A 72,089-nucleotide genomic window follows, 5' to 3' on the forward strand; every position below is an offset into this window, starting at 1 on the left:
GCCGGCCTGCGTGGTTCCTAACCATCACGGCAATTAGTGTTCAATCGTCGTACCGATGAAGACTAATGTGGATGGCACCTTGCCCAATTTCTAGCTGAGAGTTTTAGAGCATCTTGGCTCAGGAGAACTCAGTAGTGAAACATGAAACAAACTTTGTAGAAAATTTTCATTTTGTTCGTTTAGAGAAAGAGATGAAGAACGAACAGAAGAGCATGTTGGGCTGAGGAACTTTCCTTAAATTTCTAGTGTGTGTGAGCCCATATGTGTGCTCTTAGACATCTTATGCCTGACTGACAGCTTATCCTATAAGCATGCAACCATCTGACTGTATGATGCTCGCAGCGCGAGAGGGAACACAAGTCACATCTTGACCGTCTACCGTGTATGGGTTGTGAATCCAGTAGAAGTTTTAGGTTCTTTTTAGTGGTGTGTGCCTTGATAGCAACCGAAAATTATGGGAAACGATGCATAATTAATATTGTCCTTGACAGAGTGATTGTGTGAGAGCATACTTTATAGCATCTGGATAGCATGCCTTGCATACAAAACGGAAGCCTGTGGCTACCGTGACAAAAAGTCAACACCCTAAGTGCCTTGCACCGATTAGACTGGTAGGGATTCGATGAGATGATATCCTGAATAATGTAGGTGCCCCAAACTTGGTTGCCAACTGCTCTTGTCGCCGAGCTAATCGGGGTACGAATTAGAAGCCTTATGTCATGTGAAATGGGCCAAACATTTGGCTTTTCATAATACTGTCCAAAGTAAATGCAAAACGTAAAGTTGTAGGACACGTGTATCATATACACCCTAATTCAGTGATCTTGCATGCATCTCAGAATGTTTTCGGCATATCGTATAAGCCGAGATGATGTGACTGGTCGTACCAAAAATGACTATGGCAGAAAAACATTTGGGGCGTAACAGTACCCAATTCAAAAAAATGTACAATACGCTGAAAATCCATATTGAAGTATGAGAAAATGGCTAAGCATAACATGTTCAAAAGCCATATAACTACTGTGTCGTGCACCAAAACTGGAGTTTATGTTAAATCACGAACTCATGCATCATGCTTAAGTTGTCCGACATGTGGGCACTGCTTTTTTTTATGTGTTCCTAAGCAAATAAAGCATAATTTTTGACTTTTTGCACGTTGAAATTCGGATGGTAATAGGCGCTTCTTGACCACATTGGTCGTGCCCCGATTTGTTCCAACAACCGAATTATTGTGGACATGTTGGACCTCTTTGGTCATAATGGGTAAATTGGCAACCCCTTGGGTTGCTGGCAAGTGGAGAGCTGATTCTGGTAGCATTCTGTAAATTAGCTGTGTAAGATTACTTGTGTAACCAAGATTTGAACCCTAACAGCGAGCTTGCGAAAACGGGCGTCAAAAGTTTTCCAATCCTGTCGAGTGACAAACTCCCTGGCATATGGCAATTGACTGTCATCCTCTAAAATATCCAACACGCTCTGAGGAGGAGGGGTTGATAAATAAGGAGAGAGAGATTGATCACTTGGGTTTGCACCATCCATCCCTGTTGCCACGAAGGTACTCTCCATGAGAGTATCCGGCCCCATGACATCCACATGTGGAGCCAATTCGAGGTATTCAAAGTCAAACATGTGTTGATCATCAATTTCCGCACTCATGGCGAATCTGTGTTGTGCGAAAAAAAGAGAAAACAATACCTTGGAGTGCAACAAAAACTCATAACCGTATCGAACACAGAGGTAGTTAGCCGTGCTAACCTCGCCGGCGGTCGTAAAGAAGGTGAATTTCCAGTCCCGGTAGAATTGGCGAAGAGGTAAAATCACCGAGGAACTTCGGCACTAGCTCATAGAAGGTTGCGATAATTAACTGGGTAATTATGTTTTCAATTGAACTGAACGCCGAATTCAAAGTCGGATTGTAAATCCCAAGCCACCGCGAAATCAACAATTGGCTTACAGTCGAGGATGCACTCGAAAACACCGATCAATTCGTAGTGGCGGATAATTGGATTTGCATCCTATGCAAACGACAAATCGGTTGGAATTTGCCTAGGGTTTTTTTTTGTGGTGTGCAAAACTGCCAAATTTGGTTTGCAGCCGGTTCGAAATGATGAGGTATGCCTGCTCCACAAAGAGGTGCGGATTTTTTGCCTTCCACCGGACCACCCGAACTCAGGGGAGGATTTTCAACACACGAGGGGCTGCCTTGCCTGTGGGAAGGGCCACTACTAGTGGCCAAGTTGAAGGGCCATGGCCAATAGGCCTCACAATGGGAAACATGCGTTTTTTTTTGGGCAAAAAAACGCCAACAACGTGCTATGCATAGCGCGAGCCGTTGAGGATGAAAGAGAAGCGAGCCGATGCCGGGGTTTGCCGAGAGATGCTGGCGCCCTGCTCTATTGCTCCATGGCGCTCCCTCCAAGCCCAGAACCTCTCCGGCTCATGCACCACACACCTCGTTCCCAAACAGGAAAGGCGTCCCGTTTTGGGGAAAAAAAGTCTAATTTTGGAAAAGCCCCCCAAAAGCCACGGTTCTCACCAAAATAACTTGCTTTTAGGGATCTAAGGAGACCACGCCTAGAGAGAGATTGTAAGAGACACCTAAGCTCTGATACCAGTGTAAGAACCAGGGAACTAGGCTCTCAGATCCTCCTCCCAACCTCCCTTTATATAGGCGGGCTCCTAGCCTCTTGCCCTAGACGGATCCTCTGTCCACACTGCTTAGCCCGGCCCTTGGCCGTAGTCCGTGACTAACCTAGTTCTTAGGGTACAAGACCATTGTCCTAACAAACTACCCACTGTAGACGCATATGGAATCTTATCCATTTCAGCCTTTTCTTCCTCAGACACAGGACAATCTTGTTTGCTAAGTTTCACATATGGTGGTAATGGAACACTCAATGCCTTTCCCTTCTCCATATTGAAACGTTGCAAAACCTTGTCAATATACTCTGTTTGAGATAACCAAATCAACTTCTTTGATCTGTCTCTCTCAATGCGCATACCAAGTATATGACTTGCCTCACCCATGTCTTTCATGTCAAACGATTTTGCCATCTTTGACTTCAAAGCTGAAATTTCTTCCAAGTGTTTGTCAGCAATCAACATGTCATCCACATACAAAATAAGGATCAGCCAACTACCATCCTTAGCCTTCTTTGTATATAGACAGTGATCGAACTCACTACGTTTGTAGCCTTGAGAAAGCATAAACTTGTGGAACTTATGGTACCATGCCCGCGGTGATTGTTTTAAGCCATAAAGACTTTTTAACAACTGGCATACCAAATCTTCCTTGCCTTTCTCAACAAACCCCTCTGGCTGCTTCATGTAAATTTCCACATCTAAATCACCATGCAAGAACGTTGTCCTGACATCCATTTGGTGCAACACCAAATCTAATATAGCAACCAATGCAAGAAAGCATCTCAATGTAGTCATCTTTACCACTGGAGAGAAGACTTCATCAAAGTCAATGCCTTGTTCTTGCTTAAAGCCCTTGGCAACAAGCCTTGCTTTGTACTTTGGCTGACTATCATGAGCGGTGATCTTATACCTGTAAACCCACTTACAAGGTAGAGCCTTTTTGCCCTGTGGTAATTTAACTAGCTTCCATGTCTGGTTTTTATGCAGAGCTGTCATCTCTGACTGCATGGCCGACTGCCATTTTTTCGAGTCAACCACTTGTAATGCTTCCTTGTAATAAGTTGGTTCTCCGCAATCTGTGAGCATGACATAATTTAGAGATGGCACATAACGATCAGGTGGTTTGGAGACGCGCTCAGAACGTCTCACCACAACTGATTTTGTCTCTCTAACCACTATAGGCTGTTCCTGAGCCTAACCATGCTGTCTTGATGTGCTAGCACTAGGTCCATCACTCTTATGATCTCCTTGGTCTTCTCTAGCTTAGCGTGAAACTTGGCTTCATTGAAATGCACATCATTGCTACGAATAAGTTTTCTGGACTCAGGATCCCAAAGCCGCTCCCGATTCTCCGTAGACAATAAATATACACTTCTTGCTCTTTGGTTCTAACTTATTCCTGAACTCCTTAGGAATATGGCTATAAGCTTCACAACCAAAGACTCTGAGATGCTTATACAAAGGTGCCTTGCCTGTCCATAGCATCTCGGCCACTGCACTCTTATCCAGAATCCTACTAGGAGACCTGTTGACCAAATGGACTGCTATAGCCACTGCTTCCGCCCAAAATCCATCAGGCAATTCAGCATTTGACAACATGCTTCTGACCTTCTCTTGTATGGTCCTATTCATACGTTCTGCAACTCCATTCTGTGAAGGATTATATGGTGCAGTAAGTTCCCGCTTAATCCCTTTTGCTTCACAAAAATCTTGGAAAGCCTTGGAAACGTACTCTCCACCATTGTCTGTCCTTAAGCACTTCAGCTTCTGACCACTCTGATTCTCCACAAGCTGCAAGAATGTCTTAAAGACCTTGAGCATCTCATCCTTGTGCTTCAAGAAGTAAACCCATACTTTGCGAGAATAGTCATCTATGAATGTACAAAAGTACGCTGCTCCCCCTAGTGACAAACTAGGCATTGGTCCGCATAGATCACTGTGCACAAGAGCTAACCGTTCGTCCCTACGATTCCTCTTTGATCTGTGTGGTTCCTGTGTTTGCTTACCATAAACACAATGCTCACAAAACTCAAAATCTTGAAATGAAAAGCCAGGCAAATAACCATAATGAGAAAGTATTTCCATTCCTCTTTTTGACATATGTCCCAGCTTACGATGCCACGATGACCCACTTGGCTGCTCAATCACATTAATTACATGGTTTTTAACCTCTGAAACATGTAAAGTGTACAGAGTTCCTGACTTGCTGCCATGTGCTACAGTCATCGAACCTTTGGAGATCTTCCAAGCGCTGTTCCCAAAAACTTTCACATAACCCGCATCATCCAACTTCCCTGTACTGATCAAGCTCTTTCGGATTGCTGAAACATGTCTGACATTCTTGAGCCATAAAGAAGAGCCATTCTGAAACTTCAACTGCACATCTCCCACTCCAAGTATGTCACAAACCTGCTCATTGCCAAGTCTAACATAATCTTTAGTAGTCACATATGATGTAAACCACTCTTTGTGCGGAGAAACATGTAAAGATGCCCCTGAGTCGATAATCCAATCACTCATAGCATGTCCATGCTCTGCAGTCAAGAAAACAGAATCAAGATTGCTTGTGAGGAAGATGTCACCAGCTGCTATACCAGAATCATTGTCTGAACCAGATCTTGTGACATTCACCTCTTCAATCTTCACTGAACTCTTCTTTTCATCTTGCTCAGAACTCTTTGTTTTGCCTTTTTCTTGTTTCCACTTTGTACAGTCTCTCTTCATGTGACCCTTCTTGCCACAATGGTAGCACTCTATGTCATTCTTTGACTTCGAGTCACGAGACTTACTTCGGTTTTGTGCCTTCTTACCCTTCTTCTCTTTAGACTGTTGTCTCCCTCGAACGATTAAAGCACTATTGCCTTTGCCTTTGTCAATGTTCTTCCTGTTCACTTCCTCTGTGTGAGCAAGCTGCCTTCCACATTGGCACTTGTAAGACCTTCTGGCACGACAAAATTACTTAACGCTGTACAAAAAGTATCCCAATTGTCTGGCAAAGTGATCAAGAGAAACATAGCCTTCACTGAATCTGGAAAGACTATCTCCTGTGTTGTTAACTGACTGAAAATTGTGTGAAATTCATTGAGATGATTTGACATGGCTGTCCCTTCCTTCATCTTCAAGTCCACCAATTTCTTGAGCCAGTAAATCTGAGAAGCAACACTTTGTTTCTCGTACATACCACATAGCTTTTGCCATACACCATACACTGTAGTCTCTTCTGCTACGTTGAAAGTAAACATTTTCTGCCAGTGTCAGCATGATTGTGGAACAAGCTAACTCATCAAGCTCTTCCCACTCATCTTCAGCCATACCTTCTGGTCTCTCCCCTTTGAGCTTCAGTGGCTTCACTTGTTTTTTCTGCACCAAAACCTGCCAAATCTGCTTCTTCCAGAATGGAAAGTTTGTGCCATCCAGCTTCTTTATGTTGTAAAGAGTCTCACTCTGAGAAGATGCCATATCTAACAAATTGTTTACTTCTGGGAAAAATCCGGCAGAGTTTCCCCTATAAACTGGCCTCTGTACACAGTAAACAAGCTATAAACAACAAGCTGAACACCTTTTCTTAGGAACTCTCAGTATTTTGAAAATTTTTGACTGAGTCTCCCCTGTAAACTGAGCTCTGGGAACCAAGAGATAGCTTAAAAAACAATCATAAATAGCTGACCAGTGACAAATCTGAAAATCTCTGTAATATGCTATCCTGTAAGCATGCACTGTCTCCTGCCTGGGCGATGACAGAACCTGTATCTGTCTCAAGACTAAACCCTGAACAATGCCTCAACGGCTTGACGCATAAGATGCAATCCAGTGTCTACACAAAGTCATACATCCTATGGGATAAAAGTCGCCGAAGAGGATGCGTGTAGAGGGGAACTCCAGCAACCTAATCCACCTCACACTGGGTAACCCAGCCCCCAGTGCTTGGCTTCAAAAACCCTCACACACGACCCTCACAAATGGCTCAGCAAACTGCCCAGAACTAGCATACATCCTACAATAGACCAATCACTGTCCTATGACTACTGCGGCGGTCTGCCTGCTAGCGTAACTCACAACTAGCAGACCCACAATCATAGTACATCAACATGCCAGTGGTGTCAAGCCGTCGTATGGCCACACCTCCCCTGGAACCTGGCAAGCACAAGAATTAGCAATGCCGACTGCAATATATATATCTGATGATATATATGTGTACCTGGTCTATAGATGATGCTTTGAAGACGAATGAGTGATGTATGTCGATGCCGATATTGATGCCGACCACCTCCTACTTGCCAATCTACACAAGACGGGTTTCTTTGCGGCTGAAACCTATCTTCTAATATAGTGCTCAGAATGAAATTATGAGGGCATAAACGGCTTCGAAAGGGGGGTAAAACCGCATCTCACCTGCGATCACCTGATGGAAATGCGAGTGTGAATTTCTAAGCTTCGGATCCAGAATCTGCCTGAAAAGTGCGCGCGCGCGATTACGCAAATACGCACTAAACTTGGCTGTGATACCAATTGAAGTCGCGGAGTAGAGCGTGGATCGACTCACACACACACACACACACACACACACACACACACACACACACAGGATACACAGAGATCTTACATAGTACGCAGAGAAGTCGTTTTGAAGGGTTATCTCCCAAAACCTTATTATCCACAAAAGTATAAGTGAGTATATACAAAGACTTAGTGATAAGTGAGTTAGGCGACCGGCCGGCCATATCCGTATAAGAAGCCACTTGGGCTTTAATCCCAACATCCTCATCTATTGCATCTGACCCCCCCCACGACATTGCCAGAAGTACACACTGATGAAGCTCTGGAGCGACCGTTGCAATACTTTTCTCAGAAGACGCCCAATGCACACCATCCTCAGGCATTGACACCGATGCTGATGACGAATTTTTTTCAATCTTTTGTTGTACTTCATTTTATTTTGTACCTAGACATTGTATTGGATCCATATGGGTTGTCTCAATTTGGTCGTATAGCTTTTTGCAGACGGTTAATACATTAAGGAAGTCATGGTGTCCTTTGTAAGCATATGTGCTTGTATCTTTGATCGTCAACTCCAGTGTTCTGTTGTTACATATTCTAGATGTGGTAGCATAAACAAATTTAAAATAATACTAATCATAATAATAAAAATCATCACCTTACGTAGATTCCATGACTATCATTGGCCAATTCAAAAATTGACGACCACATTAAAATTAGAAACGATAATCACGATCCCAGACCTTGGTTGATGAAGTTGGATACTCCTCGGCTGCGAGGTATTTACGGGGCTGCGCAATCTGGGACAATTAAGCTCATCGACACAACACGATATTGAATTGTATCAAATCATTATTATAATTTTGGCTAGGCAGTGATAATTTTCTCATTACTGATTTTTGCATAATGTATTTTTTACTCATTTCTCTGCTTGCCGCCTGTAGTAAGAATAAAATAAAAAGTGGATACAATTAAATTTTTACACGCCTTGGGTCGCATTAAGGCAAAGAATCCTTCCACATTACTGATAAGTCCTTTCCTTTTATCTCGTACAAATAGTCAGAATTTTCTACCTATGTACATTTCGTTAACCTTAAAGCAAGGACAACCCTAACCAATACCTCATGCTAATTGCCCAACCCCCCCCCCCCCTTCCCCCTTTTTAATATTGTTTGATTTTGACCAATACAGGTAGCAAATTGCAATTTTGTGTGCTTATTTTCTAGAACTCTCACACTCTCACCTAGCCCATGAACTGAGTATTCTAACAAGATAAATTGAACCGTTTGCTTTCTGATTTCAAGTATGTATTGAGACACAAATGATGGGATAGCAAATGGTGTTTACAAGAACAGAATTTCAAGTAGTACGAGAGTTACATTGCTCAACACATGAGTTAAAATACTACAAGAACCTCACGCTTGCCACACACAGAGATATACGTACACATTTGGATGCAAAATATCCTTCAGGTATGTACATCACATACATCATTCCTCTTTTCATATTTCATTTCTCTCCATTGTGTTCTACGCTGAATACTCAAACAACATTGCTAAGGACATGGCTTCTCATTGTATTGGAAAGAATTTTTATTGAGATGATTTGTCAATAAGCTATGCAGCTACTCATGTGAGCTAAGATGCTCTGGGATAGTAAACAACAGTTTGTCAGTACCCTCCTACTCCAAAATGCTCCAAATTGGTCTTACACCTGTGAAAATTGTTATATTTTTATGTCTAGCCTAGTCCATTGGTCACAAACACACAGATTCGCCGATTTAGGTAGTGTGTAAATACTCATCTTGGTGCAGATCCGTTGATTTAGGCAGCACATGGATACATTGAAAATTCCTAATTTTAAAACAATATCAAATGCAAATTCGCCGATTTAGGCAGCACGCCTTATTGGTGTAGACTCGCCGGTTGAAGCAACATCGATCACAAAATCATGCTGCAGTGGCTGGTCACCACTGTAACTAGTATGATTTTGTTACCCAGGTACATAATGAAAGTGATTTGGATTTGGACTTATGTTGTGGAATTGGAATTGGATTGGGATTTGGTATTTAATGATTTTATCACGGCAGTGTTCATGTGATGAGACTTGACAATATAAGATTGATGATGAGTGTGACCAATGATATCCTGATTCATCAGGGTATGGCATATACCGCTTATTCTAGTGGTATGGGACACTAGAATAGATAGTATGTGGATGACGGGAGGCATAAGCAATGTTGTTTAGTTTCATTGTCTTTTCTATATGTTAGTTTTTTTGACATAGATTTCTAATCCTTGTTTTTGACAAGTATTGTTTGCACATTTTTTTATCTTTGCAACTGAGGACAGTTGCTTTCCAACGGAGAGGTATGTTGTGGAATTGATAATTTACTATTTTTGCAAGTGATAGGTGGAAAAGGCTTGACCGAGCTAGGCCTATGTGAACAGATATACATTTAATGTATAATTTATTATTCAAGTGCTCTTTATGAGCTTTGGCTATTTATGACCGGCCGGCCAGTTTGTACTCATTTTTGGGCATTCAAGAAATCTACAAATAAATATGTGCAAGAGGGAAATGCTCACTTTTGCACGGGGGGAGATTGCACCTAGTGTCTGCGTTATTCTTCTCCTCTCCTCTCTTCTCTCTCTCGCCGTGCCGACGTAGCACTCCGCTCTAGGAGGTGCGTCTGCATGTGCGCTGTCTCGCTCTTGCTCTCTCTCTCTCTCTCTCTCTCTCTCTCTCTCTCTCTCTCTCTCTCTCTGCTTATGGCTTCGATTCTATGCTACAAGACTCGTGAGGTATGCGGATTTGTCGGTTTTATGGTTGCAACATGTTTTTTGCTATTTTGCAAGGAACTCCACGCCTCCGACTATAGCAAACCCGGCCCCAACACTCGGCGTCAGAAAACCTCACGCAATGACCCTCACAAAAAAGGCTATGTATATTCGACTAGCCATAGTCTCAGAAAGGGCTCTTCAAGATTGAGTCTCAGAAACAGTCTAGACTACCAAAACAAACCAAAATTGAATCCACAATCAGGTACAATGGCAATATCTGCAACACAACGTACATCCAAAATGTGAAATTATCACTGCAAAATCGTAGGACATGTGCTAAAACAAGCACCAACGAGATGCAAGCAACACCAATAGCAAAGTGAGCTTCTTGAGGGGAGTAAAAATCACTCTCAATAGAGCTCAAGAAAACACAAGGTGCTAATCATGCATATCCATACACATAAAGCTCCCAAAGAGAAGCAATCAATGGTCAGAAATCTCCTAGTGAACTTGGAATCTATCATTGACAAAACTTATCAATTGTATCCGACTAGGCTAGGCAAAATCGAACCACATATGCCATGCATACGATAACTAGCGCTTGTGATGTGTAAGAACAATAGACTTACAGTGGGAATCCCATAAAGAAAACCTATAAAGCATGTAGCTCTGTAGATGTGTGAGTCTGGAAAATTGATGAAACGAGTAACCTATGAATCATCAATGGCTAAGCATCACATAATCGAACCCTCGTAGGCATACATCAAAACATCCATGCAAAATAGAGCAGTAAGAAGCCAAGCAATAACTCAAAAACTACTCTCTCTGACGATGACATAAAAAGCAATGTATCGATATCAAGCAAGTATGGTGTCGATGTCAATGTCAAAGAAGCCGATGCCAAGAAAAATGATGGAGGTTGATGTCAATCCACCACCATACAAAGATGCCTCGCTGATGCTGAGTGTCGAGAAAGGCGATGTGCTCTCTCCGTCACTCGTTATGTCGTAGCCACTGAACTCAAACATTTGTCACCAATGTCGCAATCCTAGAGACGATGATGTCGTCAATGTGTGTGTCTCGTACTACGCGCACAATCAAGCGATCTTTTCCTTGTGTATACAAGAGAGAAGCAACAAATCTCTCTCTCTCTCTCTCTCTCTCTCTCTCTTTTGCTTGATGTTCATAGTGTTGGTTTTTCTTTAACGTTTCTACATAAGCTGAGTTAGTGCTACTAACTCAGCTACTAAGCTGAGGCCTTAGCACTACTATGTGTTGTTGCAAAAAACTCAAGTGCTGTGATTTCTAGCACTATGCCTTCAAGAAATTTCCAATGTTGCCTTTAATTTTGCTAAGCTTTGCTTACTGCCTGCATACCTGCAAACCTTTGCACATATAAGCTCACAGAAAAATTTATTGCACACCAAAGGCTTGAGCCTTAGCTTTGTCTCAAAACTTGTGCACACGCTGAGAGCAGATCAGGAAGTCGTCATAGCTCTGATACCTCTTGTCAAGTGTGCGTGCATGCTCGCATGCTATGCAAGGAAGGAGAATGCAAAGACTTTGGGTGAGCTCTTGCTGAGGATTCAAATACCTCATTACTCCTTATTATTCTATATAATCAAAAGAATGGGATAAGGTTAGTACAATCATTATGACGCGTGCTCGGTCAGTTCGTCTGAAACCTAACAAAATGATTAGATAGTCGAACTCATAGATACTCAATCTCTTCCACATGAACCAACGAAAATACTACTACGAGGAAAAAGAACTAGAAATACAATTTATAGAAAGTGTTTAGTTAAGTAGTAAGATTGTGCTAAAGATAGTTCAACAAGAGGAGAGCGAGTAAGCATTAGTTAGAAAATATTTTCCAATTTTAGATTACTCCTTCAAATGAAGTTTCCAAGGACAAAATTTCTTGTTAAGGGGGAAGGAATGTGACGTATCCTAGATTAATTGCATGTGCACTTACACTTTGAGCTAGGGGTCATGGTGAGCCACCTCTTGAAGTTTAAAACAAAGGGTAACCTTATATTAAAGGTAATGAGGCCAAATGTCAAGGGGTGAGGGAGATTGTCCATGCAAGCTGGCGGCACTCATCCGGGGCCATGAGGGGCTTGTGGCAGCAACTCATGGTGTGCATGTGTGCGTGGTGTGTGTGTGTGAGGAATAGAGGTGAAGCTTTGCTGAGGGGATCACCATATATAGTCCAACTTATCCGATAGAGTTGCTACAATGGAAGCACTATCTCAGAGAGAAGGTGGATGAACTTGTTGAAGTACCTAACCTTCTAGATAAAAGAAATAAGTCTCTTGGCACTTATAGGCAATGCTATTATAATCAAATCTTGGATATTGGTACGATCATCCACAAGGGATCAACCATGGAGAACTTATCATCCCACGTAAGTGCAAGAGAGAGGAGTTATTTAGAAAGCTGGATAAGTGTATAAGCTAGGGGTAGGGCCCCAATATATGTTGGGGAAGGTACGGGGAGGGGAAGGGATATAAGTCCCACTTGAGGGGGAGAGGGAAAGGGGAAAGACAAGTGATAGAGCTCTCTCAGAAGAAGAGTAACATATATTCTCTCTATAAAGTTTATCAATCACATATATCTCTATTGACATATATAGATAGAGAGTTCAACGAATACATTTGAAACCAACATTGCTAGCACAATATTTGTAATTACCACATGATTTCATGTAAAGACAAGACTAAGATCAATAAGGCACAACCCCTAGGTGAGGCCGATTAGGTGAGTGCAAGGGTTCCTAAAGATGGGCTAGATGGCCTATATAAGAGGATGCGATTGGGTGGAGAAGAGCATGCCTAAGTCCCTTACCCTTTCAATGGTATCAAAACAACTACAGTTCCTAGGGAGGAGGGTCATGGAGAACACTTTTTGCATGTGCATGGTTTCTCCCTCTCCCAAAGCTTTCATGTGTGGCGAGCTTGAGTGGGTTGTGAGCCGTGCGCAAAAGGGGGCTGGCATGGATAAATGAGGCATGATAAATTACCCCAAAACCTATGGGAATGGATCCAAAAAGGAGCACACAAGACCTCAAAACAATTTTCATTTTCTTGAGCGCGGCCAACAAAGCATAGTAGCTCAGCACACTAAGAGCTCCAATCTCTCTCTCTTTTGACTACCATGAGCAGTTTATGCCATAGCCAAGCTTCTTTTTACACTATTGGGCAACCCTTTGGGGTAATATAGTGGAATTTTCTGGCCATGCCCTCCAAGGGATCTAGTCCCATACATAGCAAGGTTTTGACACCCCTCAAGGCTCAAGTTTTGCATGCAAGCTCTATGCAAGTGGAGAGTTGATCTCAAACAAACAGCTTCCAAAGAGTGGTAAGCATAATTTCAAAGATTTATTTATTTTTTTAATTTTGCCAAAATTTTATAAGAGGGCTAAGCAAGGAGAGGATTAAGTTATTGGGAGGCTTTTCAAAGCTTCGGGTATGTCCAACTCAACAAAGAAAGTTCGACCGAGGGTTGCAGTCTATTGATTTCTTGGATTTCTTTGCATGCTATTCCCAAAGTTAATTGCAAAAAAAGGCCACAAGTTTGGGAAGGCACAAGAAGCAAGAACTTTGTTGAGTTCTCTCTCAAGCACATATTGATTGTCTTAGCTTCGGATACAATACTTCTTTCTCAAGCGAGGGGCTTTTTGGTGCTCGAATTAACAAAGTGTTGTTTGTTCCAACATCCTTTTACAAAGCAAGGAGCATAATTTTGTACGACCTTTCCATCATGTCATTGGAGCACGATATTCTAGATGATCACATGTTTGATTTTTGAAGACCCCTCCACAATCGAGGCGGCCAGATGTGGCCATGTAGTAGAGAACAATTTTAACAAATCGAGCACGATGTAGTCGACATGCAAGATTTCAATGCACTCTTACAAAGAACTCAACACATTGAGACGAGTGTGGCTGCCATAAATACAAAAGTAACTATGCTCACAAATATGATTAACAATTTTATGGTGCAAATGGCCAAGGATCAATTGCAGATTCCAATGGCGGTCACTCAAGGAGATGACGGGGACCACCACCCTTAGAATCTCTTCATGTGGTGTATGATAACCCAAAAACTTCATGTAGGTTCAATAATGATTGGGCACATTGTAACTTACCTCATATTGTGGAGTTAAGAACTTGTAGTGATCTCATCACATTAAGCAAAAACGATCCCAACCTTTTGTTATGTGTCGCAAGCAAGTCCAAATTCTACTCAATGACTTTACTAATTTGCATTAGTAGAAAGAATTCCATTTTTTTAATAAATTGCTTAAGAAGAGAGTACATTAAGTTTTACTCAATTGGAGCATCTCTCTCGAGATAGGATCTACTATTAGTGAGAAGAGAGAGCAATAAATTTTTCTTAGTTAGAGCATCTCAATTGAAATAGGGTCTACTATTAGTTGAGAAGAGAGAGCTCCAAAGTTTTCAATGACTTTGTCTCTATGAAACTCTGTTCAACTCCTTCTCCCTTGCATAAACTTTGAGGTACTTTGACCCATCTTGACCTTCAAATTGATCAACCTTGTTCAACCACCAATTGAAGGGCCTTTGTTTTAGATGCTTCTTATACATTTCCATCAGTGAGAATGAGAAATTACAAGAAAATATGAAGGGATAAAAAAGGTTTCTCAAGAAATACCTAAAGAAAGCAAAGAAAAGTGACCAAGAATATTCCAAAATCATTGAGCACCATCAACAAATTTTTGGTTTACCTTACTAAAGAGACTCATAATTTAGAAGGTGTAGGCAAAGAAATGGAAGACACATGGCTACAATTGGTTGTTGCAGACACAATTGATCTCTACATAACAAACTTTTGTGAAGGCATTAACATCTGACTCTCACTGGGACCTACTAGCTCAAAAATCCACACTAGATTACCGTTCAGAGAAGAACTTTTGGTTGGGGGGTAGTAGCTTTGTGAGCCAGTTTAGCTTTGGCTAATGTTCTCAAAGCAGTTATGGTGGATCCTTATGAACCATTTGTGGGGAAATTCATGTTGTTAATCAAGCCTTTGGTCCCATAATACAACCATTTTTGGTAACATATCACACTAAGAAAATTAAGTGCCAATAGGGGAATCACTAGTAATCGCAGGGCAAGGGATGGCTATGGGTCACACAAGGACCACATACCATCAAGCTAAAAGCATGAATTGAGAAACATTGCACATATCATCAAGGGATTCTCATAGGTGGGTAACCCCTTGCCCTTGAGTATAGAATGCGAGCATAAGCTACCGATTGGGCACAATTTGAAAGTGGACAGAACCTTTAAAGTTTAAGAATTTATATCGTCCGTCCGCCCAAGTTTACGTGTGGCAGGGCTACCAGGCATAATAGCATTAGGGTTTACGAAGCAGGATCTTCTTTCGCAGTTCTCGTGCAACCCCGGACTGCTAGAGCTCGCAGCGATGGTGTCTGGATCGGGTCTCTGCGCCCGCGTGGTGGTTGTAGATGCCCGCCACCACATGCTGGGTCGCCTTGCCTCCATTCTCGCTAAGGAGCTCCTCAACGGCCAGCGTGTGGTAAGCTCCGCACCCGCTCCCTCGTTGTTTGCTTTTAGTGTCTCCGGATGTCATGCCTATGGAACCAGACGCAACGGATTTAGTTTCTTCACGAGTCGTAAGCTGTAGGCTCGATGCGTTGGTTTGCCTGTAGTCCTTTGGGCCCCTGTTTTCTTCTATCGATATTCAACTGAAGCGTAAGACCAAATGCACTTTCTGTTGATGTCCGTGCGTGCTTGATGGCTAGTAGCAGGTGCTAAGATCAAGCCTTCTGCACACTGGTGGATGCCTTTACTGCTTACAGTTTTTCACAGCTTTGTTTTGAAGGACTATGGGTTTCCCCGTTCTAGGTTAATTCTTTTTGTGTGGATTTACTTCTATTTCCCATGAAGATCCTTCACATTCTTCACACCTGTTTGTGCTGTGTGATCTTCATTTCCTCTGCTTTTGAGGAATTTGATAAGCAATGCATCTCCTTTATCTGATCATCTGTAGCTTGAGGCCGGTGATATCTGCTTGTCAAAGCTTTCAGCTCGATCCTCTTCAATGGTCTTCAATCAGTTTGGTGATTCTTGCAGGTAGTGGTTAGGTGTGAGGAGATTTGCCTTTCAGGAGGACTTGTAAGGCAAAAGATGAAGTACCTTCGCTTTTTGAGGAAGCGTATGAACACCAAGCCCAGCAAGGGTCCTATCCACTTTCGTGCCCCGTCTCGAATTTTGTGGAGAACAATCAGAGGGTAAGGGTTGGCTGGTGCACTTATAAAGTGGATATTTTATGTATGAGCTCGTCTTTTCTCAGAAAGTCTTCCCATATACAGTATGATTCCTCATAAGACAAAGCGAGGAGCTGCAGCGCTTGAGCGATTGAAGGCATTTGAAGGTGTTCCAGCCCCTTATGACAAGATGAAGAGGATGGTCATTCCAGATGCCCTCAAGTAATGCTTTTTCCTTTCAAGATTATACTTTTCAGACTGCCTGATTTGTGGGAGTTGAGTGTGTTTTCAAATCGATTCCTGCTAAATTTGAGAACTTGTGGAAGGTGAGGATTCCTACTATGTTTTGCAAAATAGTTGTAAAAGGCTTTTGGGGTTCTTGTCTTGCATATTTCAAAGCTACTTTGTGTGCTGGTGTGGGGGAAGTATATCTGATGAATGAAATGAATTATGGAGCGGGTTGGGGTCCTTGAATATATCAATGAGTGGGCTATGTCTGGGCAATGCAAAATCAGAAATATCTTGCTCACTGGGTTGCCCTAGAAATTGTATTTATGTTATGATTGGAAGGCTGTGTTGGGCCCTTTACGGAATACAATTCCAGAAAGCTGTGTTAAGCCCCTTTAGGTAATTCAACTGTAGGATTTCTAGGAGACAGTAGAATGATTGAGGCCTTTTTTCGTACTCAGATTGATAATTTTGCCTGAAGTTTATGCTCATGTGTGTGTGGCTTGCTGTGTTTGGGAGCATATGCTAGTACCTAGTTCCACAGTCACTATTGGGCACTGTTATGATTAGAAGGCTGTGGTGAGCCCCTTATGGAATACAACTCTAGAAAGCTGTGTTGTGAGCTCCTCTAGGGAATACAAATCTAGGATTTGTAGGAGATAGTAGACTGATATAGGCCTTTTTTTGTACACAGATTGATAATTTCGGCTGAAGTTTATGTTGATGTATGTTCATGTGTGTGGCTTGCTGTATTTGGGAGCATATGCTAGTAGCTAGTCCTACAGCCACTATTGGGCACTGGCAACGGTAGTGTGGGGATGTGGTGGTATTTAGTCGAATAGTATGCATGATGGATGACTACCATGGGTCTATACCTTGCACATTTCTTTGAGGGTGAATTTGGGCTTATCCTGGATTCATCTGGGTAAGTTGATAAATTTGGCTTTCTGTTTCATTCACACGTTTTTTTGGCTGCCCAGCTTAGTCTTTTGCTAATGGTTATCGTTTGCCGTTTCACTACAGGGTTCTAAGGCTCCAGCCTGGGCACAAATATTGCTTGCTTGGTAGGCTTTCTTCTGAAGTTGGGTGGCACCACTATGATACAATCAAGGTGAGTGTCTGGAGTACAAGTGCTCCTTCAAGTTTCTTCTATGTTCTTTTGGAGATGTTCTCACTGAGGCGTTTTGATTGCTCTTGCAGGAGCTGGAGGAGAGAAGGAAAGCTAAGGCCAAGGTTTTCTACGAGAGAAAGAAGCAGTTGATCCAGCTTCGGCTGAAAGCAGAGAAGAGAGCGGAAGATCAGCTAGGAGAAGCGAAGGCTGTTCTAGACCCTCTTAGCTACAAGGTCTGATTGACTTTTTTATTGTACCGGGTCCTTAATCAGCAGGTGAATGTCATTGCCCATGCGGCTTTACGTGACCTTTTCTGGGCAGGGTCATTTGCCAGCATTTTTGACAGGATAGTGTTGAAACATGCTCTTTTACTACATACAGACTGTTGAAATTTGAGTTTCTGCAGTGTTTTCCCCTCTTAAGATGTGCAATTGTTATGGATATGTGTTTGTGTAAGAACTGCAATTGTTTTCTGAGATCAAGAGAATCTAGCATCTGCGAACAGCTCAATTACTGCTTCATGTGTTTACTACATTGTTCAGGGTTAAGCTTTCGAATTTTGGAATGTGAACAGAGTTATGTTCTAACACACATATGAATTAATGATAAATGCTGATCCTTCTCTCGAGGGTTATGTAAAACTTGCCGAAAATAGTTTTTGATCAATACCTCGATCGACCCACAAGTCGTTTCTGCGAGTGGTGTAACTGCTTTAATCAAACAGGTAAATCCTTGGGGTTTGATGGCGACTTTGGATGAAATTTCATTTGAACATGATGGTTGTCCTCTTACTGTTAGATCTTTACTCTAATGTGCCGTGTCACGCTTGAATCTCTTCATTATTTTGGCCACTTCTAATGAACTGTGTAGCTAAGTGGTAGATCTCATGCCTCAGGCTGGTTGAAGCTGATACTTCTGCCTTGTGCGTTTGGTTTGAGGACTGCCAGGCTCACGGAAAGCTCGCTGGGCAAGTAACGCTGCTCTGCTGGCTGACCAGGAGGTGGGGTTAACTTCTGCAGTTTTTGCTACCATGAGTGCTCTCCATCTCATCACTGCCGGTGTCACCTGTCTCAGTGTGACTGAGGGTTGATGTCATGTTGGGAAATCTGTTCCGTAACTCACTAATGCATGTGTTTTTATTTGCCATTAAGGGAATCTCTCAACCGTCTTTCCTTTTTGTTAGGAATTATGACACGTAATGTACTGCTCTTTCATGCAGTAAGTTTTAAAAGCTGATACTGAGTCCTATGCTGGAGCATGTGGAAGATAACTGTTCAAAGCGAATTTTGTAGAGGGCTTGGTATTCTCATGCCAGATTTTACATATGACAGTAATATCCATGGTGGTTAGCAGCTTGTGAGGTCCAAGTCCTTGATATTGATGCTCATGATTTGTCCTTATGGTATGAGGTGACGAACATACACAAGCAACAAAGTTGATATTGATGCCCATGGTTTGTCCTTGTGGTATGAAGTGATGAACATATACTCGCATCAAAGTCGATATTGATGCTCATGGTTTGTCCTTGTGGTATGAGGTGGTGAATATATACAAGGGACAAAGTCGATCCCTGTTTATTTTAGGTTTGAGCTTCTCTTCTAGTATACGGATTCTGGTATTGGTTCCTAATATGGCTTCTCTTTGTCAAAGTTCTTATATAAAATTCATTCAGATAGTTTAGAGTGCCCAAGGCTTGACAGTCATTTGTGAGTGAAAGCCCTAAAAGCCTATAGTTTGGATAGTGACATTCTTGACAGAGGCAGGAAATTCCTATGTTTTGGCCAGTTAAGGCAAAATTATTGGAAGCTTGCAAAGTGAAACAGGAGCATGCAGTTGGAGTAGCTGCAAAATAATGTGCATGAGACTTCAGTTAGCAATTGCCTTGCATATAATTCAATTGCCTTGTTATCAAAACATAGAAAAGTTAGGGAAAGGTGCACAAGAATGCTTTTGTATAGCTAATCAAAAGACTTTTTAAACTAATGATTGGCAGTTTTTTAGAGGGTGCAAAGACAGGTTGGGCCAATGACAATGGACATCCACCAATCAGCTAGAGGAATAAAGCGACCATGCAGGGTTTGCAATGTGATGCCTCATGCTATGAACAAGGGATATGCGATTAAGAGCACATTCATGGTTTTAACCTAGCAGGCCATGCTTGTAAAAATAGATCTTTTGAGTTTTACTAAGGTCCATTAGTTTTTGCTGTGATTTAAGCACAATCCATTAGTTTTTGCTGTGATTTAAGCTGCAAATAAGAATAAGGAAATTAGCGTTGAGGAAGAAATCTTGCACATGAAGAGAGGACAATAAGGTTGCCTAGTAAGAAACTTCAAACAGTTTACATTTCCTCTACTGCCAGATAAGCCAAAGTTCAGAGTTACTTTGGCTTATTTGGTGGCAGAGGAATTGTAAACTGTTTGAAGTTTCTTGCCAAACTCCAAGTCTGAAAACCCTATTGTCCTCTCTTCATGTGCAGGATCTGAAGATTACTAAGGAATAGGTCACATTATACAGGACTAAGGAGATACTGAAGGTTTCAAAATACTTCTACGATTGTGTGCACGCTCGGGGAGCGGGAGGAAGCGACCTCGATGACAAAGTCTATTCCAAGGATGATTGGGAAAATGAAATTGACATAGAATTAGCCTAGCTCGAGGACAGAATCAATGAAGGATACTACTATTTGGAAAGGCTTCAATCTGAGATTGATAGATGTGCTGGAATGTAAAAGGCTTATGCTTATGATTCATGATGTATGGATCTTTTTGTATCCCGGACCCCTCATGTATCCCGATCGTAATGACTATAATTTTTTGCTCTTCTAATCAAATTCACCGCGCTTATGGTTATAAAAAAAACAAAAAAAAACGATGAGATTCAAGCCGTTGTTGTCGCACGCTGTGCCAGGCGGCACTGTTGTTGGCATGTATACCAACTAAAGTGTGTAACATGTCCTAGACAAGCTCTCTTCTTGTAATATTGTCTTTGACAACTAGAAAATTAAACCGAGGATGAACATAGAAGGCAAAGCACAGAATGTGTAAACTTGTAGTTAAAAAGATTGATGGAGTAGATGACTCATTGAAGGATACAGTACCTCCCTTAGAGGCATTCATAGCGAGGAAATATGCACTACAATCTTGTAGAGAGAACCTTGTACTTGAATGTGAGGGTGGAGGGGAGTAGCAGTGAAGGATGTGATTGATCATTATATCAAGCTCATCAGTGAAAGCAAAGCAAATTCATATACCCATTGTTCCAAAGTGTGATGGTCTTCTTCAAGTGCATTGAAGCATTTACGTATTTTTACATGTTTGAGACTCCCCATGGTTTGCAAATCCAACAAAGAAATGTCTCCAATAGTGGATGAGAAGCATTTCATCGCCCTTCAACACTGGAGGAGAAAACAAGTATGCGGGAGAAGGGCGTGCTCCCTACGGTTTATAATAATTGGATGAGAGGACGGTACAACCTTCTCGCTAGATTTATGCATGGTCTTTTTTTGGAGCACAACATCCCATTCACATAATGCATTTATCATGATCTTTGACCTCTACAAATTTTGAACATTTGTTAACTCTTGTTGACTGTAGAAGAGATGGCTCACACACCAGTTGTTGGTATAGGCTAAAGATCACAATCCCAACAAACCTCCCTGTGGACTATGGACTAAACTAGTGACCCACTACAAAGAGCTCACATTGCCACAAAGGCCAAACCACAAAGGTTATGCCACGAAGGCCATACCATGAAGGTTATGGTGACTCAATGGACTATGGTGCCACGGAGGCCAAAGGCTCCTCCCCTCAAACCATGAGTCTCTTAGGATCAAGTTGTCTACACATATCGAAATGTCCTCAAAGATGACTCTAAAAAATGAAGCTAAGGTTCACCCATATTCTTGCCTACAATCTATCATTGTCACTACCAAGTCACAGGACACTTGCTTCACATTTATCTCTCCTATTGTGCTGCTCTCTGGATATTGTCGCTACTTCAACATTTGAAAGAGGGATGTCCCATGTTTCCATAGTGTGTACACGCTTTAAACCTCCAACAATCCTTTGTTATATGTACGGGCTTTCTATATCCGTAGCATTTCTTTGCACCTTTATTGGATGCAAAACTGGGTAAAAAAACTAAATACAAAGCTAGGTGATGATGATGTTTGCTCCTCTCCTTGAAGGTGGATTTCTCTTTTCACTCATGGTGCTAGATGGAGCGGTCTTACCACTCGAAGACTCTTCAAGGGCAGTGTGTCTCCTCACAATAGCACACTTTCAAATTGTCCTTGTAAATGAGAACTATTGCATACATTGCAAAAGTTAATGCCTTCGAGTGCAAAAATTTAACTTTGACTTACAAGAAATTAGAGAGAGAGAAAAAAAATCTTTAAAGCCTTTGGGTTCCTTTTAATGCTCTTTGAAGTTTGCTTTGGCTCCCCTGTGAACGCTTGAAATTGAAGAGGATGAGGAATTGCCTCAAAAATCCAAGGGCTTTTAAAGTTGAGGCATTGAGGCTTTAGAGCTTTAGTTGGCTGGAGCAATGGTCTTCCTTGAAAGCCTTTGGGTGTTAGATTCCCCTTAAAGAGCAAGTAGCCTTTAGATCTCCTGGGAATAGGGCGTTGATTGCCTTTGTTCATCACAAAAGCTAGTGAGAAGTGGGACGCATTGGTTTGTCCTTCTTATTGAGCATCATGGCACACTCAGTTGCGGGGACAAGTGCATTCATTAAGCTACTTTTGCATAGGTTTTTCTAGCATTTTCAGTTAAGAAGTCATTCTCTCTCTACCTTTCTGAGAGTGAAGAAGAAAAGGTGGGGTGGTATTCACTTGGTACAGTCAATATATATATATTTTCCAACATTTCCATGCCACATCGTAAAAAACGTGCATGACCAATATCCAAGAAATGACTTTTTGAATAAAATTTTCATTTGGACTTATTTTTAGCTTGAAATTTCTCATACAAAAGACTTTTTGAGCTCTCTCTCTCTCTCTCTCTCTCTCTCTCTCTCTCTCTCTCTGTGCGCATGTGTGCACGTGCACACATGCGCACAAAGACGTGCACTAGCCAAGAGGAGGAAGGTGGTGGTTACATTTTCCTCTTACTCAGTGAGAAGGTAAGGGGTGAAGGGAGGACCACTTTGACCTCCTTTTCCCCCTTTTTTGGTCCAGATTTAAAATACCTTAAAATTTTTAAATTTCTCGAAACATCCTTTTTGCTCTCAAAAGTGTTGCTAAAATGTAATTTTCTCTCTTTAAAAACCATTTTCCACGCCTTTTATTGCAATAGCAATCACATTCAATCTCGACTCCAAATTCTCTCTCTATTAACTTTTTCCCACCATTGTTGAGCACCAAGCAAGCTCCTCTCCCTTCTCTCCCCCTCCCACATCCCATAACCACACCAAGCTCGCTCATCCCCCTTCTCCCACCTCCAAGCATCATGCAAGCTCCTCCCCTCTCTCTCCCCATCCCACCTCCCATTCCCACACCAAGCAAGAAAGATTGTGAGTGGGTTTCGTAAGAACTCACCTAAGGTGCTTGGGTATACATCTTGGTCCCCACCATGTTTGAAATAGTGAAATTTAGGACAACCAAGGCTCTTTGGTTTCAAGAATTGCAAGGAAGGGGACCATAGCTAATGTGTAATATGTCAATGTCAAGTAGGTTGTCAGAACAACTTTCTCAAAGCCAACTTCCACCAGATTATGAGTACCCCTTCTAACAATGAGGAATTTTGTTTCATGTCACGTTGGAAGGTCTTTTCATTCTCCTAATGTGTGTTTTTTTTCTTGTGCATTTATTTTTTCATCTACATTGCTGGAGGAGTAGCCACTTCACAGTCTTTCGTGCAGATTTAAAGCACTATATGTGGATGTTGGAGCAACGGTTTTCTCCTACCTTTGTCCAATCATCTTCACACTCCTATGTTGTCCTCATTCGTTTGTGGACGGCTATGGTAGACCTCCACTCCTTGATAAAGTAATAGTTTCATTTTTCATTATTCCAATTCTTGGTGGTTCTATCCCTAGCAAAGAAAAGATCCTTATTCCAAGATGCAATAGATGTGTTTGTGTAGTTGTATCAACCTTTAGAGACCACTCCTTTCAAAAGGTTTTCCCAAGCGAAATAGCAAGTTGCTAAACTTGCTCAAGTAGGCCCTGCCAATTTTGGTTTGCTAAACTTGCTCAAGTAGGTTCAGTATTTGGTCAATTTGTTATACATGTTACAAGAAGGGTTTGGTAAGAAGCATTGTATAGCTATTATTTGAACTCGTCTATATAAGGTTAGAAAAATACACTAAATGTTGGAGTTTAACTGTTGCACTACCTTTAAAGTACACTAAAGAGAGCGATCGATGAATAAAAATTTATATTGATTTTTGAATAAAGGTTATATGCTACTCATTTTAGCCATTTAAAGAGAGTATCTATCATCTCTAGAGCCATGGGGAGTTCACTACGCATGTTGGGAGTTTAGGGCAATGCATTTCACAAAGGGGATTTTGGCACTACAATTTGGAAGGAGCTTGTAGATCTCTTATTACCTTGATTATGTAAGATCGATTTTTGCAATAGAGGAAGGGGAGGCGTGACACTTGGCATGTGTTGATTTGAGAAAAGAACTAGTAAAGCTATTTTTGTTTGGAGCGCAAAGCCCTCCTCGTACTTCTCTGTCGCCTCTGACGGTGCGATTTTCTGCAACTGCCAACAATAGACAGACACAACAAAGCGAGAACAGTCAACATGCTTTGTGAAGACAGATAGGACAAGCTTCGAGAGAGGAGCGCTGCAGCAATCGACCGCTGAGAGAGAGAGAGAGAGAGAGAGAGAGAGAGAGAGAGAGAGCTGCAGCCCCTTCCGCCATTGCCATTGGAAACGACTGTTTTCAGCAGATGCAAAGTGATGGCTTTTGTCCAGATGAGATCACCTACACGCGCATCTTGAAGGAAGGCAGGGCCAGGTAGCTCTAGACTGTTTTCAGCAAATGCAATCACCTACACGTGCAGCTTGAAGGCATCTGGCATCATGCAAGATGTTGGTATCGGCAGAAGAGTTCACGATGATATTGTTATTCACGGGCCAGGCAAAGTAAGATAGAGCCACATAAAAGAGGGCAAAACATGTAGAGAATTTATCCTTAAAAACTCTAAGATGAGGCGAAAAGCTCTTGAGGACCTTCTATCCAGAATGTCGTCTCTTGGAGTGCATTGATTGCGGGATATGCACAACAGAAGAAGGGCCAGAGAACTCCAGGCTGATTTCAGCGGCCGATGCAAAGCGAGGACTTATCTCCAAGTGCAATCATATACGCGTGCATCTTGAAGGCATGTGGCTCTATGCATGATACTGATATGGGCATAAAAATTCTTGCTCATATGGTTAGTTAGGGGCTGTTGAAAAAGGGTATCGTGCTTGACAATGCCTTGGTTGACATGTTTGCTAAATGCGGTGCTCTTAAGAGAGCACAAAAAGTGTTCGAGGAGCTTTTTGCCCGGCGTGTGGACTCTTCGAATGCACTAATTGAAGGATTTGCCACACAAGGTAGGGACAAAAAGCTCCAGTCTGTTTTTAGCAGATGCAAAGCGAGGGCCTATCTCTAGATGCAATCACCTACGTATGTATCTTGAAGCATGTGCCTCTACGCAAGATGCTGATGTGGGCACAAAAATTCACAATTGTATTGTTAGTTAAAGGCTATTGAAAAAGATGTCGTACTTTGCACTGCTTTTGGTTGATATGTATGCCAAGCACTGATTGCGGTATACGCACAACAAGAGCAGGGCCATAAAGCTCTAGGCTGTTTTCAGCGGATGCAAAGTGAGGGCCTTTGTCCAGATAAAATCACCTACGCGTGCATCTTGAAGGCATGTGGCTCTATGCAGGATGCCGATATGGACTTCAAAATTAACTCTGATATGGTTAGTCTCAAGTTGTCACAAAAAATTGTCGTGCTTCGCAAAGCCTTGCTCGATATGTAGACCAAATCTGGTGTACTTTAGGGAGCACAGAAAGTGCTTGAGGACATTTATGTCTGGAATATCGTCTTCTGGAGTGCACTGATGACGAGATATTCACAACATGAGCAGGACCAAAAATCTCTAGGCTATTTTTAGCGGATGCAAAGCAATGGCCTCTCTCCTGATGATGCACTCACATACGTGTGCATCTTGAAGGCATGTGGCTCTACATAAGATGCTGATATATGCATAAAAATTCACATTGATATTGTTAGTCAGGGAATAAGATGTCATGCTTGGGAATGCCTTGGTTTACATGTACTTTAAAAATTCGCTTCTGATATTGTTAGACCGAGGGTTGTTGCAAAAAATGTTGTGCTTGGCAATGCCTGGATTGATATGTACGCCAAATGTGGTGCACTTCCGAAAGCACAAAAAGTGCTTGAGGAGCTTCTTGTCCGAAACGGCATCTCTTGGAGTGTATCGATTATGGGATATGCACAAGAGGAGAAGGGCAGAAATCTTTAGGTTGTTTTTAGCCGATGCAAATTGAGGGCCTCTCTCCTGATGCAATCACGTACGCGTGCATTTTGAAAGCATGTGGCTCTATGCAAGATGTTGGTATGGGCTTAAAAATTCACTTTGATATTGTTAGTCAGGGGTTGTTGAAAAAGATGTCGTGCTTGGCAATGCCTTGATTGACATGTTTGCTAAATGTGGTGCAGTTTAGAGAGCACCACAACTTCTCGAGAAGCTTCCCGTCCGGAGCTAGAATGCATCGATGGCAAGATTTAGAATCTCATATAGAAATTGCATTTTATCGTGCTGCCAAGATAAGATACTAGTTAAGTTAAAAACTCACGTAGCTTCCCATAGGGGCAGTTTTTCGTAGATGCGAAACGATGGCCTCTCTCTTGATTGCAGGATTTGCTCCACAAGGGCAATGCCAGAAACCTCTAGACTGTTTTCACCAGATGTGAATTGAGGGCTTGGGGCTCTTCGAGAAAGATGTTGTACTTGGCCGTGCTTTGATCGATATGTATGCCAGATGGGGCGTCCCAAAGACTACGAGTTTGTGTATGTGTATGTGTGTGAGGTTACGGACGGACCATCCGGAAGATTCAACCTACCCTAAGACCACGGACATCAAAACTAATGTAGGTAATGGTATGCATGATAGAAAAAGTGAATGTGATAGTCGACATGTTGGCAAAAGTCGCGGAAGGGATGACGATGACACAACACATAATGGTGAGAAGGTGATGCAACAATACAAGGGAGGTCTGGCAACCAATCCATCCAACAATGAGCTTCATGCAGACGACCAATAGCAAAGGTACACTTTATATTTCGTGTTTTGGTTTCCTCTATGTGATCTTAAAAGTTCTTAGATTCCATCATGTATACAATAAAGCAATGAATTTATATTATTTTTATTGAAAAGATTTCAGATGAAGGTGACAAGGACTAGTTATGCCCAACAAAGGGACACACGGACAATACACCTTGACATGGCAACGTGGAATGATACATGTATTTATAAAACATCGGTAATGAGTTCTTTCTTGTACAATTATGATATTTTTATAATAAAAAGTCCCTCCAACACTGGAGGAGAAGCATAAGTCCCCCTTCAACACTGGAGGGGATACAAGTGGCGGGGGAAGGGCACGTTCCTTATGGTATCTTTATAAACGTGGAGAACGGTGCCGACTCCACACCATACATACGTATGGTTTTTTTTTTTTGGGCACAAGAATCTCAAATGCACATAATGCATCTTGTTTCATTTTTATTATAGTTTGAAAATGTTTGTATCCATAATCTTTTCATGCAAAATCTCATTTGTACTGCGAGGTCAAAGAGCTTTTGGCGAAAGCTTCGAGGAAAGATGTTGTTGAGTCTTCATTGGGTATTCCAAGATCATCTTAATAAGTGTGGAGAAGAGCCCATAAACTCACGGTTTCTAGGTGGTTCAATATAGAGTAGATTGGAATAAAAAATTATAGTTACTTGAAATTCTCTAAACTGTCCAAGGTCTGTTGCACTAGCATCACAGGGAGGCCCCCATTTGGTCATCTAGGCACCCCTTTTTTTGCACCATCCAAGTTCCCACTAATCTAAGAAACCAGGCTTTGAGCAACAAGGATCCCAATTGTAAGGACTCCCAAAAGTTTTCTCATATAGTCACTTGATGTGTGATCAAAGCTCATATAAGCCATCTAATCAATAACATGATATCCCCTATCAAAGCATAGCCTTTGCATTGCATTTCCTTCACCCAAAGTATGTGCCCATAGACGAAGCATGCAATGTAGCACTTTTTCATTCCCTCTGTTGCAAAATACATTAGTCACTAAAATACAATTCAAGTACAAAAGGTCATGGTACACCATGAAATTTTTTATTCCCTCTCAAATATAAATAGTGAACCAAAAACCTTATAAAATAATTTCCAAAAGTTTCACTCTAATTTTGGGGCATATTTATACAAAGATTCCATGCAAATATGCATCAAATACTTGGCTTCAAAGACTCCAAAATCTCTTCCCCCTTGCCTGACGTGACCCACCACGTTGACAAAAATCGAAGGGCTCATGTATGTTAAAAATGGGACCTTAAGATGTGGTCAACACAATTATTTCAATAACATGATGTTTAGTTTTGATGCCACAATGGCATGGTGGGAATTTCATGGAGATTTATTCCTTAAACTTCATTTGTAGATTGGACTCTACTCTATCATGTCTACTCATGTGCACTATAGCCAAAATAGAAATAATTTGCACTTCAAATGTTTACAAATTTAATTTAATTTAACAAGAAGTTCAAAATATGGTACACCTATAGTGCTCTTGCATAGTGAAAAATAATAAAGTCCAAATTGTTTCATTAACTTTAAACAAAATTCATCCATGAAGAGTTTACAAGGGGTAGTACAGTCGTAGTTTTTGCATCCATTCCATGACATGGTGTAATCATGGTGACCTATCACATAAGACTATCTCTGGTTTGGGGGGGGGGGGGGGTGTGTGTGTGTCTCCATGTTAGGAAAAGATGTCTTGCTCATGGAAAGATGTTATATTTTCCTACTAGGGCTCCCCCCATGTTAGCATGGTGGTTCTTGATGTAGTGGGAGCCACATTCCACTATACAATGGCATTGCTTGAGGAGAGTTTTGCTCCATCTTGACTTGAGCCTTTGTCATAAAGACCACTCGATCAACATCACCAGATCCCATCTCGCACCATGATCAAACAAAAACACATATGAGTTTAACATTTGCAATTTGTGCCAGAAGCAAGCTTGCTAAGTATATGTCGTAAAAAATTACAAGTATTTGCATTCAACATGGACTAAAATATGTTGAACACATTATGGTGAGATCATCCACCATTAATAACCATGGATTTGAAGCACCAACCTACAAGATATAGCAAAAAAGGCTGTCAAAGTAGTGCATAAGCTCTAATGTGACAAAAAGTAAAAGGCAAGGAGGGTAGTGTGTGTGTGTGCACGCTTGTGCGCGTGCGCTTACACGTGCGCGCACACACACACACACACACACACAGAGAGAGAGAGAGAGAGAGAGAGAGAGAGAGAGAGAGATATATTTTTTCTCATATATATGAGAAGTTTCAAGATGAAAATGTGTCCAAATGAAAATTTAATTTGGACCCATTTTCATCTTGAAACTTCTCATATATATATATATATATGACAAAAAGAATTTTTGAGCTCTCTCTCTCTCTCTCTCTCTTTGTGCGCATGTGTGCACGTATATTTATATGAGAAAAAAACTTTTTGAGTGCTCTCTCTCTCTCTCTCTCTCTCTCTCTCTCCTTGGCTTAGGAACATTGAATATTATACGTATCTAATATTAAGAATTTAGATATTAAGAAGGTTGCTTGTGTTCGTGTAATCATGATAATATAGAATAAAAATGTGTTATTTTTGCACATTATCTTAGATGTGTTTTTAGGATGCACAACATAAAGAAGGTGTTGCAAGGAGCATGGAAAACTAGATTTCACAATCCAAAATGATTGCATGGGTAACTAAAGACACATTAGAAGAAATCAAGTATTTGAACACTAGGAAACAATCATAGGAGGTGCATTGGAATAAGAACAAATACGTATTTTTTTGTTGTTATGCAATGCTTCTTTCTCAGTTAAACTTGGAGAGGACACACACTCACATAGATATGAGGTGTATGTATGCTTACAAGCACCATAGGAGGGACTAAAAATTAGAAGATTTTTTTTTTCTTAAAAATACTTCATTAGAATATTATGTGCAAGTTGGATTCTAGCCCCGTGGCTAAAGCACTGCCTATAGCTAATATGGTAGACCATCCATAGAGGTTTCTTAGACTCTCATTTGACTTAAAGTAGTGACATACCCACTAAGCACCAAATGGAGTGACCATTCAATCATCTTGTCCATCAACCTTTTATGATATTACATCTTTTGGAAAAGACGATTTTGCGTAGTTAAGATAACAAACATTAAGATTCTTTCGCAGAATGTGCATATATTCCCAAGGAACACTTCTCCGAGTTTCTTTTCTCTGCACAATGACACACCCTAAACCCGGAGATAGTAGACGACTCTATTACCAGAGAAGTAGTTTTGCAAAAAATTGACAGTGTTTTAAGGACAAGAGATTCCTATGATCTGATTGTTATATGCCTCTATGAAGATCCTTGTAAAAAATTATAGTAATTTAATATTTTTTTTTTCTTTGGATTGATGAATATTCTTCAAAATTCCAAAATTTCTTGGGGACCCACCTTCCGAAAGTATCTATACCATGTGTTTTCAAGAAATATTTATAAAATCCCTCTACGTACGCGTGCGCGTGCGCGCACACACACACACACACACACTTTTCACTATGAATAAAATGACCTCTTTTTTTTTTCATAAACGCGTAACTTGTTTTCAAATTTTTATTTTAAAACCCCTTTTGCACATGTAATTCTGTAACTCTTTGAAATATGAAAAACCCCTCTCAGTGAAGTCACTTCTACACTTACATATTTTGAGGTGGATCCCTTGGGCAGAACTTATGAATGAATTTTTGTGAGCTGTACAATGTATCTGTATTGTATTGATGTATATCCATCCAAAACCTCAAACAAGAGGATTTTCAATAAAACAACATCATGTCAATGTAAGATATTTTCTCAAGCAAGGAGTTGAATGGATTAATAGGGCTCCACATGGTGAGTTTGGACACTCATAAACGTGCCACCTTCGCAGGCGTGCTATTCCTGATCCACTTTACAAACACCTTAAACTTTTGCAAATATGCAAAAAGTTTATGAAACAGATTAGACGCGTCTGTATTCTCGTTTTCATTCTTTTTCTAGAGCATACGAATTTCAAAACTCATAATGGGAAAACACTCGTTAGAGTGAGTGGAAAGGAAGTTTCCTTTTGAGTGGGAATAGAGCTTACATTGCTAGATTTTCTCCACTACATAAGGGCTTTACATTGCTAGATTTTCTCCACTACATAAGTGTGAAAGAACCCCTTCTTTCCTCCCTTTCACTTCTTTCTTTTCCCACCATCTCTACAAACTTATTCTTTTGTAGAAAGATTTTCCAGACTCTTAACATGACACTTTGTATGTATTCAAAATTTCTCTTTTGCTTTTTACCTTTTCCCCACTGTTAAGAAGTGTACTTCATGATGACTGTTTTACTTTTAGCTAATTGATTATGCCATAGTAGTATCTTAAGCTTGGATCCCATTATTATCATTTTTGGCTAGGTTTAGGCTTTTCAATTATGATTACTGGTTAGATTATAGGGTATGCTTGGTGTAGTGCTGCCTTTTTTCAATCCTTTCTTTCAAATATTAATAAACAAAGATGCAATCTTCTTTGTAGAGTTTCCACCTCTGTTCATAAATGTCCAAAACCTAGTATAAAAATCCATGTCACTCTTTTCAAGAATACTTAAAAGCAAAATCTCATTCTTCTATTGATTGCATGCCCGAAAAACACGGAAACATGGCACAGGTCCTACTTCTACGGTTCAAAGAAATGTCACAGCCGAGACTATCGACGCCCTTGTAATTCAATATTCAACATAAGGTAAGCTTCATATATGTTAATAATTTTAAGTACGACAATTTTAATTTTGATGATGGTTGCAAAGCTATTTTTGATGGATGCTTTTTAGTTGTCAAGATAATTACAATCGTTCTTCTTCAACTATCAAGCTTTTATATATAATATAATAGTAATTACACAATAATAAAAGAATGGCTTGTGTTCTTTGATTGATGCACTAATCTTATTCTCTTCTTTTTTTGGTTTAACACATAATAAAAAGAAATGCTTTTATATATAACATTGAGATAATTCAAGGCGTGCAAATCTCGTTGATGTGTTTTTCTTATCCTATTTATTGTTTTGGCATGTATTGATTTTTTAAAATCATGAATTTACGGTGTGATTACGAAAACTCTTCAAGGTTCAATACTTTGAAATCCTAACTCTTACCATCTTTAATCTTTTGATTGCAGACTTTTGCCTCCTGACAAATTTCAACAAGTCATTGGAAAATATGCCTTTACTGGGTAATCAAGAGCATTAATCACCTTGCTAAAAAGTGAAGCCATCCTTTGGAACCACAGATAGGTGCTTAAAAGAGTGTCAATAGCAACATCTCCTTTGTGGTTACTATAAGAATTTCTACAATTCCATGGATGATATTCAAAAAATTATTGAGCTCAATCATGAAAGTACTCATCAAGTACCCTTCAGAGCTAGAAGTCTTGGCATGCTCGAAAGAACAATGGCTCCTGCTGAAGGCAATGACTACTATCAAGGCATGATCAAGGAACATCAAAAGACTATTCATGATGAAAATGGAACTAACCCTACACAATTTTGTGGTAAAGGAGAAAGCTACAATGACTATCAAGGATTATTTCCAAGAAGCATTCGGCAGTGGGGAAGTAAAGATCGACATAGCAAGGTGTTGACATCAAGGGGATTGCTAAGGGATAGGAGGGTGAGATTGTCAGTCTCTACTGCAATTAGATTCTATGATGTGCAAGACAAGCTTGGGTTCGATCAACCAAGCAAGGCTATAGAGTGGCTCTTAGATAAATCCCAATGGGCTTTTAATGGTCTCCCTTCTCAACATAATGTCTTTCAAAGCTCCAAAAGGAGAAAAAGCTTTGATGTTGAATTTTGTGAAGCTAATGAGAACTATTCGAATGAACATTGTAATTCCTCTGGAGATGATGACTCTCTTCCCTCTATTGCAAGCTCCATTACAAGCAAACAGTCAACCAAAGGTGTTACAACGAAAAAAATAAACCACATTGATGAGTGTAACAATGTGGGACAATGTAACTTTAGTAGCATAAAGCATGATACACTAAAGAGCCAAACAATTAGTGGCAGAAGCAACAACTATCTTGATATGAGTAAAGATGGTCTTATGTTTGATGTTTCATTACAAGGTGATGGTAATGTTGTACCTGAAGGTCATCACTTTGCAGGCACAAATGCTCAAGAGGGTTTGATAAAGGGAATAGACATGGAGGTGGATGAAGAAAAGAGATCAAGAGCTTGGACAGATGGACAAATTCATAGTAGTCCATCAAAAACGGCAGCAATAACATCATTAACAAATGCATGTGATTTGCAATCTCCAGTTGTAATGATCAACCAAGCTTACTTATACTGTAGCTCGCCGCCTTTTGTGCAAGCTGGCTACATTATCAACCTTGCAACGGATGTGCCTTCATCTAACCTTGAACCTGTAAGCTCTTCTTCACTATGAAAATGAGACATGTTCTTCAGGGTGACACTAACCTTTATATGCAAGAAAAAGCAAAAGGAAAAACGATGGTTGCTACTTGCTATAATGTTCCATGCATAAAAGCATTATTTTCTTCTCAAAATTGTACATCTGTTTTTAAGACTTTGAAGCATATGAAGACCATGTATCATTAATACCTTTTATCCTTGACTTATACACAATTTTGTTAGTAAATAGTTTTTTTTGCAGACTGTATATACTGTATCAATGGTCAATGTGTATATGCTTGTCCCCCCCCCCCCCCCTTTGATTATCTCTCTTTCCCTCCTCTCAATTCTTTTGAGTTGAAGACTCACCGCCTTGAGTTGAAAACTTGCTATATATATGTGTCTGTGTGTGTGTGCACGCGCTCATGCACATGGAGTGCTTTTGACTGACCAACTATCACAAGAAGTTTTGGACAAATTCTCACAATAATTCCCACATTGTGACTTACCTCAACATCATGAGCTTCTGTGAGGGAGGCACCGCATACCTAGCTAGGTACGATTGGGGGTAGGGGACCGCCGGCCCGGTGGGGGGGCCGGGGGTCCCGTGCCCCTGATCGTACCTAGCTAGGTATGCGGTGCCTCTCGAGCAGAAGCTCATGATGTTATTCATTGTATGAAAAACACTGGAAAAGACTCCGTTTTCCTACATGAGAAAATTTCTAAATCTTCTTTTGTGTATACCTTAACAAGATGTAATGCCTAGGTGGTGGTTGCTTTTCAAGCCATGTGGGGCTTGTCAATTATTGGAATCCAAGGGCTATTCCAACCGACCGACTGCTCTTTCACACGACTTCTAATACATTCTCGCTGCCCATATTTCTTGCTCCGTCAACAAATGATAATGTAATGGAATTCTATCAATTGGCAGCCATTGTGCCATGCTCTCAAAGCACCGGCTTGCCAGCAGTAGACAGGTTTCTCACGACCCTTGAGCTGGAGCATGATAGGTCTTGGCTAGTGACACACTCTCTGGTCACATTTGGAGGGCGACTAGGTTTCCGAGGAAAGTTCTCTCTCTCTCTCTCTCTCTCTCTCTCTCTCTCCTTCTTGTATGAGGTCTACCCTTTGTTTTGGCATTCCCTTTCTTCTTCTTCTTCTTGTGTGTGCGCGCGCGCACGTGCGCGCGTGTGGACTGCATGGAAATTCTATAATGCGGCATTAATTCTGTAGAAAAGCGGAATCTCAAAGCGATGCAGCGGATGATTTGACACACGAGGCAAGATTGTGAGGCCGCAACCGAGGCAGAGCTATGAGGGACACATGAACCTGCAGAGGGCGCAATCGCGGCAGAGGAGTCGAGGAGAGATGAGCTGGCTGTTGTGGGGTCATTTTGAATTTTTTTTCTATGTGTGGGTTGGCTAGGAGAGCCGCTCTATGGGTCTTCTGCAGGTCGCGCGTGTTCGAATCCTAGTATACCTTTGAGAGAGAGAGAGAGAGAGAGAGAGAGAGAGAGAGAGCGTGCTTGAGAAAGGGGGGGGGGGGGTTTTTTGGGGGGCGATTGCTTCCGCTTTTTCATTTTTTGAAAAAAATAGTAAATTTGCCCGCTTTCAAAATTGAAAGGGAATTTTGTACTCAGCATTCCGTCAGATTCTACATAATTAAAAAAAATCCATGATGTGGCTGCCCTATTTTTTGATAACGTTAGTATTATATTCGTTTCATTATGAGATTCCTCTAGATTCCATAGCTCGTAGGCTTTTCAAGCTTCAAATTCGGAACTCTCTCTCTCTCTCTCTCTCTCTCTCTCTCTCTCTCTCTCTCTCTCGACGGGCAAGGCCTCGCTCTCTCGGCGGGCAAGGCAACGGCGACTGCGTCTCAGCAGTGTGGAGGAATCTCTCTCTCTCTCTCTCTCTCTCTCTCTCTCTCTCTCTCTCTCTCTCTCTCTCTCTCTCTCTCTCTCTCGCCCCCGCACGCGTGCAATGCTCTCTCTCTCTCTCTCTCTCTCTCTCTCTCTCTCTAGCGCGTGCGCCAGCGCGACCTTGCTACTGTGTGCCGTTGCTGTGGACGCCTACGACTGCGTTGTTGTCCTCGTGACGTCGTCTGCAACTTGGAGAAAATACCACGTCAGTGGGATTTCCTCAAAGGTTGCAGCTACTAACCAATTATAACATTTGTGTGCAATAAAGTAATTAATGAATGGTGCACATCGTGTGACTAAGCCACACAAATGCCTGTATGTATGTATTAGGGTAAGTAAGACAAAATATTTGCGGCTGATTAGGAGCAAAGTAAGACTAAATATTATGAAAAAAGTTGGAGAAAAAAGTAGACTTAAAATAAGTAGGGGATACTGGTAAGACTTAAAATAAAATGTATTAGGTAGAAGATGCTGCAAAGATTCTCTTCGCTTCGTTTCGTTGCCCGCACCTTCTTCAGCCCTCCGGCCTCGTCCCCTCAGCCTTGCATCCCTGCTGCCTCTGATCCATCCCCAAAACCTCGATACATTCTGGGCCATCTTGTGCGGTTCACTTCATATGAGAGAGAGAGAGAGAGAGAGAGAGAGAGAGAGAGAGGCCCATGCAAAAGGACTGAACTCCTTCCCTGGTCTTTGCACCACCCTGAGTCTTGAGGCGGTTGCATTTGAGAAAGGCCTTCACGATCCGTCGGCATGTGGACTGCAGAGAGAGAGAGAGAGAGAGAGAGAGAGAGAGAGAGAGAGAGAGAGAGCGCATTTACGTAGATTCCATGCTTCAACGATTTTTCCAAAATTGTTGAGACATACTTGTGGTTCTTTTTAAAATAGGAAGAAGGAATTGTGTATGGTCAAAATAATATTTTCTCCACATGCTACTTTCTACACACACCCTGCTCCCTTTTGGCCTCTAGATCCTCAATTAAAATTAAAAAAACCTAGTTTTGCTGCAATTCCACCACAAATTTTAAAATGAAGGCTTGCAAAATTCAGAGATATGTTGTGGAAAAGCCTTCAAGTAAGAAACCTCCACTACATTTTAAATGAGAAATTCTTTCAATCCATTAGGGGAATTTTGAGGTCATTTTTGTGCCTTTTAGCGTGTAGAGAGAGAGTGGTCTCAACCAATGGTTGAAGAGCTTCCGTTACGGAACCTCTATTTTTGAAAACTCACAAAAAAAGCAAATAGTCTATCTTTACCGCAACTTTGAGCTGGTAAATAGCAATGTAAACAAGTAAAAGTGCAAAGGCATTTAATAGCTGTCGCTTTTAGAAAGACGTACTTCTCATATTATATTGTTTTCATTTTGCATGTTGCCATCATAAAACAACGTTTGGATTATATCTCATGATCTTTTCCAGTTTTGAACCGTTTTTTGCACATTCTGCTTATTCTTCTCTTGAACTCAGACTAGACTTCTCTGCTCATTTCTTTTTTCACCATGGAATCTTCATCACGATCAAAACGACCAAGAACTTCCATTGAAGCCATTATCACTTACAACACGACTGATCAAAATGGACAGAGTAGAATTTCTATATTCATGCCCATTGTAGTTTCTATAGACTTGTTCTCTAATGCTGAAGTCAGAAAATCTAGAACAATGTTTTCAGTGAAGACTTTAAACTCAACAAATGTACTTGAATTTGTGGATGAGGGTTGGAACACCAAAACAGTGAATGGAATCACTTGTTATGTGCAAGCTGGCTCAATTGCTTGCAAATACATGATAGGAACACAAAACTTCATTATGTCATTTTATTACTGAAGATGGCACTATGTTGGTGGTCAGCTAACTCCACTTGATCAAGACATGGAGGACTTCATTGACAGCCCAATAGAAGACATTGATATATGGGTAAACAATGAGCATCTGTCAATTGTAAAGATAAGAGGCATGTGTAGCTTACAACAATTGAGATTGGACCTACAAAATGATGAAATTGAGCTGCCCACAACATTCTGCTTTCAAGTAAATGGTAGAAAGGTAACTATTATGCCTAAAAGTCTCTTGTTCTCTTATTGGTTCTTTATTTAACTTTGACTGTTTTTGTAGGTATCAAAAAGGAATGAAAACAGGCTACAGTGCAAGGACATCTTGGATGGCATTGTACATTTGGTGCCTTAAACATCCTTCAAGGCAATTTTGTAACACATGCCCTGCGAGGATCTTATTTTGTATCACATGACCTACAAGGATCTTATTTTGTATCACATGATTTAAAAGGATCTTTATTTTGTTATTGAAATGCAACTTTTTCAAACATCCAATGATTTGATTTTGTAACAGAGTCTTAAAACAAGTATTCAATTTCAAATATTTGCACTTACATACAAGGGTCCATACAAGGGCCAATTGGTTACAAGTGGGCTATAGAATAGACAATTGGATACAATAGAGAACTGAGAAGCTTGATACAAGTGGGCTACAATAAGCTAGAATAGTTTTTTGGCAGGAGTTTTCCTGTCCCTAGGGGACTTCCTTAATGGGGTTGGTGCTTTTGTAGGAGATTTTCTTTTTGAAGTGGGCTCTTTTGTCCTGGGAGATTTTCTTTTTGAAGTGGGCTTGACTGGAGGGCTTGAAGGCTGCTTCCTCTTTCTCTTATCATCCATCTCTTCACTTGCCTTTTCCTGCTCACCACTCTCTTCTTCATCTTCCAGCTTTGCTTTCCCCTTCTCTTCAACATCATCATCTTCAAATACCTCTTGCAGTTCTCCATTTGCTTCAATCATATACTTGATAATCCTTGCTCTTGTCAACCATAGCACTCTCTGTTGATCTATACAAGGCAATAGAAAGCAAGTTTTAGGAACAATAAAAGAGAAAAAATACAGCTGGAAAATATGAAATATGCTATACTTCTATATCCTGATTGTCATTGCAGTATATGAAGTCCAAGAGGAGCTTGGCATTTGTCAATACCCTCCATCCACATGAATGGCTTTCAGGCTAGATTGGAACCTGCAATTCATTACATGTATTTTTGGGAAAAAATCTTTGAGGATAATCCATTGAAGTGAACAAAGCATAAAGAATTCCAACCTTCACCACTACAAAATGGATGTCATTCAGCATCTATAAATCTTATAGTAGCACTATCCAAAATTCTTTATAAATGAGGTTCTGCTTTACTAAAAGTATGTGCTTATGGTTTACAAAATGTGTCTGCTGCTATACTTACAATTTTGCTTGACCATGTACTCCAGCAAGAGAATTGACAAAGTAGCATTTTCTTTTCACAATATCAATTGCAATTAAACTCCAATGTGAGCTATAAAAACAAGCCTCAGTTAGCCTTCTAACATGAATTAGCAAATTCTCTTCACAAGGTGTAGGTAGAAAACTTACCTACACAGATTCACAGATTTCCAAGTCCACATGAGTCAACCACTTTGTGAGCTCTCTAATGTTTGTCTCTGTCCTGAGAAATTGGGAGATAGTAGGGTCTAAAATCTCCACCTTTCGTTGAAGGTCTGGCTCATATGAATGCATCATTAACCTGGTAAAGAGTTCTTGTTATATAAAGAGTTCTTGTTATATAAAGAGTTCTTGCTATAAACAAAAATACAGAGAAAAACAAAAACAACCTAAGGCATGTGATAAGGAGTGGAGAATTCATCTCCTTGGTCCAGTCCTTGAGAATTTCCAAGGTCTCAGAGTCAAGTGAATTGTAATCCTTCCTAGGATCCTCCCCACTGAATAGAGTGACAACAAAACCAGTAGGATTGACACTCCTCAAGAGGGGCACTAGCTGAGGTTCCAACAGGTCAAGCTCCTTTCTCTCTGCAATTCCCTTGTCTTACTTGGCTCTCTTTTTCCTTTCCTTTTCCTCTTCTTCAGTAATATCAAAAACTCCTACTTCAGGCTCCTTGGGCTTCCTCCATGGAGGAACGTTGAGAATATTGAATGCCTTTATATCATGCATAGGGACAGGCTCCAAAATTTTTGAAAACCTGTATGTCAGCCTCCTAAGAGTGATCATGTCTTTGTCCATCAGAGTAACCCTATGGGCATGAGCTGCACAAATATAGGCATCTTGGAAAATCTCAATCATAAAGTCCTCAGAAGCCTCCTGGATACATGCCAATGCAGTACTACTCCACCTCATGGAAATCTTATACTCCTCTACAACTTGTCTGCACAGTCTCTGGAAGGGCAGTTTGGGAATTGCAAGATTGATGGCCTTTATGGCCTTCCTTATCTCTCTTAGACATTTGACCCCCTGCTTGAACTTTCTCTTTGTAAGGAGAGGCTTAAGCTGCACAGGCTTGGAAGCTTTCCTCTGATGTGTATCTTTCCTTTTGCTTGTTTTAGGGTCGGGTAGAGAAGAATCCTTCCTCTGAGATTTGGTCTTCTTTGTGCCAGCAGAGGTTGGTTTGCCAGGATCTTTAGAAGTGGATGGTTGGTTTGGTAAAGTACTAGCTGAAGCTTTGCTAGGCTTAGGAATCTCTTCTTCATCTTTGGATAGAGGCTCATCAACTTTCCTTGCAGTCTTCTTGGTCCTTGCCATCTTCAAAAGGAATAGGAATGATTGTTGCACAACAAACAACAAACATTAGTAACAAACAACAAACATTTTTTTCCTATTATGACACCCCGTGCGGGATAACCATAGCATTGGAAGTTTCCACCTTCCAAGCGGCTCGCGACCGAGTGACACCTCGTAGGCGAAATAGCAAAGCGAGGAAAAAGTTCACACATACAAAGATCGCGCACGGGGTGACGGGGTGACGATTGTTCTTCTTGGTCCTTGCCATCTTCAAAAGGAATAGGAATGATTGCTGCACAACAAACAAAAAACATTAGTAACAAACAACAAACATTTTTTTCCTATTATGACACCCCGTGCGGGATAACCATAGCATTGGAAGTTTTCACCTTCCAAGCGGCTCGCGATCGAGTGACACCCCGTAGGCGAAATAGCAAAGCGAGGAAAAAGCACGGGGTGACGGGGTGACAATTGTTCCAAGTGCGGGTAAAATTGGGTTGTGAAAGCGCTGCAAGAATCGGATAATAGCGCAACAAGAATCGGGAAAAATTGGGCAAGAATGTGCTCGATTTGAGTGCTTCTCGGGCTTGTATAGGGCGCTATGCGCAACTCCCTAGGTGCACAACTCCCTAGGCGCATACTAGCCGTTGGGCACAAACTTAGAGGCGGAAACCGCTTGGCACACCCCCCGAGGCGGCATTTTTGGCCATATAAACAACCTACCCAACCCAATTTTCCGCTCATTGTCCTTCACAAGGCTAGAAATAAAGCCTCCAAGCGACACCCCGCGACACCCCGTGCACGAATTTTGAAGGTGTCGACCGCTTACCCAGTGACACGCCGTAAGCGAATTTATTGAGTGCCAACTCTCTCCTCACCCTCACAGCTCGCATAGCAAGTGACACAATTTGTTGTAATTCTTTCTTGCTTGCTTAGATTTACAACTTGCATACTTGTTTGTAAACCATTATTAGTTTTTTGCATTATTAAGGAAGGGTAGTTTATTGATATATTTTAGTCATAGAAGAAATATATTTCTTAATGTCATGTCTACTTCTTAATGTCTTGATGGACTTCTCTTTTCTCTTTCTCAGACATTTGTGGATTGTCATAATGGATACAGAGGATATGCAAGAGACCGCTGATGAGAGGCTGATGTCTTTTCTTTACAAAGTTAATGAACTTGCAAGATTTCAAAGTGTCAAAGAGATTTTTAATGATGCCTTTGAGCTTCAACTACTTGTGGATGGCTTCTCCACACAAATTAGTGAATTGATAGAGATATATACAGCATTGACCAAAGATCACAGGATTGATAATCTTGTTCATTTTCTTGATATATGCAAAGCAGGTAGCTTGGCAAGGACAGGTATTGCAAAGAAGTGTTCAAGCCTTCATCCAGACTGGAAAAAGATCATAAAGCCTTGCAAATTTCATGGTAATATGCATTGCCAGTTGGTAGAGTATGACCTTGGACTTATCATTTTCTTCAGTGTACTCCCAACACCAGAGGGCAAACAAATTCCAAAGCAGATTTCTCAGGCTGAGGAGGACCAGGAGGAAGAGGAGGAAGAGGAGAGGGAGATGGAGTTCCATGAAGAGGAAGAGAAACTACAAAGCATTGAGATGCTGGACATTGCAAAATTTAAAGCAGAAAACATCACCAAAGTGGAGAATGTTGACATTGAGGATGAAGATGTTGATCCTTTGCATTGCACAACAACATTTTCCACATACAAAGTTAACAAAAAGGAATATGTTTTGCTGAATGACATTCAGCATCTTTTTGATCTAAGGGAAGTTTTGGCTGAGTGGGGATGTAATGACATAGGATTCATTGATTACTCTTCTTGCCCATTAGCAGTCTTGGACACAGAGGCAGAAAATTTTATTGACAGCTCAAGTGTTGGAAAGCTTGTGCAGGACATTGTTCTGAGATATGAGCAACAAGGTGTACGTTTTGAAGAGGAGTTCAATGAGATCCAAAAAAGGCTTAAAATAGAGCATATGGGAGAGGAAAAGACCAAAGATTATGAAGTAAGGGCAACTAGATCCATTGATATATGGGAACCTGCCTTTTTTGAGGAGGATGAGTCTCCTAAGGTATGTTTATGACCATTTTGCTTTGTCTAATTAATGTGCCAAACAATTAACCAAGACATATTTTTGCAGATTGAAATACTGGACACAGACAAATTCCTTGGCAGGGGGAAGGGTTCCAGACCATTAAATTTAGGAAGGAACCAGAGCTTGGGACACTTTATTGGGAAGCTCAACAAAGAGATTGTCATTATATTCCATAACAAGTTTACAAGAGAACCATTGCTGCCAATGCTTGCAATAAAGCACTTGCAAAGGTTGTTGGTTCATATCAGCTTCCTCCAGGGTTAGAGAAGTTAATATTGGTGGAAAAGGAGGAAGCCATCAGAATTTTTGGATTCTTCCCTGGACTTATTGGTTCTAGAGCTGGTTATTTTGCCACAATGGCATCCTATGTGCTTGCCCACATCCTATGGGACCTCATTTCTTGATGTACCTTCAAGACCATGATCTTTGATGGCATTGTGGAGAGCTTTCCACTGGTTATACTTCACATTGGATGAACCCTTCTTGGCATTTACCTTTCCTAGTTTGCCATGAAACCCTAGGAAAGCTTTGGCCTTCACACCACCAACAAAGACCTTTCTAGGCACATTGTTTCCATTTGAAGATCTCTTCAGGTCTGTTTCAATCTTAACCTTATTGATAAAACCCTTTCAATACATTTCATTGCAGCATCTCTAGCTGCTTTTGGCTGTAACTTCCAGGCAAACCCCACATACAGATGTACAATTTTCTCCACAATTCTGCAAAGAGCATGCAGAGTGCATATGTGGACATTAGCAAGTGGAATATTTAAAACTGCTTTGAAGTTTGGATCTTGAGTATGCCTATTGGGTGCTTTGTTCCAATTTGCAGGATTACATTCTTTTGTTGATGCCATACAATACAGACAAGGGCTCTTTGCCATAGCTCCTTTGGAGACATTGTACATACATTTAAGGGTTTTAAGGTCTCCTCCCATGTGCCATTCCACCCTGTAACTTCCAAACCCTTCAACTTCAAGCTCTTCCCCTAATTCTTGTGCATTAATGACTTCGGGTATTGTTGTTTGATGGAAAACCCAATCCAGAACATCAAAGTCTTCACTCTCTACTTCAAAAGCACCTAGCCACCAGACATTCTTCTCTGCTGAAGTACTTGGTATCCTTCGGTTTCAATGCTCTGTTCATTAAAGTTATGGAAATCCTCTCAATTTTTCTGTTCTTAACAATCTCGCATTCATCAAGCTTTATCACAAAACTGACAACACCATTTGCTTCTGTATGCTCCAGCTCATAGAATCTGATCATTTCCTTCTGAAGTGTCTTCAAGTCAAGGAAAATATTATTAAACTCGTCAAATTGAAGATCCCTCTTTTTACCATGATAGGTACCATGAATGTGGTGAGGCTCACCCAACATCTCCATTATCCTCTCATTGATCTTTTTCCTTGCCTGCTGCACAATGGATGGCTTTGGAAGCAAAGAGGACCTGACTTTACATTGCTTTAACCATCTAAACAGCTTGCTATAACCATCTCTGCTAATGCCTACCTTATCCATAGTATATTGCACATCCTCCTTGTCCAAGCAAGAGCTCTACAAAAATCCCTCAATGCACTGCTCCTTTGCCTTGTTAAACTTCTTCTCTGTGAAAATCTTTTTGGCAACCTTGGGAGGTAAAACATCACAATAATGTTTAGCTTCCATTTCCATGTTTGATGCAGAGTTTGGTTGTAGCAAAGTCCTAAATCAAAAGGTACAAAATTAACTGATTATTGATCTTGTCCAAATGACACCAACAAAATAAACAAACAGTGATCAACTAAATTAAATCATTTAATAAAGAACAGCTGCAATAGGGTCTTAATAACAACCTAACAAAAAGATTAACAACCTAACAAAGAAAAGTAACCTACGCATATTAACAAAGAAAAGTAACCTAAGCATATTAACAAAGAATAGTAGCAACTTAACAATATAAAATAAGCATATATACCTTGCTGCTCTGATTCTCCTGCTGCAACCTCCTCCACCACGTCTCAAGGCTTCAATGTTCTTTGACTTCTTTTCTCTTTGTCTGTTTCCTAACATTGTATTCTTTCTTCTAGCTTGTTTGAGCTGAGTTTGTAGCTTTTCGTTGCTCTCTTTACATTCCTCAAGCTGTTGTTTAAGAGTATTTATCATTTGTTTGGCCAAATGATCTTCTAAGTTAAGAATATCTCTCTCTACCGCAAGACTCTGTGTATAACCCAGCAACCCTCTTTGACCATCACCCACAAATTTTATCAAAGATGAACAATTTGATAATGGGGGAGTGCTCTTTGTCATTGGGTCCACTGGATACAATCTTCCATCAGTCCAGAGATCAATGTGTTTTTTTTAATCTTGGCGCATTGCTTCAAATATGGACGAGGACACCTCTGCACATTTGTTTCTCTTGCGCACTGGACAATATTCTTCATTTAGCTCAATGTGTAGATGGTATAAGCTTCTCTTCTCCATGGAAGTCTATTAACAGTATTTGTCAGAGATAGTACTATAGAGAAAAGCTCTGCAGATACAAGGAAGAAGACAACACAGAAAAGGTTTGTTTCAGCAAGTGAAATTTTGAATTTTGGGCCAGAACTGACGTTTTCGTTAGTTTTGGAGGGAGTATTTTTTAGAATACTAAAGATCCTAGAAAGATTTGACAATGACATGTTTCGGCGGAGGTAAAAAGGACGCAAACTCACCTTTTTACAAACATTTCACTATTTTTTAAATAAAGTATATATTCTCTCTCTACATATTCTTACAGGGCACAAAAGTGACCTCAAAATTCCCCTAATGTATAACTATCCTATAATGGCAAAGAGAGTTCCCTTGACATGTGGCAACAAATGCTACATTCTGCAAGCTTCCCCAATTTTCCAGCTAGGTCTCTCTCTCTCTCTCTCTCTCTCTCTCTCTCTCTCTCTCTCTCGACATTGGACTAGGCTTCAATGCTATATATAACTATTCTATAAAGGCAAAGAGAGTGCCCTTGACACGTGGCAGCAAATGCTACTTTCTGCAAGCTCCCCCAACTTTCCAAATATGTTTCTCTCTCTCTCTCTCTCTCTCTCTCTCTCTCTCTCTCTCTCCCTTCCTCTCTTCTCCATTCCCCTACCTCTCTCTCTCTCTCTCTCTCTTTCTCACACACACAGCCGTTTTTTGACCTAGTAAACAACAGTTCACTCTTTTGACCATAACTTGCTCATCCGAACTCCGATTTAGGTGATCTATAGCCTCAATCGAAGAGCACAAAGCCCTCTACGCATTGATGTAAAGACAGAATTTTTCTGTGTAATGAAAGGCTTTGCTGTAACAGCATCTTAGAACTGAAAAAACTGTCAAAACTTTGCATTTTTGTTGCCGACTTGAAGGCAATGTCAGACAAAACTCGCAAGGGTGGAAAAGCCACACTCGCCATGGAGAATGATGCAAAATCTCCAAGGAATTTGGATGCTAATCCAACCACATCGTCTACAACAACGGAAGCAATGATCATGGCTTACTTGATCTCGTTACAAGAAACCGTCAACAAGCAAGGTGAAGAGTTGCGCGCACTTGCAATGGAGAATGGTACTTTAAGAGTTCTCGTTGTGGAGAATGAGCACCTCAAGAAGGTTCTTGAAATGCAAACAACACGCTTTGATGCATCTTGAGAATGAAGTTCAAGAATGTAAACGCTCTCTTGTGGACATGAATGTAGTGAAAGAGCGCTTGAGCAAAGTTGATAGTGATCATGTATTGAAAGAGGAAACGATAGATACAATACGACATGATGTATGTGAGATGAGAAATGCATCCAAATCATGGGCTGATATATGTAAGGATAATGTGGTTTCTACATCTCCTATCACGCAAGCCGTTGTCCAAGCAAAGAATGTAGAGAATGTGGACACTCAAGAATTGCAAGAACGACAAAAACGCTCAAAGAACATCGTCATTCGTGGAATCAAGGAGGAAAGCATGGAAACACCCCAATCTCTTGCGGTTGCTATTGAAGAGTTTTTTGCTACACACTTTGGCATGTCAGGAATCATGGCTTATGGTGCACATTGAGTTGGAAAACAAGGAGTCCCTCGCTCGGGAGAAAGACCTATTGTATGTACCATGGCTGATGAGGTAAAGAGAAAGATTATCCTTGACAATGGTTGGATCTACCTCAAAGGAACGGGTTGTAATGTATATGAGGATCGCACTCTTATGCAACAAAATGTATGTCGCAAAGCATACGAGGAAAGAAGCAAGAAGGTTAAGGTATCATCTCAAGAAGAAAAGGCACTTGAGGAGGATGCAAGTCCACCCAACAAATAGGGACACATGATCTATGAGACCAACTCACGCTTGCGAATAAGCTTTTGGAATTGTAACGGGTATCCATGGAATGCAGGAATAGACATTGATGAGCTTACCAATGACTCCGATGTGATACTTCTTGTCGAAACATGGGAGCATGATGCGCAACGAATTCTTGGATTTGACAAATACGATGTACATTCTTTGATGTGGGCCAAAAATGCAAAGCAACGAAGAGGCCAAGGAGGCGTAGCATGTATGACCAAAAAGGGTTTGAAAGATGTTTCCATTGTCAAAGAAGATAAGTATAAACGCTACTTATGGCTGAAAATCAGCCCACCAAATGGTCAAGTCATGTTTGTGGCCGGCTGCTACATTCCTCACTATGACTCCAACTTTTATGCTCGCTTGAATATGGATAGAGATCAGCCCTTTGTTGAACTAGAGGAAGACATTGCTCATTACAAGGATCAAGGTGAAGTCATTGTTTTTGGAGATATGAATGCTCGCACAAATATGTTACAACACGACACACAACAAGTCGACATGCCGCATGTATCAAGAAGAGTGGATGACTCATACATGTATAATCGAAGTTCTAATGATGCAAAAGAAGTGGATCACTATGGAAAGTCACTTCTACATATGTGCAATAGTACCGGAATGCTCATTGCAAATGGTGTATCTCTATGGCAAGGCACCAATGACTTTACATGTAGAAAGCACAATGGTGCTAGCGTGATTGACTATATGTTGTTCTCAGAAGCCACTTTAGAATGCATACAAAGCTTTACACTTGGTGAATGGAATCCGGAATCGGATCATAGGATGTTATGTATTGACCTCAAGTGTGGTAAACGGCCCGAGCATGTAGCCTCCAATCATGATGTGAATCATTTGTACCTACGTCTAGACTTCAAACGAGCACTTATATATGCTGATATGGTGGACCAAATGTTAAGCATGATAGAGCATCAAGGGAGCCCAACATTAGAATGCAAGTGGAAAGTTTTCAAAGAAGTAATTTTCTCTTGTGCGAAGGAATGCTTTTCGGCGAAACAGATGTCTTGCAAAAGGTCTAAGAAGGGTAGCACCAAGAAGAAATGGTTTGACATGGAATGTAGTCAAGCCCGAAAACACTTGCTAAGATTGGATGCAATCAAAGACAAGGAAGTTTACTTGGAATGTTCACACACATACAAAGCACTTGTGCAAAAGAAGAGGAGAAGGTGGGAAGTCGAAAAACAACTTCTTTTAGCACAAGAGAAAGCACATGCATGTGGCAAGTTTTGGCAAAATCTAAAAGGCAAGCGCGTTGAGAGCTTTGGTGACTTGACTCTTGAGGATATGTATATGCATTGTAAGAACCTCTATGAGCAACCCAATGTTGATAAGATGGAGGGTTGTAGCTCCCTTTCATTTATGTCTCCCTTCTTTACCATTGAAGATATATGCCGCGCGCTTGAGAAACTTGCTACTCGCAAGGCAGGTGACCTTCAAGGTGTCAAGGCTGAAATGATTAAATGGACAAGCAAGAAAACACGATATTGGATATGCGATATGTTTAACCTTGGACTTCAATATGACATGCCTCATGATTGGAGTGCAAATTGGATCAAACCTTTGCACAAAGGAGGAGATGTAAACAATGTGAACAACTATCGCACTATAATGGTTGGTTCTTTGATGGCAAAGTTATTTGGATGTATCATGGAGATGAAGATAAGTGAATGGGCTGAAAAGAATGGCAAACGTGCGCTTGGCCAAGCAGGTTTTCGAAAGCATCATAGCACTATTGATCACCTTGTCACTCTTCGAGTTCTTATGGAAGCGTCTCGATTGAAAGGAAAAAAGTTGTATTGTTGCTTTGTGGATTTCAAGAAAGCTTTTGACATGGTACCGCGAGGAAATCTTTGGAGACGTATGCAAAGCCTTCAAGTGCCGAGAGAATTTATGCATGCAGTCTTTCACATCTACCAAAAAGTGATATGTCGATTACGTATGGGAGATGGAATTTCAAAATTTTTTGCAAGCACTATTGGTGTCAAACAAGGATGCCCACTTTCCCCAACCCTCTTTGGGCTACTCATTGATGAATTGGAATACATGGTTCTTGATTTTATGCAGCAAGAAGGCATAGAAGAGGTTAAGATTGGAAATGCGGTGATCATGCTTTTGCTTTATGCCGATGATGTAGTGCTCTTGGCACATACCTTAGAAGATGCACAAAAGCTTATGAGTGTCTTGGAACGCTTTTGCCTACATAGCGGGCTGATCGTGAATGGATCCAAAACCAAGGTTATGCTTGTAAAGACCCTCAATGACGAAAATCCATGCATTGTATACAACAATGAGCAACTTGAAGTGGTAGATCACTTCAAGTACCTTGGCCTTGAGGTTCCATCCAATCATAAATGGAAGGATTGTGCAATGCGTCGCTTGGAAGCCGGAAAGAGGGCTTATTATGCATTTGAGAACATGTGCAATGCAGGAGAGATCAAGTGTTGGGCTCTCAAAAAGTACCTCTTTGACACATTGGTGACACCGGTGCTTCTTTATGGAGTGGAGGTGTGGGGTGGAAGCATCGGGAAGTCTACTTGGAAAGAGTTTGAGAATGTCCAAAAGCGTTTTCTCACCAACTTTCTCCAAGTCAAGACACAAACACCCTACATGCTCTTACTTCTTGAGTCCGGATCGCTTCCCATTGAGGTCTTGGGCATGGAAAGGGTTGTGGAGTACATGCGTAAGACACAACGTAGTCCTTTGCATCGACTTCCTAGAATCGCATATGAAGCAAGTCAAAAGGTTCAAAAGACATGCAAGAGCAAAATACTAAGTTCGGGATGGATGCTTGATATCAAGAAATGGTTTGGAAGATGGGATGCATGTCACTTGGTCAAGGATGCGTCGATCGACTCCCAAGTTAATGAGGCCTTCTTACAACGCCAATGTATCATGGCTTGGGAGAAATCCGGAGGTTCTCGCTTCAGCCATTACACCACACACGTTGCCCCAAACTACAAATCTCTCTTCTTCTCGGAACGAGGTAACCGAACCCATTCCTATATCCTTGAGCCCATCCCGTTGAGTGCGATCCGCACCATTGCCTCCATTCGTCTTAGCGCCCATTCTCTACGCTGCGAGACAGGACGTTGGGGCACTGGCGAGGAGTGTCATCGACTTTGCACCTTATGCCCTCGTCAAGTGCGAGAGAGTGAGTAACACACACTACTTGAGTGCTCAGCTTTTGACCACATTAGGTCCTCTTTTCCCCATATATTCAGCCATGAGCTCTCCCTACATACCTTCCTCTCCCAACCACGATGTGGACTCTCTATTGCGACGCTCATTTCAGCCATTTTTGAGCATTGAGAGTCACTTATGAACTCCACTCACACCACGTGACATGTTCATTTGGTCCCATAGATCATATTTGACCTCCCAGGACGATAATAGAACTATCTATCTATCTATCTATCTATCTATCTCTCTCTCTACTAGACTGGGATTTTAGTGTAATCCACTTCTACCCTATCCATATGCACCAGTCTTCCTCTTGACCACTCTTACCCTATCCTATCCTCCATGCCGTGCACATCTCATCACAACCTTCACCTACACTTTTTTGCTACGCACCATCATGCCATCCACCATTGACTGTATTGACTCAACACCACCTCAAGTACCTCACATCAGCCTCCTGTAGCGTCCATGTTGTGCATGAGCAATTGTAGCTTTCAATAGAGAGCAAGGTGAGCCCTGTCACTCGACCATAATACTAGCTCCTTCGGCTAGCACATTTGGTCTTTACTACAACTCTTGAGTCTCAACCCCCTTGGACTCAATGTGCATCTGTGTGAAAGAGGTGTGCATGGATCAACAAAAATCACAAGAGGGACACCACCACTCCCATAGACCCTAGGCTAGCTACACAAATGGGCTGATTCCATTGGGGTAGAGGTGAGTGTTGATGGTTGAACCGGAGTTTGTGGATGGAGCACGAGGGAGCTGGGCTTTGTGAGGATGTGCCATGGATGGAAATGGTGGAGATCGAGGGATTTTATGGGCTGCATAAAGTGCTGTTTGAGGAGAAGTTGCATGTTTGCAAACCATGTGTCACTTTTTTGTTGCCATTCCTCTATTTGATAGCAGCAACAAAAACTTCATTATTCAGAGTGTTTCAGGCTGCTCACATGGGATGATGGCTATGCATAGCAAGAGGGTAGCGCTGGGCTTGGAATATTTACACGGATGCAACCGCAAAAATATGTGCACAAAGATGTCAAAAATGCAAAGATCCAATTGGATGGAGACATGCATCCATACATCATAGATGTCACTCTAGCAAGGCTGCCTATGTTTGCAAGTGATGTAGATGACATGACAACAAGTTAGAACATTTCTAGTGGGTCAATGTCACACATACATAACAAGGTGGGTGGTCAGGACCTCAAACAAGCACATCAACAACGTGGATGGAAAGGCTGCAAAGAGTACTAGAGGCAAATGTTGCAACAAACGTGAAATTGATGCAAAAATGGGATTTTTATGGATATGGACTAGTGTGATGGAGATGATATGTGGGTGGGAGCAAAGCTTGTAGATGAGGGTGGCATACATGTATTTTGTGGGGAGGATGCACAAGGGCGCCACTGTGAAGGGAGGAGCGATGCTAGTGGTAGATGCGGCCATTGAGGCTGCAACCCAATTGCCATCAATGGTGGCTCTGCTCAGCATGGCTATTGCTTATTTGCATGTTTCCCTCCCTTGACCGTCACCCAAAAATGTAGGCTATATCTCACTCATTTTGCACACTAGAGATAAGGGCATGAGTGAAAATATAAGGGAGTAAGAGGAAATCTACACCAATTTGTTTTGTGATCTCCTCTCTCTCTCTCTCTCTCTCACACACACACACACACACACACTCTCTCTCTCTCTCTCTCTCTCTCTCTCTCTCTCTCTCTCTCTCTCTCTCTCTCTCTCTCTCTCTCTCTCTCTCTTATGGCTAGTTCTGGCATGTTTGAATTTTCCTTAATATATATTTTGCTGGGACTATTGGCCGGGGGTGCCCTTGGTGTATTACCGGATCGTATATATTTTTTTGGGACCTTATGGTATTTAAACCTTGGTGTTGAAAATGGGTGGACTTTTGCCCTGCTAGGATAAGCTTTGAACATTGGGGAAATAAAGGCTTGAATTCACTAAAGGTGGGACCTTACTGGTACCTAAACTTGTAATTAATAGAGGTTATGCGAGTGTGGTGGAATTCATGTCTTTGCATTACTTGTCATTCTCCGCTTTAACCCATGGTGGATCCCTCCTTGAAGGTCTGTGCTACTATCTCATCCCCCTTTCTCTCTCGCTCTCTCCCCCCTCTCTGTATCAGACGGCACGAGTAACCTCTACTTCTTATGAATGGGCCCGTTGTACTGTGCCGGTGGTTGGCTGCCACTTGCTCCAACGCCCCCCCTCCCTCCCTCTCTCTCTCTCTCTCTCTCTCTCTCTCTCTCTCTCTCTCTCTCTCTCTCTCTCTCTCTCTCTCTCTCTCACCCCTTCTCTCTCTCTGTACCTGGCGGCGCTATTGCTCTAGTCACCTAATGAGGTCGGGCCCGCTTTACAACCTTGAAGAGGGTGATACCTGCTCCAAGCCCTATAAAAGGTGAGCTTTTCTAGCTCACCTAGCATTGGTAGTGTATGTGTGTGTAATTGGTGTATTAGTCTTCATATTAGGACTGTATACGACCTTTCCTACTAAGAGGTAGTATTAAGTATTGGATCTATGGCAAAGGGCAAGGAGAAGCAGGCCATTATGGAGCTGGCCGCTCTGACTCAATCTCAGGTGAATTCTGGCATTAAAATGGACTCTTGTCCGTCCGTATGATGGGTTGTTATTCTTTGATTGGTTTTCTCATGCATATTCCAATAGAGGTACTTGTATGGCAACTTTTGCTAAATCTTTTCAATATTCACTACTGTCCCAATGATGGTAAGGTTTGATTCACTTAAAGTTATGGTGCTATTCCTCATACTTAGATTGTAATGTCACTTATACTGAGCCTTTGATGTGTATGGCTTGGTTGGTTTATGCTCCTTTAGGAAATCTTTCATTTTCTTGTTGAAACATTAAGGTACAAAAGGTGTATCCGCGGCCTTGGTTGTGTTTCTCTTTCATAAGTGCAGGGTTTTTTTGTCGATACACATATTTGGTCCTATCTTTGGCTTGGGTGGTTTTAACATAGGAGGGGGGACTGCAGCCTGTAATGCTGGGTGTTTGGCGCCCTCCTATAAAAGCTTAAAAATAATAGTGAAGGTCTTCTTAACACTTGGTGAAGGAGCCTATATGGTAATGTGGACCTACTTTTTTGGTGAGCAACTTCGGCGTAGCATAGTTATGCACCAGTCATAGGCATGATTTTTTTAAATAAGGTATCCTCTTGCAATACTAAAGGTTGTTACCTTAGGCCTTTGTTTAAGTTAAAATATAATGAGTGATGTCATTAGCACTTAGGGAAGGAAACTACTTGATGAGGTTGACCTCTGGTGGGTTGAAAACCGTTACCTATTTGTTTGTGTTATGAATAAAATGCCGCAGCAAGTATTCCGCTATTGATATGTTTCTGGGTTGGATGCCGTGCTCACTATGCTTGCTCTAATATAGTCGATGCCGTCTGAGTATGGTGGTCTCTTGAAAAACTGCTCAACTTGGCCGCTCTTGGTTCGAGCTTCATGGTTGGTTATGAACTTACTATTCTTGCTCTATTAGGACTTTGATGTCTGAGGACTGTGTTCCCTTGGAAAGCTGCTCAATTTGGCCGTACATAATTTGAACTACTGGGCCTTGAGCATGCCCTTCTTATTCATTTTAGGTCTAGGTTGGCTTTGGTTTGTAATCCCGTGTATTACTGCTCTACTTGGACATTCATGGTTAAATATTTGGTTGGGGACTAGGTTTTATTAACTATGGCCAAATATGGTTGAGAGTATGGTTGTATAAAGGTATGGATTATGGTAGATAATGGCAATGAGATGCCCATGGAACTATAAGTGGTTGCTCACTACATCAAGGGTACGGGCCATGGTGACTAGTTCCTAGTTGTGGATGATATTTGGTACCACCAAATATTCATGTTATATGTTGCTTGGGTTTAGGATAGTCTCTCTTGTACCTACTACCGTATATGTGCTGCAACTTTTTCTAGGAAAGTGTAGAACTTACTAACATCTTTTTTTTGTAACAGGTGACTCCGAAGTATAGATTGACTGCACGTATGAGTATTGTCACTGACCCTGAAAAAATAGCGGCATGCCAAACTCTGTAAAGTCAAGAAACAGGGATATGTGGCACACTTGGGGGCTAAACTGCCTCATAAAACTCGTCTTTGTCCTTATCTTATGAGAGCTTGCAAAGTAAAAAGAGCTCCAAATGGGTTTTATCCTTGTAAATGATACCATCTCTGGATAATTGAGTAGCTTCACATTTTTTTATTATTATCTTTGAAAGCATTTAGTTGGGTGACATCTATAACATGTGGGATACCCATGCATCACCTACATACAGTGCCAATGCTAACTGAAAGCTATGTTGTTTCCATGGGTGCAGGTGAGAGTTACCTTCTCAACTATGGTTTTCAAAGTTCCCTGGCTTGAAGATGGCGGACTTATATTTCTTCAGGCTCTTAAATCTCTTAGACTTGTGTATAAAGTCTGTTCTGTACTATGATTGGGAGTTATACCACATTTTCATTGACATAGTTTCTAGAGTCTTTTGTAATATGAAAGAATTCTTTGGTGTTTATGTTATAATGGTTATTGGAACACACACAAACACACACACATCGTCTTTTGTTCAAAAGTCATTTATCATTATTGTCTCTTTGAAATAAGAGTTGGGATTCTTCTTTCTACGTTAAAAAATTCTCTTCTCACATGGGAGTGTGTGTATAAGTCAAGGAAATGAAATGGTCTTGCTACAAGACTTGCATTCTATATGATGTTAAAAAGTTCTCTCCTCATAAAAATGTGTGTGTACGGTTAGAACCAAGCTCTGTAGACAGATATATAGGGTGGTGAGGCCTCATTGACAATACCATGGAGAGCGACAATGTTGTCAAGGGGAAAGGAAGATCTTGGCATACATGCTGTCCTTTAAAATGTTGCACCGTTACTTTTTCCATAAAGAAAGATGCCTCTCTCACATCATGTAATCTCTCTATTTTGCATGAGAAGCTTTTACTATGTATTAGGAGTAGTAGGTCCACACACACACACACACACACACACACACACACACACACACACACACACACACACACACACACACACACACACACACACACAAAGAGAGAGAGAGAGAGAGAGAGAGAGAGAGAGAGAGAGAGAGAGAGAGAGAGAGAGAGATTCAATGTTCAAATTGAAGCTACAACACATTTTATTATAGGTGATTTTCTAGCATCTTGGCAATAGTCATGGATCAATAAAGAGACTACAATAATTAGGCAGAAGAGATTGCCATGAGGGTGGCCCTTTGGGCACATATCAAGAGTGAATACTTGCATGTGAGCTCATGCTATATGCTTCCAAGAGCTAGCGGTGGATACACCATCATTTGGTTGATCGGTTTGGGGATGGGTACTCTACAAGGGAAGGCTAACCATGGTCACAAAACGGGGTGATATCATGCACCAAGGCCATGTGTCTGATAAATAGAGGCTACCATGTGGACTGGAAGAACTATGATGCATCCAATGGGGATACTTATATGGAATGTGCAAGGTGGGCTTGACGGAAGGGGGGGTGGGGGGTGTTAGGAAATAAGACGTAGCTAAATAGATAATTGAGTAGATTACTTAATGGAGAGAGACAGATTTATATACACGAGATTATAGAGTAGAGAGAGAGAGAGAGAGAGAGAGAGAGTACACACGATATACGTGGTTCACCCAATGTGGGCTACGTCCACGGGAAAGCAGCCACTCAATGGCTTTAGTACTTCAAAACAAGAAGTAGTTTACAAAGGGATTATACCCTTAATGGAGCTCCCGCCTTGCTTCACTCTCACCACCTCACACTCACCTTGTTGCATCAACTTCACACTATGAAATGTGTGTAGAAATGGCCTCCTTTTATAGGCCAAAAGGGCTGCCCTCTCTTATGAGAGACAACCATGTGTAGCCGCCCTTGTGCGAATAAGTCCAAATCGGACCCTCTAATCCGCCCATGTGTGGCCGCCCTTGAGAAGACAAGTCCGCTTTTGAATTCGGCCACCGGCCACCGGCCATTGACTTCCGACCACCGGCCACCGGCCATTGACTACCGGCCACTGGCCAACCCATTGGTTGTTTTCCGACCAATTTCCGGCCGCCGTCCGGCCATAATATTCTGGCGAAAAAAAAAGTCTCAGGGGCCTCCGCCCCCGAGGCCTTTAAAGTTGCCCCTGATTCTTGTCCGTGAAAATTTTGGTTTCCGGTGAGTGATTTTCCTTCACACACAATGGCTTCTCCTCATAATGGGGGCTTTACAAATGTGCGCTTTTACCACAGAAAATTACAAGGGTAAATTAGGCTCCATACTTAACAATCTCCCACTTGGAGACTGATCTCCAAACCAAACCTGTGACTGCTTTCCATTCTGGCTTCTTATCCCTGAATGCCGATTGAAGATGAGCAAAAGCTCAACTTCTCCTTGTTGACCACCTTTGTAAACATGTCTGCAGGATTTTCACTTGTATGCACCTTTCCTAGCTTTAGTTGTCCCTCTTCCAAAAGAGTGCGTATGAAGTGATATCTCACCTTAATGTGCTTTGTCCTTGAATGAAAGGTTGAGTTCTTTGCAAGATGGATAGCGCTTTGGCTATCACTGTACAAGACACAATTGTCTTGTTTGAATCCAAGCTCTTCTAAGAATTTGTGAAGCCACAGAATTTCTTTGCTTGCCTCCGTCATTGCTACATACTCTGCTTCCGTGGTAGAAAGTGAAACCACTTTCTGCAGCTTTGAAGCCCAGCTTACTGTTGTGCCTCCAACCGTGAACACATAGCCAGTAGTGCTCCTTCGAGTATCTTTGTCACCTGCCATATCTGCATCAGCATACCCTTCTAGAAAAATATCAGTTCCTCCAAAATACAAAGCATTTTTTGTTGTCCCTTTTAGATACCTAAGTATCCACTTCACAGCTTGCCAATGCTCTTTACTTGGGTTGTCCATGAACCTACTCACAACTCCCACTGCATGTGCAATGTCTGGCCTTGTCCAGACCATAGCATACATTAGAGAACCTACCGCTGCAGCATATGGAACTTTAGACATATAGGCTATCTCCTCTTGTGTCTTTGGACACATATCCTTCGTTAGTTTAAAATGACAGCCAAAGGTGTAGAAACTGGTTTTGCATTTTGCATTGCAAACCTTTCTAGTACCTTCTTGATGTAATCTTCTTGAGATAGCTTTATTGTCTTCTTCGTCCTGTCCCTTGATATTTTCATACCAAGTATCCTCTTTGCAACACTTAAATCTTTCATTGAAAAAGATTTGGACAGCTCCTCTTTTATGTCTTTGATGTCCTGCATGTTAGCACTTGCAATCAACATGTCATCAACATACAACATTAGGATGATGAATTTCCCATCTCCCAAATTCTCCGTGTAGACGCAGTGATCCGAGTTGCATCTTGTGAATCCATGATCCAACATCCATCAATCAAACTTCAAGTACCATTGTCTTGATGCTTGCTTTAAACCATACAAGCTCTTCTTTAATCTGCAAACCATTTTCTCCTTACCTTTTACTTCATACCCCTTTGGTTGAAGCATGTAGATTTCCTCCTCTAAGTCACCGTGAGGGAATGCCATATTTACATCCATTTGCTCGAGATTTAGATCATGAGAAGCCACAAGGCTTAAGACAAGCCTAATCGAGTTCATTTTTACAACAGGAGAAAATATTTCATTGAAGTCAATACCTTTCTTTTGAGAAAAACCTTTTACCACAAGCCTAAACTTGTACCTTTTCCTCCCACCTTCTTCTTCCTTTAGCTTGTACACCCATTTGTTTTGAAGTGCCCGCTTACCTTTAGGCAACTCAACCAACTCCCATGTTTGGTTGCGATGTAGTGAGTCCATCTCCACTTGCATGCTCTTCGTCCATTATTCTTTGGATTCATGTTGCATAGCTTCTTCATATGATTCCGGCTCTCTAGAATCTGCGATCAAGAGATGGTTGAAGGAAGGAACAAACCTTTATGGAGGTCTACTTGCTCTTGTAGATCTTCGGGGAATAGGTTGAGGCTCCTCATTTGGTTGACGTTGTTGCACATTGTCACCGTTTGCAGTCCTTGAGTCTTCACCGTCCTCAAGCTCCATGTACTCATCACCTGTTTCTTTTGTTTGTTTTCTTTCCAAGTAATCTTTGTACATATTTTGTTCGTTAAAAATTACATCCCTACTCCTTAAGATTTTACCATCTTCAGGATTCCATAGGCGATACCCAAAGTCTCCTTCTCCATAGCCAATGAAGAAACACTTTTTGGACCTTGCCTCTAACTTTGATCTTAGGCTTCTATCTATGTGTATGAAAGCCTCACACCCAAACACCTTGAGAAATGCATAATTCACCGGTTTACCTGTCCATGCCTCTTCTGGAACTCCCCCATCCAATGCCGTTGAGGGTGACCGATTGATTAAGCACACAGACGTACTTACAGCTTTCGCCCAAAGCTCAAGCGGTAGGCCTGCATGTAGCCGCATGCTTCGTGCTCGTTCCATGATTGTCCTATTCATCCTTTCCGAAATCCCATTTTGTTGAGGTGTCCTTGGGGTTGTCCTTTGCCTCCGAATGCCATTGCTAACCTTGGTACCTGTTTCATTCTCCACAAAGGCTTTCCACCTTTGAAATATGGAAAATACATCGGATTTATTCTTCATGACATAAACCCATGTTTTTCTAGTCGCATCGTCTATGAATGTTACATAGTACAATGAGCCACCAAGTAATGGTGTACTTGCAGGACCCCAAACATCAGAATGAACCAACTCAAGTTTTTTATTTTTTCTTTCATTTCCTGATTTTTGAAAATTTACCCTCTTTTGTTTACCATAAACACAATCTTCACAGAACTCTAAGTCCACTTCTTTCAAACCTGGTAGAAGCTTCTTTGTTTGAAGGATTTGCATTCCTTTGGCACTCATATGCCCAAGCCGGTAGTGCCACACCGCACTGTCAACTTCTGTAGTTGCTGCACAAGATGAAGGTTGCGTGCTAACAGTACACAAGTAAAGTGTACCGACTTTTTCACCCTTGGCAACCACAAAAGATCCCTTTTGAGATCTTCCACCGTTTGTTTCCGAATGCAATGTTGTGACCTTCATCGTCCAATTGTCCTGTAGAGATCAAATTTTTGCGAAGAGAAGGAACATGCCTAACATCTTTAAGCTTCCATTCATTTCCGTTAGCAGTTTTGACAGAAACTGTACCTTTGCCGACAATTTCACAAGCTTCATCATCTCCGAAGTATACATACCCAAAATTACCTTTGGTGTAGTCTTGGAAATGTTGCTTGTGTGGTGTCGCATGGAATGAAGCCCCGGAATCTACTATCCAGGAATTAGACACATTGTCTAATGAGAGAACTAGAGCATCTTGCTCTACTTTACCTGCCACATTGACCTCCGATGTTGGCTTGTTGTCTTGAGACTCTGTCTCCTTCTTCTTCTTGGACCAGCAATCCTTCTTGACGTGGCCCTTCTTGCCGCAGTTCCAACATTCAAGAACTGACTTTGTGCGTGACTTGCTCCGCCTTGAGCGATCACGACCCTTTTGGTTTTTGAACCTCTCCTTAAGCCTTCCTCTTGTTTCCACTGATAGTGCAACACTTGATGATTCTCCTGTGCTTCTCCTTCGCATTTCCTCGCTTAGGAGAACACCCACAACATCATCAAACTTAAGAGTATTTGTGCCAGAGATAGAATTACTTACAACCATCACAAGGCTGTCCCAACTATCCGATAGAGATGATAGTATAAGGAGAGCTCGCACTTCGTCATCGAAATTGATTTTCACTGATCGAAGTTGACTTATGTTTGTGTTAAAGTCATTTAGGTGTTCTGCAACTGAACCATTCTCTGCCATCTTTAGATTGAACAAGCGCTTCATAAGAAATACCTTATTGGATGCCGATGGTTTCTCGTAGAAGTCGTCAAGTGACTTCATCAAGTCCTCCGTGGTCTTCATCTCCGAAACATTGAAGGCCACCGTTGACGCCAAGCTTAACGGGATTGTTCCCAGTGCCTTTCGATCAAGGACAATCCATGCTTCATCTGCCATTGTTGCGGGCTTCTTCGCAAGACCGCCTAGTGGAAAATAGAGGTCCTTCTGGTAGAGATAGTCTTCAATCTGCATCTTCCAATGTTGGTAGTTTTTGCCGTTGAACTTCTCAATCTTGAGCTTCCCTTCCTCCGCCATAACTCCCACTCAATTCAAGGAATCCTTTCCTTGAGATAATTTAGCTACGAGCAAACCTTGCTCTGATACCAGTTGTTAGGAAATAAGACGTAGCTAAATAGATAATTGAGTAGATTACTTAATGGAGAGAGACAGATTTATATACACGAGATTATAGAGTAGAGTAGAGAGAGAGAGAGAGAGAGAGAGAGAGAGAGAGAGAGAGAGAGAGAGAGAGAGAGAGAGAGAGAGTACACACGATATACGTGGTTCACCCAATGTGGGCTACGTCCACGGGAAAGCAGCCACTCAATGGCTTTAGTACTTCAAAAAAAGAAGTAGTTTACAAAGGGATTATACCCTTAATGGAGCTCCCGCCTTGCTTCACTCTCACCACCTCACACTCACCTTGTTGCATCAACTTCACACTATGAAATGTGTGTAGAAATGGCCTCCTTTTATAGGCCAAAAGGGCTGCCCTCTCTTATGAGAGACAGCCATGTGTAGCCGCCCTTGTGCGAATAAGTCCAAATCAGAGCCTCCAATCCGCCCATGTGTGGCCGCCCTTGAGAAGACAAGTCCACTTTTGAATTTGGCCACCGGCCACCGGCCATTGACTTACGACCACCGGCCACCGGCCAACTGACCGGTTGTTTTCCGACCAGTTTCCGGCCGCCGTCCGGCCATAATATTCCGGTGAAAAAGAATATTCTGGCGAAAAAAAAAGTCTCAGGGGCCTCCGCCCCCGAGGCCTTTAAAGTTGCCCCTGATTCTTGTCCGTGAAAATTTTGGTTTCCGGTGAGTGATTTTCCTTCACGCACGATGGCTTCTCCTCATAATGGGGCCTTACAAATGTGCGCTTTTACCACAAAAAATTACAAGGGTAAATCAAGCTCCATACTTAACAATTTCCCACTTGGAGACTGATCTCGAAACCAAACCTGTGACTGCTTTCCATTCTGGCTTCTTATCCTTGAATGCCGATTGAAGATGAGCAAAAGCTCAACTTCTCCTTGTTGACCACCTTTGTAAACATGTCTGCAGGATTTTCACTTGTATGCACCTTTCTCATTATAGTAGGTAACATCACCATAATTGGTGATCGAGGTTGAAAATCTGACATAAACATGAAGCGACTAAACATATGAGGTGGTCCGGGGCGTGGACAACAAAAGAGGGGACCTCTAAACACCCCTCAAGACTCCCATGCTGCTCAATTAGGGTTGGGGCAACCACAAACAAGAGAAACCACAATAAACCCATAGCAAACAACAAGTGAAGGGGCACCACTTAGTTATAGAGTGAATTAGGATGCCAAAGAGGAGAATTCCTGATCAATACAAGCGAGAAGGAAGGGTACACTAACACTAATATCAATGCTACAAATACACACACCAAACACCTAGAGAGAGAGAGAGAGAGAGAGAGAGAGAGAGAGAGAGAGAGAGAGAGAGAGAGAGAGAGAGAGATTTGTGCAAGAACTAAGCTTGAATTTAAATGATTGACGCGGGTATATAGATATCTTGGAGGAGAGTCAAGAGACACAATTAAGTTTGATGATGTTGCGATCTACACATTATCTTAGGGTTATGGGAACCCTCTCACCATACAACCCTCTTATAATGTTTTACCAAGCAACAAAACAAACACAAGAGCTCTTGAGTCACATACAAACAATTACTACACAACAATCTCAAAATGAAAACATGTCACCTTAAACCAAACAAGATGAGGTTGCCAATCGTGGATTAGAGAGACTCAGGAGAGGTTTGAACCGCAGTTGCACCCAACTTATTGATTCAGTTGATGTGCAAGAGTAGGTACAACTTTGATTGGAAGTTATGAATTACTTACTCCCTTGTAATGCTACATCTAGCTCAAAGAATCTTTCCTATACACCACAAGTAATGGTGTATAGAGAGCTCACTCTCTCTTCCTACAACTAAGATGGAGAATGATACGCTCAAAGTAGTGAGCAATAGTGTAGAGATTGAACCATTTACAAAGGGAAAAGGGATCTATTTATAGGTGAGGAGAGCTCTTATTAGGATTATATCATGATCAACATTTACATAGAAAGTTATGAGAGAGTAAAAGGAGAGAGAGGTCAGTAACTTGGAGGTGCCTACTCTAGTAGATAATAGAGGGTGCATGATCAACAATTACATAGAAAACCATGATTTATACAATGATAAAAAGTAAGATAAGAATGAGAATATATACAATTTGATGGAAATCACAGATGGAAAGGGAATTTTTCACCTATCTCCTCCACTGAATGAAAAAGGTTGTAAAACTCTATCGGTATAGTTCTTGTGACCATGGAAAAGTTGAATTTTCCATGATCATACTCCTCCTTTTGTAGAGCTTGAGCTTGGTTATTTTTTGATTTTTTCTCTTTTTGGATGAAGAGGTCATGGTAATATGAGTCTAATTCTAGAGAGAGAAATTGAGCTATATGTGTGTAGAGATGATAATTTTTGAGCTATGGAAGTAAGGAAGAGATAGGAATGGTGAAGAAGATGAAAGAAGCCATGAAAGTTGTAGGTTTGAGTGAGGGATGGAGAGGAATGAGTGTGTGTGTGTGTGTGTGTGTAGAAGTGTGAAGAGAAGTGAGAGAAGACTGGGGGTGACTTGTGAGAAAAAGTGGATAGACTGGGGTCCACTATAAAATTCATATAGCTTAAAAAATTATAAAAAACATTAGGTGATTATTCAACTTATGGGCTATATTTTTTCTGTTGGTCACTTCTTCAAATTCCAAGCGTAGATAGGTGCCAAAAATCTCACCAAAAAGACTATTTTTAATTCCTGCAAAAGTCTTTTAGTGGCCCCCTCCTTTGTTGAATTTGCACAATGCATTCAAGAGTAAGAAGCCCCTCCTTTGTCATATCATGATACAAAGCATCCAAATTATCTTTACACATGCATGGAGAAGGATTATTGGTGAATTAAGAAATATATACATGGTGAGACTAGTGTATGGACTATTCACGGATTTTAGCTCAATGAGCACATGGTGTTAGAATAATGAGTACATAATAAGAAAAATATGAAAGAATTATGGATATGGAAAAAGATATTGGAATCATAGAATATGGTCTCTCTTTTGTATTTTTTTTGGGTGAAAGAGGAAAAGTATGCAAGTAAATGAGAATTATACAATAAAAGTGACTAAGGGAGTAGGAGCCGATTTTTTGGTTTTCACAAGGGTGAGGATAAAAATGTGGAGGTGATTTGTATAAAAGAAAAAAACATTTATGAGATTAGGAAATGTACACATTGGCAACAAAAATATACTTATGGTGCAAGAGGATAAAAGAAGGCATACATAGCCTAATAAAACACACACCTAGGTATAAATATTTTTTTTAAAATCAGAATAATTATAGAAAATCCTTATATTTTTAGGCCCTATATACAATAAAATATTTACACATAGAGAGGCCATAATATACTTATTTATTTATTTTTTTGGCTCAACTAGCCCAATGACTAGCTAATTGAGGATTTTTAAGGAGATATGGCGAAAGTCCCGTAACTCACACACGCTTATATATAGTGAAAGGGTGAGGATAACCCACAGTGTTTGAGTGATTTGATAGGGTGATCTACTCACTATAGCAATTTTGAATAGCCAAAAAAACTGCTATCAATAGTTGCAACATGGTTTGCATCATGATAAGTAAACTCCAAAATAGAGAAGTCATGTTTGCAATTGAAATACTTCTCGCTAACGTACTCTCTTAGCATATCCTTTAACAATAAATTAATACTTGCAAGATGCCCATCTGTCTGTGGATGAATGGCAATAGTGATATTGAGTTGTTTCTCCCCATCGTTTTTAGGCAGTCCTCTAGAAATGACTATCAAACATGGGCTCCTAATATTGTTGAGTAATCTATATAATTGATACAGATCATGGACAATCAATCTGGTTAACTTAAGAGATTGAACAGTGAATTGAATAAACTTTACAAAGTTTAGTCAACTTACATACAAAAATTTATAGCGCCATCACCTCGTATGGTGGTTGGTAGACCCACAAAAAATCTAATATAGATACTGCACATGTGGTACAAAATGCTTCATAAGCTATCAATTTCATGAATTTGCATGCCACTCCAAATTTGCCTTTGCTAAACACTAGGGCCCATAACACCTTGCATTGAGAAAAAAATGATCCGAACCTGCAATTACTATTGTCAATGCTTATGGTGGATGTTATGCTCATATCACACATGGAAAATGAGGGAATAAAATGTATAAATGAATCCATAAAGAAAACTAAATACTTTTCACAGCAATTACCTTAGAGTCTTGCCAAAACATCTGGACCATAAGAGAGTTTGAAAATGAATCACATCTAGGTACAAACAATGAAACATTTTCATTAACAAAAGAAAGCCTTGATATATGCAGAAAAAACCATTTGTTAACATTGTTCAATAGTACTTGTAACCTTAACAACTCTTACTTAGTATCACATATTTTTTGGCCATTGAAATTATTCCCTATACTATGTGCTCATAATGGTTTAATAAACAGATTTGACAAGCACCTAGGGACTCTAGCACGATACATAATTAAGAAAAAGGCACTAGTGTCAATCCCAAAGACTCATATTCTCCACTTGTGGAATATGTCTCATATAATGATGTCAAATATATGACATCTTTCAAGTACATTATGTACTTGTGTGTGGAGGTAACTCTAAACACTCAGCAACATGAGTGAGAGGGACCCTCATAAACCGTGCTCCACACATGCTAAACAAAACTCTATGAGTTCTTAGACCATGTTGTACACCTTGTGACTAACAACATGTGCCAAACAAAACCCTACTATGTAGGTCTATAACTCTCTCAATAGGGAGTGTACCCCTCATTGTATCAAGATAAATAGTTAAGAGATAAAGTAATAGGTTGTAAAAATGGTACCTCGCACTCTCGGAGGGTGTACTATTCAATACCTCCCTATATTACACGCATTTATGAGGTAATTAAAAGCCCCTTTTTTAACATGTTTGAATGAAAAAAATAACACCTTATTTTAATATTTTTTTTTCAAAATTGAATATAAAGATCCCTTATTTTAATGTATCTTTGTTAAATTGCTTAAAATTTTTGCATTTTAAAACCCTTCTTACTGAACTCACATGGTATATTAACATAATTACATAGTGCACCCCCCAAGCTCGTACACTACTTTTGCAAAATCTAAAAAGCTAAGTGGATGAAAGCATTGCAACATATGTATCCCATTTGTAGAGCTCAATCAAAGCATAGTAAAAAAGATAACAGAACCAAATCACATGCTTACTATGAGGTGGAAAATACCTTATACTTACCAAGAGCTCAAGTGTAATTTTCAAAACTCAAAGGGACATTACTAGAATGCCAGCCTCAAAAGGCCTAATATTCCTTGGGCCTATTAAATACTAAAAGGAGAGATAAGTGAAAATAAACAAATGTTGACTTGATAAACCTAGGTGTTGCCTTGGAAATCTGAACCCCTTGGTTAGATTCAGCAAAGAAGGAAGCCAAGACTAGCATAGGCCATCGTGCTACCAATAGCGATTGTAAGCAGCTTGGTAAAGTGAACGTAGCTACTACCCCTTGGTAGTTGAGAACTTATTTCCTTGAAAGTACAAATGTGAAGAGGCCAATCAGTGACCATAGACACTTATGGAGTGGTTTTTCATTAGCTAGGTTATACCCCTGAATATAACACTCCTATAGCCACAATCAATGCTATAGACTAAACATGAGATCCTCCAAGCTGGAATCTTATTTATAACTAGATTTGGACACAATCACAACTCCTCATTGAAAGAAGAGAAAGATGCCCAAATAAAAAAGAAGGTAGTCATACTATATATTCTTTGGTTTTTAATATAATTAAGAGATTACCTGCCTTGAGTCTCTCTTAGCAAATTCATGATATCCCATGGATTAGTTTCTTGAAAGCAAGGCCATGCCTACCTGCTACAGATGGAAATCATCATTTGTAGTTCATGCACCTTTGCATATAATCCAATGATATAAAGTGCCCACCACTGTAATTATATGTAGCAAACACAAGAAATTTACAAGCCTCAATTGTTATTGAACAAAAGGTAACAACTATGGGTAACCTTTGCAACACGATTAACATGAGAATCATCAATAAAAATCATTGGAAACAAACAAGATCTTACTCGTCCTAAAGAAGCTTGCAATTCCAGTGCATGTGGAGACTACGACAAGTTGAATCCAATGAGATGAGTAGGTGGATAATGATGTCCTTTACAGAGTAGTTGGCGTTGTATTAGAAGCATAAACAATGATTGAGTGGAATTCATTCCACCTTATTGGCACGCCATGCATGTAAATCAAAAAAATAAAGTGATAAGCCCTTGGCTACAATGATGGCCTCAACAATTTGAGTTGATACCTTAAATTCCTTGCATAATCTATATTGGCATGGATACATCACAATTTCATGTTGCCAAACATAAAATGTGAGCTTTCATCTGCATATTTCCAATGCCCCCAAACCTGTCTACCACTTCCCTTGATCCAAAGTCAATGAGCAATACCTTGGAATGGGGTAGAAGTCTATGATGAGTTGCTTTGCAAACCAGAAGATATTTTCCAAAGTAAAGGTTAAAATACAAGAAAACAAGAACTAAAAATTTTCTAACCTTATCGCCCCTTTATGGCTAGTTATCTTGAAATTCAGAAGTAAAGACTCACTTGAAATTCAAGACGTTTTAGGTCTTGAATTTGCCCTATAAGAAATGGTAGAGGGAAAAATTTTGAAAAAATGAACAAGAAATTTTAAAACCCAAAATGGGGGGAAAACTTTATTTTTAATGGGTGCACAATGTTGGAATTAGGGTTGCAGGGAAACACACACAGCTTGGAGAAGACAAAGGAAGCTCAAGGCACACAATAGAGAGTGTATTACTTAGTGTGCAATGGAAAGATAGATAGCTCTAAAGTGATGGGTGTATATACAATGCACGGGGGAAAAAACCTCCTAGTGAGGGAAAAAATGCCCCGGTGGTCCTAAGTGTGTTCACACACATCACTACAAATTGTATATGGTAACAAATTCCCCTTGAGAATGATGTGGTGAATGAGAGCTGGCACATAGATTATAGGGAAGTTCCATGCCCTGAGGACATGATCGGTACACAAACGGGAGTAAGCCCAAACCTTTGCAGAAAGCTTCAAACATCTCATGAGACAATGCCTTTGTGAAAAGATCTGCAAGGTTGTCCTGTGTTGGCACATAAGCCAAGCTGATCTTTCCTACCGCCTCTTCCTGACATAGTGGTAATGCACATCAATGTGCTTTGTGTGAGCATGAAAAACTGGGTTCCTTGCAATTGCCAATGTGCTTTGACTGTCAGTGTAGATAGTGTTGGCAATGTCTTGTCCAACACCCAAATCAGCCATAAGGCGTCTGAGCCATACACACTCAACCGTAGTTGTGAAGACTGACCTGTACTCAGCTTTACAACTAGAAGTGGTCACAGTAGGTTGCTTCTTGCTCAACCATAAGATACATGAACTGCCAAGCATGAAATAAAAACCACTTGTGGACACTCGCTTGTCAAGACAACCAGCCCAAAAAGGCATGTAAGTCTGGCGGCAATGATCCTCCCTTGGGATAAAACAAGGCAAGATGTAAAGTGACATTCAAGTAGCAAAAAATCCTCTTGACAACCTGCCAATTCTTAGACCTTGGGCTATGCATAAATCTGCTGACCTTGTGAGATTGCAAAATAAATATATGGCCTCATGTTGCATACATAAATGAGGCATCCAACAATTTGGTAAAGAGTGACATTGGCAGGATAATTAGCATCATGGAGATGCAATTTCAAACTTGTTTCCATGGGAGTGGCAATAGGTTTGCAATCTTCAAGTCCAAACTTACATAGCAATGTCTCTATGTAACTTTTTTGACACAAGGCAATACAGCCATCATATTGCTTAAACTATATACCCAAGTAATGATGCAACGGCCCCAAACCTTTCATCTTGAAAGTAGCATTCAAATCAACCTTAAATTCAGCAATATGTCTCTCATTTGGTCCAGTGATCAACAAATCATCTACATAGAGTACCACAATGAGAAGTACATCACCCTCGCACTTTACATACAATGTGCTTTTTGTGGGACTGTTATGAAAGCCTTTGCTTCAACCCATACAAAGCTTTCTTACATCTGCACACTTTATCCTCTTGTCCTTTCTTGACAAAATTGTGAGGCCGCATTACATAAACTTCCTCAAATATGTCACCATTCAATAAACCAATAACAATGTATGACTAAGGTACATCCCAATGCACATAGAAAACACACAATAGTCATACCACAAGTGGGAGAAAAAGTTTCTTTATAATCTATACCTTTGTGCTGTGCATAACTTTTGCAACAAGTCGAGCCTTATAGTGATCAATCTCACCATCCGGCTTTTGTTTCAACTTGTAAACCCACTTTGTACCAATGTCCTTTTTTTCAGGAGGCAAATCACATAAAGTCCAAGTGTCATTTTCTATAAATGCATCATATTCTGATTGCATGGCATCCATCCATTTTTTTGAATTTTGTGCTTCATCAAAAGATAGAGGCTCCTCAACATCATGTAAGCTAGACACAACCAAAGCATAACAATTTGATGCATAAGATGCATGGTGAGAACCTGAACGAGTATGACTGGACAAAGGTGCATCCAATTTACTGTCACGCAATGTATGCAGCAACCATCTTGGCATATCTCTAGCCTGCTCATTCTTTCCTCATCAAATACATCATGTACATTTGCATCAGTAATAGGCTGATTTGTAACATTTTTTGAAACCCCCATAGACTGTACAATTGCCTCATTGAAATTTACATTCGAACTTCCACCACTTAAAAGAGGTAGCAAAGTGTCATAAATGTCATGTGAGCTTAAATTATTGTCTCTAGTACATGACAACAAGGGATGAACAGAATCTTCCACAAACACAACATCCCGTGAAACCAAGGTACACTTTGTTTTGGATGATACAACATGTAACCTTTGCTTTCAACAATATAACAAAAAAAAATACATTTGACAGCCTTATCATCCATTTTTTTGTGCTACGTTTGTGGCACCAAAGAACAACCAAAAACATGCATGTGCTCAATAAAAGGCTTTCTATCATGTCATACTTCATATGGAGTCATAGACTGCAAAGATTTTTTAAGTACATAAGTGGCACACATAATAGCCTCAAGCCAAAACAAATGCGGCAAAGCCTAAGTTTTGACCATACATTGTGCCATTTTTGTAAGTGACCTATTTTTTCTCTCATCAACACCATTTTGCTGAGGCGTATAAGGCACTGTGCATTGGTGTTTTATCCCACGACTAGCCAAAAATGCATTAAATTCATGAGACATATACTCCCCCCCTCAATATGAACGGAGGGTGCCCATAGTACATTTCAAGACATTTTCAGCCATAGCCAGAAATTGTTTGAAGCACATAAACACTTTGGACTTAGCTTTAAGCGGATATACCCATGCATGCATGGAGTAATCATCAATGAAAGTCACAAAGTACAGGTAATTGCCCAAGGACGGAGTTTGCATGGGCCCACAAAAATCACTATGCACAAGCTGCAACCTGCATGTGGCCCTAGCTGTGAACCATCCTTTGGAAACTTAGAATGCTGCATCTTACCAAAAATACAGCCTTCACAAACATGTTTGGCAGGTGCTTCAAGAGGTGGGAAAGAAGCAACCATATCATATTTCTACAAACACAGCAAGATGGAAAAATTTAGATGCCCAAAACGTGCATGCCAAAGTTTTGCATCTGAAATAGCTTTAGAATCTACAACTACATTTGCAAAATTTTGCCCACACTTGTCATACAAAGTGACCTTATACATCCCATGACATAAAATGCCAGGGCAACAATTTCATGTACTGTACATTTGTCATCCACAAACTTGACTACAAGTCCAAGTCTAGCAAGTGTAGATACAGACAAAATATTCTTCTTGATTTGAGGTACATAAAGCGCATCAACAAGCATGAAAGAACTACCATTTGCAATATTAAGCACTATCTTTCCAACTCGCTTGACCGGATAAGAGGCATTGTTGGCACAAGTGACTGAATTCCCATGAGGAACATCCTTGAGAGAGGTAAACAAGTCACAATGAGAGGTAATGTGCTTTGTAGCACCACTATCAAAGTACCACACTTGAGCATTTGTATAGCAATTGAAATACATGCATCATGGACATAAGGATCATAAGTGCACTCTACACTAAAAGCCCATTCTGCATCAACATCAGCATCATAGTCTCCTTTCACAAATGACTCAACAATAGCTGCATTTGTAGTGGAAGCAGCATCAGTAGTGGAACCAGCCTCTTTCTTCTTAGCCTCTTTGGCCTTCAACTTAGGACAATACTTGATCAAGCGATCATTAGCTTTACAATAATGGTAATGCATCTTCTTTTTGCCCTTATCACCAGAATCCCCAAACAAATTTCTGCTAGCAAAAGCATTAGGAACATGTGATTTACCACTTGCAAAAGAACCATGAGAAGTGGCTACATTGCTGTTACCACCTTTTCTTTGAGCAGCAATAAAGGCCTGTTTAGCTGCACACTATCTAGTCCTATATTTTTTTGGAAAGTGACTCTTGTAATAGCAATGTGCATAATGCATCAAACTTGACAACTTATGGATTTCCTTGGGTCATAAGTCTCCAAGTACTAGCAAAAGTTTGGTAAGAATCTGGCAAAGCATCAAGAACAGTCTTCACAAGGAAACTGTTAGAAATGACTTCACCTGTAGAAATCAGTTGCTCATTGATATCCTTGATACCAGCAAGGAAAGTTTCTATATCATCTTCCTCATCCATAATCTTTGACTCCATCTCTTTACGCAACAATGCAATTTTTGCCTCATTGGCAACTTGCATAAAGACCAACTAGAATATCCCAAGCCTTTTTTGTAGATTTCACTGAACTAATGTGAGGAGTAATACTGCACTTTATAGACAACACAATTAATGCATGCACATATTTTACATCCCAATGAGCTTGCTCAGCCGTAGGCAAAACAGCTCTAGCAGCACCAACCCTGCCACCAAAGCCTACAACATACTCAACATTGCCTACATCCTTATAACCAGGACGTACATCAATGTCATGCTCAATGTTCCAAACGCCCTTTGACACAAGGACATGTTGCATCATGTAAGCCCACATAGGATAATTTTCCCCATCCAATCTATCCTCAGGAGCAAACATCTTGAACACATCTGTGTTGCTGTCAGCCATGGTAAATGCTGCACTTGATGTAAAAACTACCCAAAAAGAGGAGAAATGAAGTGGGAACAACACATGCTACATAACACAAACCGTAGAAGACTGTACGAGACCTGTTATGCTGAAGATGTCAGTGATAGAAATTTTGCACAAGATGACAAAATAACATGTGCAATATTGTTCATAGTGGAAAAGGAGGCCAAAATGAGCCCAAATAAAAATTTGAGCTTTCCCAGAATAGTCCTCAATCTACGGACACTCGCCAAAGCTCACAGATGGGCGTCTATATAATGCACGAGGGAAAAAACCTCCTAGTGAGGAAAAAAATGCCCCTGCGGTTCTAAGTGTGTACACACGTCACTAGTACATGTATATGGTAACACACAAGATGTCACTTTTTGGGGCCCCACATGTAGTGTCACTTCCAAATCTCTTGGGAATGAGTCCCTTTCCCAAAAATTCTCCCTCATAATGTACTATTTTTCTCTTTTGGTTCAAATTTCAAATTTCTTTCTGCTCATTCTTTCCTTACTCTACACCTTTCTCTTCATATTTGTCTGCACCATATCCAACTCATCATCTTTCCTATATCATCTCCATGAATCCTGCTAAAAGAGCTATCCATAATCTCCATGTTGAGTTGGAAGTTGAATATTTCCCTCTCCAAAAAAGAAATAGGCTTTGTGAAACTTCTCCTTCTGCCATAGAAGCATTGAGATTAGAACAAAAGAAGCATATTGAGCTATGGATAGATGGTATATTGTACCCCATAGACCCATCACCAAATGCACCCCACCATTTTTCAACTGCTCTTCATTGATGAGATTTGTAGGAGATGGTATGTGTTAACTGAGCCGACGTCAATTAAGAGAAGCTGCTAAAGACCAAAGCCATACGATGGCATATCAAAGGCAGATGTGAAGAAGCAGTAAAGATTGTAATTACACATTTTTCACATTTTTTCAAAATGGCCATGTATTGTAATTTTCCAATTTATTTCAAGCCATTGTAATATTTGTAATGTGTTACAAGATCAATGGGAGTTCCAAGCTGTAAAGAATAGGTTAGTTAGGGTGCCTAAGTTCAGATTTAGTAAGTTCTGGAGCCCTAAAGACCTTGGGCACCTAAAGATTACATGTTTTTACCCTAGGTATATAAGGAAGTGTATAAAAGAAATTAAGGTTCTCTGCCTCATTTATGCTCA

At 40.8% G+C, this 72,089-nt stretch overlaps 2 protein-coding genes and 1 long non-coding RNA gene across 3 annotated transcripts; all 3 read left to right on the plus strand.

Moving 5' to 3' along the window:
* Positions 1-15,301: 15,301 nt before the first annotated feature.
* On the plus strand, positions 15,302-17,939 carry LOC147422140 (large ribosomal subunit protein uL13-like). The gene is made up of 5 exons (XM_086502628.1): positions 15,302-15,487; positions 16,045-16,202; positions 16,284-16,400; positions 17,430-17,517; positions 17,607-17,939. The coding sequence occupies exons 1-5, from the start codon at positions 15,374-15,376 to the stop codon at positions 17,754-17,756; spliced, it is 627 nt and encodes a 208-aa protein (XP_086358754.1). The 5' UTR covers positions 15,302-15,373; the 3' UTR covers positions 17,757-17,939.
* A 13,376-nt stretch (positions 17,940-31,315) lies between these two features.
* On the plus strand, positions 31,316-33,456 carry LOC147422141 (uncharacterized). Its single transcript, XM_086503406.1, has 2 exons — positions 31,316-31,590; positions 32,025-33,456. The coding sequence occupies exon 2, from the start codon at positions 32,204-32,206 to the stop codon at positions 33,293-33,295; it is 1,092 nt and encodes a 363-aa protein (XP_086359532.1). The 5' UTR covers positions 31,316-31,590; positions 32,025-32,203; the 3' UTR covers positions 33,296-33,456.
* Positions 33,457-34,821: 1,365 nt separating this feature from the next.
* Positions 34,822-37,491, plus strand: LOC147422142 (uncharacterized). Its single transcript, XR_015186811.1, has 2 exons — positions 34,822-37,224; positions 37,294-37,491. It is a non-coding gene; the product is annotated as an uncharacterized LOC147422142 (long non-coding RNA).
* The last annotated feature ends 34,598 nt before the right edge of the window (positions 37,492-72,089 follow it).

Source organism: Adiantum capillus-veneris, chromosome 27, assembly GCF_014529385.1.
Source record: "Adiantum capillus-veneris isolate H3 chromosome 27, ASM1452938v2, whole genome shotgun sequence".
In the NCBI taxonomy this organism is placed as follows: Eukaryota; Viridiplantae; Streptophyta; class Polypodiopsida; order Polypodiales; family Pteridaceae; genus Adiantum; species Adiantum capillus-veneris.

Coding starts and splice junctions, on each gene's coding strand:
- LOC147422140 (XM_086502628.1), top strand. CDS start 15,374: ATGGTGTCTGGATCGGGTCTCTGCGCCCGCGTGGTGGTTGTAGATGCC. Junction 16,203..16,283: donor TTGTGGAGAACAATCAGAGG/GTAAGGGTTGGC, acceptor TCCCATATACAG/TATGATTCCTCATAAGACAA. Junction 17,518..17,606: donor ACCACTATGATACAATCAAG/GTGAGTGTCTGG, acceptor TTGCTCTTGCAG/GAGCTGGAGGAGAGAAGGAA.
- LOC147422141 (XM_086503406.1), top strand. CDS start 32,204: ATGGATGATATTCAAAAAATTATTGAGCTCAATCATGAAAGTACTCAT.